This window comes from Peromyscus eremicus, chromosome 9, assembly GCF_949786415.1.
Source record: "Peromyscus eremicus chromosome 9, PerEre_H2_v1, whole genome shotgun sequence".
Classification (NCBI taxonomy): Eukaryota; Metazoa; Chordata; class Mammalia; order Rodentia; family Cricetidae; genus Peromyscus; species Peromyscus eremicus.
In genome coordinates, this window is record NC_081425.1 from 69,635,081 (window position 1) to 69,705,152 (window position 70,072).

At 42.6% G+C, this 70,072-nt stretch overlaps 5 protein-coding genes and 1 non-coding gene across 12 annotated transcripts in view; 4 read left to right on the forward strand and 2 right to left on the reverse strand.

Moving 5' to 3' along the window:
* Sall2 (spalt like transcription factor 2) overlaps positions 1-925 on the forward strand; it is an 18,706-nt gene extending 17,781 nt beyond the window's left edge. For both annotated transcript variants that reach the window (XM_059274455.1, XM_059274454.1), the window contains exon 2: positions 1-925. This exon is cut by the window's left edge and continues 2,703 nt beyond it. In XM_059274455.1, coding sequence (XP_059130438.1) covers positions 1-233 — 233 coding nt within the window. In that variant the 3' untranslated portion in view covers positions 234-925.
* Positions 926-8,359: 7,434 nt separating this feature from the next.
* On the forward strand, positions 8,360-17,396 carry Mettl3 (methyltransferase 3, N6-adenosine-methyltransferase complex catalytic subunit). Its single transcript, XM_059273662.1, has 11 exons — positions 8,360-8,622; positions 11,654-11,871; positions 11,953-12,357; positions 13,405-13,580; positions 14,124-14,340; positions 14,550-14,737; positions 15,137-15,175; positions 15,528-15,636; positions 15,730-15,795; positions 16,165-16,277; positions 17,134-17,396. The coding sequence occupies exons 1-11, from the start codon at positions 8,523-8,525 to the stop codon at positions 17,243-17,245; spliced, it is 1,743 nt and encodes a 580-aa protein (XP_059129645.1). The 5' UTR covers positions 8,360-8,522; the 3' UTR covers positions 17,246-17,396.
* Positions 17,397-17,752: 356 nt separating this feature from the next.
* Tox4 (TOX high mobility group box family member 4) lies at positions 17,753-32,833 on the reverse strand. The gene is made up of 8 exons (XM_059273661.1): positions 31,923-32,833; positions 25,077-25,319; positions 23,959-24,219; positions 23,427-23,657; positions 21,223-21,303; positions 19,990-20,733; positions 19,453-19,616; positions 17,753-18,886 (listed from the first exon to the last, which is right to left on the reverse strand). The coding sequence occupies exons 1-8, from the start codon at positions 32,166-32,168 to the stop codon at positions 18,826-18,828; spliced, it is 2,031 nt and encodes a 676-aa protein (XP_059129644.1). The 5' UTR covers positions 32,169-32,833; the 3' UTR covers positions 17,753-18,825.
* On the forward strand, positions 31,888-49,763 carry Rab2b (RAB2B, member RAS oncogene family). 6 transcript variants are annotated; one of them, XM_059273664.1, is made up of 8 exons: positions 31,888-32,612; positions 32,815-32,906; positions 37,057-37,124; positions 43,505-43,666; positions 43,868-43,960; positions 46,423-46,534; positions 47,909-47,977; positions 49,373-49,763. In XM_059273664.1, the coding sequence occupies exons 3-8, from the start codon at positions 37,090-37,092 to the stop codon at positions 49,478-49,480; spliced, it is 579 nt and encodes a 192-aa protein (XP_059129647.1). In that variant the 5' UTR covers positions 31,888-32,612; positions 32,815-32,906; positions 37,057-37,089; the 3' UTR covers positions 49,481-49,763. The 6 variants fall into 6 exon arrangements, with proteins under 6 accessions (XP_059129647.1, XP_059129646.1, XP_059129649.1 ...); XM_059273663.1 differs by having other exon boundaries at positions 31,903-32,612; positions 32,835-32,906; positions 43,584-43,666; XM_059273666.1 differs by lacking the exons at positions 31,888-32,612; positions 32,815-32,906 and adding an exon at positions 32,944-33,071.
* On the reverse strand, positions 35,474-35,562 carry LOC131920197 (small nucleolar RNA SNORA72). Its single transcript, XR_009381544.1, has one exon. It is a non-coding gene; the product is annotated as a small nucleolar RNA SNORA72 (small nucleolar RNA).
* A 19,824-nt stretch (positions 49,764-69,587) lies between the features above and the next one.
* The window catches only part of Chd8 (chromodomain helicase DNA binding protein 8), a 56,131-nt gene continuing 55,646 nt past the window's right edge, over positions 69,588-70,072 (forward strand). The window contains 1 exon segment of the mRNA XM_059273673.1: positions 69,588-69,698. The gene's annotated coding sequence lies outside the window, so the exon portion shown is untranslated.

The window sequence follows — 70,072 nt, forward strand, 5'->3', positions numbered from 1 at the left end:
AGAAGACCCATCCTAAGGAAGGGCCGCTCTTCACTTGTGTTTTCTGCAGGCAGGGCTTCCTTGACCGTCCTACCCTCAAGAAGCACATGCTGTTGGCTCACCACCAGGTACCACCCTTTGCACCCCATGGCCCTCAGAATATTGCTACTCTTTCCTTGGTCCCTGGCTGTCCTTCCATCACCTCTCCAGGGCTCTCCCCGTTCCCACGGAAAGATGATCCCGCCATCCCATGAGCCTGTTTTCTGTACCCAGTCCCCTATGACCATATGCTCCATAGGAGGACCTTCAAGATTTACTCAACCTTCTCAAGTTTTGACATGATGTTTCTAGTGGCTTCTCTCTAGACCCTGAGCTTAAAAGTTGCATTTAAAAGGGAATGCCCTCTAAGAAATTTGTATCACCTTTTTGTTCTTTGTAACTAAGGAAAACAGATTCTCTAGCTTTCACATTCTCAAGGGGAGCCCTCTCCTCTTCTCCCTTTCCCGTTGACAGGTACACCAGAACCCCTATCTTTGGAAATGGCAGCCTTGCTCAAAGGGGCTGGCAGCTGTCTGTGGAGGGAGGGCCCTGTGCTACTCCTTGGTGACCTTGACCAAGTCACCCTGCAAGACTTCTTGTGCCAGGACCTTCTTGAGAAGCTTGTGCTGGGTGGGTTTCTTACCTTTCTGCAAGCAGTACAGTTTTTCCTGTCAGGTGGCCTCGTCCCCAAGCCCTGGAGCTCTAGACCCACCTGCCTTGCCACTTCAACCCTCACACCATCATTGCTATGAAGCCCAGGAACTGTGCTTGAGGTGACTCCAACAACATGATCCAGAGAGGCAGAGGAGGACATAGCCTCTCTCCTATTTCTGCCTCCTGTATCCAAGCTGGCACCTACCAAGCACACCAGAGAAAAGAAGTAACAAACTATAGCTTCTTTCTCCTTCCCCCCCACCCCCTCAACCCCCCACCCCCGCTCCAGAAGGTGCAGGCAATGAAGATACTCTAGTAATTGGTGGCTCAACCCTAGAAGGTAGGGAAGAATGAAGGATTGGGGTGCTTTTTCAGTATGTCCCTTGACTTGTTACATCAAGGCAAAGATATTGACTGGTCAAGGTGCAAGGACTCCTTCAACTTCTCATTTATCATGGCCTCCTAACCAACAAGCAAATTTCTTGCCAAGAGGTCTCCCATGGGATATTTTAGGAAGTATGAAGTCTATAACTTTAAAGAGCCTTATTGGTGAGGGTGGTTAATGAAGTAAGGATGAGTTAAGCGTTACTAAAACAGGGATTTCTGGGAACCTATTTGATGAAGAATGGGGTGTGATGTAAGGGAGAGGAACTTCAGCTCTTGTGAATATGAACATTCTCGTGGATGTTCCTTTGGGCTAATGGTGATGTGGCGTTGCAGCACCAGGGACCAGGGGGACTTCCTGGCACTAGAATGCTTTTAGTTTTAGATGACTCCCTGTTTTATTCCCTTGCCCCTTATACGTCCCTCATCTTCTTCTCAAAGCCCCCTTTCCTCCCCAATTTTGCCTGACCATGGACCAGAGCTTATGTCTTAATTTTTTTGTCTGCTTCTAAGAGTCCCAGACATTGAGAGACAAGCTTCAAGTGGTTCCTCCCTGCCTCTGTCTTGTAGTGAGATGTAGTATTTACTCTTAACATAGGATCCTGGGAACCAGGAGTTCTGAGGAGGAGACTGGATTTTGCTGTTAGTTGATGTCAATGATGAGTCTAAAGTAGTGGCTCCAGAACTCCCTAACACAGTGAAATGTGTAAGAGCAGAGAGGGGAGATATTAGTGTCTTTCCCTTCCTCATTAAAAGTGTTTTGGCCAAGTATTTGTGTGTTTCTCCTTATTTTGTGACTAAATAGCCAGATGGGGTGTGATATTGGCATTCCCTAGCATGGAGACTCCCTCCCACCTTCTTCTCCTGCCAAAGCTGAACATATGGCATAGAAAGCCTTAACTTACTCAGCTTTGTCCTAAAACAACCTCCAGTGAGTGGGATTTCACTGTGGGGGGAAAAAGCTTTTTTAATGGAGATTCTATCTTCTGAATGTCTAGGTTTTTCCTTTTAGGAGTTTCTGCGAAACCACAACTTTGTGTTGTTTTGAGTTAGGAAGCTGTTCACCAGTCTTCCCCAATTCTCAAGCAGCCCACTGGCATCAGTGAATCTACAGAACACGATAACTGACATTTTATGATTTTTGAGATCCAATATTGCAATCAGAAAGGGAGAAATTCTACTAATAAAGGAAGTTCTTATAATTAAGAATGCAGAAAAAGGGGCTGGAGAGATAGGTCAGCAGCTAAGAGCATTGGTTCACTGGCTGCGCTTCCAAAGGACCCAGGTTCAATTCCCAATACCTACATAGTTACTCATAACTACGTTAACTCCAGTTCCAGGAGATCTGACACCCTCTTCTGGCCTCTTCAGGTACCAGGCACACATGTGGTGCAAATACACATATGCAAGCAAAACACTCAAACACATGAAATAAAATAATTTTTTAAAACCATAACTCGGGGCTGGAGAGATGGCTCAGAGGTTAAGAGCACTGGCTGTTCTTCCAGAGGTCCTGAGTTCAATTCCTAGCAACCACATGGTGGCTCACAACCATCTGTAATGAGATCTGGTGCCCTCTTCTGGCCTGCAGGCATACACACAGGCAGAACATTGCATACATAATAAATAAATAAATCTTAAAAAGAAAATAGATTCTTTAAAAAAAAAAAACATAACTCAAGCCAGCTGGTAGTGGTGCGCACCTTTTATCCCAGGCAGAAGCAGGTGGATCTCTGAGTTTGAGGCCAGCCTGGTCTACAAGGGCTAGTTCCAGGATAGCCAGAGCTACATAAAGAAACACCACCCGCCCCCGTCTAGAAATAAATAAATGATGACAAAGTGAAAGAGCTAGGAGTGTAGCTCAGTTGGTAGAGCTTGCTTAGTACCCATGAAACAAGTCAACATCCTCAACTACACAGTGAGACTAACCTTGGATACATGAGAACCTCGTGTTTTTTAATATTTGAGATGGGGTTCTCAGCCGGGCGGTGGTGGCGCATGCCTTTAATCCCAGCACTCAGGAGGCAGAGCCAGGCGGATCTCTGTGAGTTCAAGGCCAGCCTGGGCTACAGAGTGAGTTTCAGGAAAGGCACAAAGCTACACAGAGAAACCCTGTCTCGAAAAACCAGAAAAAAAAAAAAGAGATGGGGTTCTCTACATAGCTTTGGCTGTCTTGGAACTCACTGTGTAGACTAAACTGGCCTCGAACTCACAAAAATCTGCCTGCCTCTGCCTCCCAAATGCTAGGATTAAAGTCCTGCTACATACCCAGCAAGAACATTGTGTGTGTATGTATATATGTATATATATTTATATGTGTGTATGTATGTATATATATATATATATATACATAATATACATACACACATATTATGGCAGATGGCATGAAGTGAGCATGTATTATAATTTCTTTTTTAACTTTGTGTTTCCACAACATAGTAAAGTTCAGAATTTTCTCTAAGACTTGGATTTTCCTAAAGAATTGACTTCCTAGAAATGAAGGTGTAGCTCACCAGTACAGCATATGGGAAGCCCAGAATTCAACTCCAGGAATCCTTCCCACCTGCCCCAACCACCACCACCACACACACACACAAACAAAAAACCCTTAATTCTCCAGATTTTATAAGATGATAATGTCACTAAACCTTCATGCTGAAGGAATGGAATTGGTTTTGATGCAGATTCAGACAGACACACTGGCACACTTGTGATCCTAGCACTTGGGGCACAAGTTGGAGGCTCAAGAATCTAAGGTCATCCTTGGCTGTATAGGGGGTTAATGACCATCCTGGGCTATATGAGACTATCTCAAAACAACAACCCAAAAAGAAATGAAGCAACTTAAAGAACCAGGTCCCGTAGGGTGGGGTGATGGAGAACTGTAATCCTGATACAGGTGTGTGTGTGTAGGAGTATCACAAGTGGAAGGCTAGCCTAGAATACATAATACTCTTAAAAAAAAAAAAAAAAAAGGAAGGAAGGAAGGAAAAGAAAATAAAAACTAGGTGGGAGATTCCCAGTCTAGTGCTACTTTCAGGGACCAGATGCTGGCTTCCTGCTGCATTGACACTACTGTGACAGCAGATTCCCTGCAAGACAGAGGTAAGTAAATCTATTCTTCACTCTGCTTAGAATAAAGAACTATTTGATTCTGGAGGTCCCTACCAGAGCAGTGGAGGAGGCCCTCTTTAACACCTGGGAATTTGGGGGGTTAAGGAGGGAGAAACAGCTCCTTTGTTTTGAATTCCTGGAAGCTTTGTAAATACGTTTTCCCCCTTTCAGCCTGTGGAGGAAGGCAAGTGACTGATTCTCCCATTCCTTTAACCTCCTTCATCCCCACTGGACTGAGATAATGCCGTTTCCCTAATTACACCAGACTGGCCTGCTAGTCCCGTGTCGGTTCTCATTATGGTAACAGCTGTCAGGGAGGTTTCTTTGACACAAAGCCTGCCTCTCTACACTCTTTCCTCCAGGCTCTTTTCTATCTCCTTCTCGTCCTTTTCCTGTTCTACTTCTCTTGATTTCGTGTTTGCTTTCTCTTCGCTGCTAATTCCTTTTTCTGGGTGCCGTTGATTTCCTCCTCCTTTGCAGGACCCCACCCTTGCCCTCCCCATCCACTAGATCTGTCTTTTGGAAGCTGAGTGAATGTTAACCTGCTAGAATGAGTATGTGTAAATGCAGCTTGCAGAACATGGACTTGACACAAACAAGAGACTTGAGTCCAGACTGGAGGAATAAATGTACGGATGAGAAGCGCGAGCGAGCTGCTTTTCTCGCTTCATTTCTGAGGGCTTACTTCATTTCATAGGCCAAGCGCTCCTTCGGTGAGAACGTAAATAAGACACAGCAGCACTTCATCAGCCTATTCTAGGAGGGAGAATTATGGAAACAGATTCTTTTATATGGTGATAGGTAAGAAAAATGTCCCGGGGGATCCTAGAGATAACGAACTCAAATTCAACACTAGAAATGGGGCATGCCTATAAAATAACCATTCTTAAACACAGTAACTGATTTAATCCACTCAGCAATCTAGATGCCATTTTACAAACCTGTATACAATCCGTTGAACTCCCCTTGGCATCCAGAGGTGTTGCTTTTGGGATGCCCCTGTAAGAACGGCAACCTTCAAGGAGTCCGGTGAAGTAACAACCTTTGGCTCTCTGATTCTTCTACCTCTGGCCAAAAACTGAAGAAATACAAGATACAAAGTAGCACCCAGGCCTCTAATGAGTAGTCCGCTCTGGGAGCCTCCATGGCAAAGGGGGAGCCTTAGACCTGCATCTTTCTCCTTCCTTCAGCTCTTAGCATGTGCTTCTCAGAGAATTCTACCAGTCACCCACATTCTTTTTTTCCTTCTTAGTGTCAAACCTCACTGACAAAGACAAGGTTTCTCTGAGTAGCCCTTGTAGACCAGGCTGGCCTCCAACTCAGAGATCCACCTGCCTCTGCCTACCTAGTGCTAGGATTAAAGACCTGCCCCCATCCCTCTGACCTCATCCCTCCCCCCTTCCTCTGGGCTATTGGCATGTTTTTATCGTTCACAAACTCTTGTATCTGGGGCATTAGTTATCATTCCTAGCACTTAACTAATAAACAATACCTTCTGATTCCCAAATCATTGCACGAGTCCCATTCCCGGTAAGGCCCAACTTTGACCTCCCTTTACTTCTGCTTGTCTTTTCACACCTTTCATAACAGTAAACTGATAAATCCTAGTGGACATTAAGGTTTTGGTCAAGTAGTAAGGAGGTGACTAGGCTGGCTAGTGGCAGGGGGCTGTAATCTCAGCTCCTGGAGAGTTGGAAAGGACAGCTGTAAGATCAAGACATGCCCGGGTTACAGAGTAAGCTCAAAGACTGCCCAAGAACAGAAAAAGGCTGAGGATACTGCTCAAAATGTGAGAGATGGGAGCTGGAGAGATGGCTCAGAGGTTAGGAGCACTGACTGCTCTTCCAGAGGTCCTGAGTTCAATTCCCAGCAACCACATGGTGGCTCACAACCATCTGTAATGAGATCTGGTGCCCTCTTCTGGCCTGCAGGGATACATGCTGTATACATAATAAATACATAAATCTTTAAAAAAAAATGTGAGAGATGAGGGTATATGAGGCCCTGGTCAACCCCTAGTGCCACAAAAGGAAAAAATAAAAGTATGAGTAAGACTTAAATACCAAAATTGGTGGGTGTAGCTGAAGTTTTCTCCAGTCCTGCCCAGCACCATGGACCCCGCAACCACTTATAAAATAATCACTCAGAAGCTTATATTAGTTAAACTGCTCGGCCATTAGCTCAGGCCTCCCACTGACTAGCTCTTACACTTAAACTCAGCCCATTTCTGTTAATCTATATGTCGCTACATGTTCCTTGGCTTTACCCGTTGCCTTTACATGCTGCTCCCTGGACGGCAGTCTCCTGACTCAGCCTTTCTGTTCCTAGAATTCTCTTCTCTGCTTGTCCCGCCTATACTTCCTGCCTGGCGACTGGCCAATCAGCATTTTATTTATACAGAGCGATATCCACAGCAGGTGGGTTCTGTGAGTGTTGTAGTAAATTGATAGGAAGAATAGAAAAGTCATATATCCCACATAAAAACATGAACTGGAGATGTGCCAACTGTGGAACCGACTCCCACAGCACAGGAGGCTGAGTGTGAGGAGTGCAATGTCTCTGCTCATAATTGGCCTCACACTCTGATTTTGCTCTGCTGCCCTGGAGTTTCTGGCTTTGGGAATGCTGGGTACCTGCTCCACTACTGAACTGTAGATAAGGCCTTACACGTTTAATGCAGTCTATTACCTCTGCACCAATGAAAAACAGTAGTTTCACATTTTTAGAACAATATGTTTGTAAATTGCTATACAATTGTGTACTACCAAATTAACCCAGTAAACAGTGACAGTTTTACCACAATTGACAGCACAGCTAAAGCTCAACAGTTCAAATTATAGCCAGATGTGGTGACATACACTTTTAATATCAGCACTTGGAGCGCAGAGCAGGCGGCTCTCTGTGAATCTGAGGGTTTCAGGCCAGCCAGAGCTACATATCTCAAAACAACAAATTCAAATTGTGTGTGTGTGTGTGTGTGTGTGTGTGTACATACATAATATGTGTGTGTGTACCAATTATAGCATCTGCCATATGTCAATAGCAACAACAGATTTTCCAGGAAGTGAGGAAGGTTACATCCAGTTATGGATGGTGAGCCACCATTCAGGTGCTAGGAACTGAACCTGGGTCCTCTGGAAGAATAGCAAGCTAGGCTTGCAAGGGCAACAAAGTAGAGCCAGAGAGAGAGAGAGAGAGAGAGAGAGAGAGAGAGAGAGAGAGAGAGAGAGAGAGCTATCTCTACATTTTAAAAAGACTATGCTTCTCCATGCTGCAAAGATGGCTCTCTATTAAGCTGTTTGTCTTAGAACATACATGAAATCCCAGAACTCAGGATATTGAGGCAGGAGGATTGTTAGTTCAAGACTGGGTAGAGTCACATAGTGAAACTCCATGTCTTTCCACATATATAAAAGGAAAGAAGAAACCAATAGTAATCTTTAATTTAGGAAATCTGGGTGACTGGAGAATTGGCTCAGTAGTGAAGAGCACTTGTTCTTATGAAGGACCTGGATTCAATTCCCAAGTTCCCACATGGAGGCTCACCACCTCAGGTACTAGGTATGTATCTGGTGCACAGACAGACATTCAGGCAAAGCACTCATATGAATAAGACAAATCTAAAAAAAAAAAAAAAAAAAAAAAAAAAAAAAAAAAAAAAAAAAAAAAAAAAAAAAAATTAAAAAAAAAAAAAAAGATCAACACCCAATCTCTACCATAAACCAAGGCTGATTTGAGTTTTTGCCAGATCTCTGTGAGTTCGAGGCCAGCCTGGTCTAAAAAGTGAGCTACACGACTGTTATTACAAGGAAACCCTGTCTTGAAAAACCAAGAAGAAGAAAAAAAAAAAAAAAAAGGAAAGGAAAATGAAAAAGAAAATCCGGGGCTTGAAGGGTACAAATCTGTGGTATACTGATTGCTAGCATGTGCAAGCACCTGGGTTTACAATCAACTAGACTAACAATCTGTGCACCCCATCCCGCCCATCTATCTCTCAAGCAATAACATCCATCCGTCATCCACCCACGCGTGTTCTATTCCCGCTAATTTAATGTGTGGTCACTAAGGAAGGACTGAAAGAATCAATATGGCCGCTCTGCCAGCAACCGACATGGCAAACACAGCCTCACTGCTCCCGGAAGCACGAGAGAGAACAGCCGTAAGGATTACATCCGCTGTTTCGCCAACACCTAAAGCTTGCGCTCGCGAAACCGGAAGTGGCTTTTCATCTTGGCTCTTTATCCGCCCGGCCTTCAGGCGTCCGCGTGAGAATTGGATGTATCGGCGTTCTAGGCTTGGGAGGTGCTAGTTCGCCTCGCCTGGTTCGAGCGGGGTCGGTGCTGGGAACTAGGATGTCGGACACGTGGAGCTCTATCCAGGCCCATAAGAAACAGCTGGATTCGCTTCGTGAGCGGCTGCAGCGGAGGCGGAAGCAGGACTCTGGGCACTTGGGTGAGGTGCGGGGTGGCTGGGGCGGGCCGTGGAGGGGCGAGCGACCCCAGGAGAGAAAGAGAGCTCGGGCTCCGCGCCCTTTCCGCAGTGACCATTTATTGGACGCCTCGAACGTTGGTAGCCCGCCTTTCCCCCGAGTAGCCGAAACCTATGCCCACCTGCAGGAAGCCTATGCCGCCTCCCCCGGGGAAGCCGCTCAGTACCCTATTCTGAGGGGCAGCAAGGCCCTTTTTGTTGTTCTTGGTTGTAGCGATTGCCCAGTCATTGTGTCATTTCTTTAACACTGTGGGCAGGGATTACACCTGCATGTCCCCAGTTTATCAGCCACAACAAGGTCCTCACTAGGTGGGGCTAAAGGAGTAGGGAAAAGTGTTTACAAACGTAGGGAGAATCTGAAAACACTTGGGTTTGGTCTTTAAACATTTTTTCCCCCTCTCCCTTGTATGACAAACTCGGAAAACTTGGAGGAACTTTAAAAGATTTTGAGTCCTACCCTAACATTCTTCCCCAGCACAAGGTCAGTTATTTAAGGTAAATCAGTAGTTGCAAAGCTCTGCAAGAATACTGAATCTATACCACATGTGTGGCTAGCTTGTGACAATGCTTGTTAGTATTCTCAACTCCCCCATCAGCAGATCTTGATGAAATTAAGTTCATGTGCTCATTTTCTGGACCTGGATGCTCAGGCAAGATTCTTACCATAACTAGTAAGCATTTATTGCATATCTACACTATTCATGAGTCGTGACAAAAATAAAACATTGTTCTTACCTTAAAGGAGCTTAAAATCTAGGAAGTTAGAAGAAAAGGCCGGGAGAAAGCCTGGCATGGTGGTGCATGCCTTAATCCCAGCATTCTGGAGACAGAGACAGGAGGATATCTATTAGTTTGAGGCCAGCCTCGTCTTCACAGGGAATTGTGAGTTCCAGGACAGCCAGGACTAGTTAGAGAGAGACCCTGGTCTCAAAAAGCAGTAGGAAATAATAAATAAATAAATAAATAGATCCATAGTCAATAGAATGATGAATAAGAATTGGTGTCCTTGGTGGAGTCATCCTACTGGAGTTGCCACTTGAATTGGCCCTGATTTTTAAATCTTTTTTTTTTTTTTTAATTTATTTTGTGTGCATTGGTGTGAAGATGTCAGATCCCCTGGAACAGGAGTTACAGACAGTTGTGAGCTGCCATGTGGGTGCTGGGAATTGAACTCAGGACCTCTGTAAGAGCAGCCAGTGCTCTTAACCGCTGAGCCATCTCTCCAGCCCTGGCCTTGATTTTTAAATTTTATTAGCCAATGTAAAATTTGTCAGATTACACCACTTTTAAAAATAAGGCAGTATGGTAAACAAAGTGCAAAACCTAGGAATCAGGGAATAATTAGAAAACAAGATTTGGAGAATTTTTTCCCCTCACCATTCAAACTAACCTCTCTGCCTGGTAAGTTTGGTTTTCTTATTTTTCCCATTTATGTTTTATATGTATGGTGTATGGGTATTTTGCTTGTATGTATGTATGCCTGTGATGTCTGTACCATGCATGTGTACCATGCATGTGGTGCCCATGGGGACCAGAAAAGGATTCCCTCCACCCTTCCATTCCCCTGCAACTGGGTTGTGAGCCACCCTGTGAGTGGTAGAAATCTAGGCTTGAACCAGGTCCTCTGCAAGTACAGTCAATGTTCTTAACTGCTGAGCCATTTCTCCAGCTGCTGCTTCTTTTGGTATATCAATTTTATGTAGGAAACATAATTACATATCTATCATAGACAGATGACTAAACTGGTTTTTTCTTTCTTTCTTTCTTTTTTTTTCTAGACAGGGTTTCTCTGTGTAGCTTTGCACCTTCCCTGGAACTCACTCCAGCCCAGGCTGGCCTTGAACTCACAGAGATGCGCCTGCCTCTGCCTCCCGAGTGCTGGGATTAAAGGCGTGCACGACCACCGCCCGGCTAAAACTGGTTTTTAATCAACTTACCAAAGACTCCAGTTCCTGGACTTAAGTATCTTATTACCTTTTTGAAAACAGTCATTTAGGGGATGTGCATTTGCTGCACAAGCTTGAGGACCAGAGTTCAAATCCCCAGCATGGTCTTGTAACCCCAAACACTGTCAGCAGCTGAGACGAGGATGAGAATAAGGCAGAGAGGTATAGAGGCTGCCACTTGCAACACACACACAAATGCAAAAACATGTATTTATATGGGTGTTTCTGAAAAATCTCAATTTATGTAAATATTGAAAATTATAGATCTAGTTGAGTGTGGTAGCATACACCTATAATCTTGAACTTGAAAGACAAGAGGATTTTGAGTTCAGGGTCATCCTCAGGGATATAGCTATCTCACGGCCTCCTCATGTGTACAGTTGGTGGGTAAGAACATACAGTGGAAATGTGCTACAACCCTCATTTGCTGACCAGGCCTTCAGCCAAGTATTCCAAAGGCCTAATGTTTTTAAGTGTGAAACACATTCTTGATGGCCATTGGCCTTGATTCACTAAAAATTCAAAATCTGACGGGCGGTGGTGGACCACACCTTTAATCCCAACACTCTTGAGTTTGAAGCCAGACTGGTCTACAAAGTTCCAGAACAGCCAGGGCTTACACAGAGAAACCATGTCTTGAAAAAAAAAAATTCAAAATCCATCCCTGGAAGATATCTGAATCTCAGTTTTGATTATTAAAAATATACATTTTTTAATTTTAAATTAAAATATGGGTTGATTGTATCATGAGAAGAAAAGAGTGGCAGAGCCCTGTAAGTGTACCATGCTGTTTTACTTCTTTTGAGGCAGTGAGGACAGAGAATTAGGAAAAAACTTCCCAACAGAGAAAACATGCATAGTTCTCAGTAAAATCCAGGATTATTTTGGCAAAACAGCAAATGCTTCTGTGTATCTGATCCATTGCTAATGCTGGTCGGAGAACTTGCTTGAAATGAACGATGTGTGTGCTAGGAATGATGGAGAGTTTGGCCTTGAGGAATGTCAAGATTACCAGCATTGACTCTCTCCACTTTATTTTTCTCTTTTAGATTTAAGGAATCCAGAAGCAGCACTGTCCCCAACCTTCCGTAGTGATAGCCCAGTGCCAACTGCGCCTACCTCTAGTGGCCCTAAGCCCAGCACCACTTCTGTGGTTCCTGAGTTAGCTACAGACCCTGAGTTGGAGAAGAAGTTGCTCCACCACCTCTCAGATCTGGCCTTAACCTTGCCCACTGATGCTGTTTCCATCCGTCTTGCCATCTCTACGGTAATAACCTGATAAAATTAGAATTGATCACATATTTGCTGTCGGTCGTGGTAGTGTCTCATGCTCGTCTCCTTTCTCTAGCCAGATGCACCTGCCACTCAAGATGGGGTCGAAAGCCTTCTACAGAAATTTGCAGCTCAGGAGTTGATTGAGGTAAAGCGAGGTCTCCTACAAGATGATGCACATCCCACTCTTGTAACTTACGCTGACCACTCCAAGCTCTCTGCCATGATGGGTGCTGTGGCAGACAAGAAAGGCCTTGGAGAAGCAGCAGGGTCTACCACAGGGCAGAAACGGCGTGCAGAACAGGACTCGACTACCGTGGCCACCTTTGCCAGCTCTTTAGCATCTGGTTTGACCTCTTCAGCATCAGAACCAGCTAAGGAGCCGCCTAAGAAATCAAGGAAACATGCTGCCTCAGATGTTGACCTGGAGATAGAAAGTCTTTTGAACCAACAGTCTACTAAAGAACAACAGAGCAAGAAGGTAGGGGTCATATGGAAATGCTCACATTATGCTTTGAATTACAGTTTTGATGTGTTACCTTCTGACAAGAAGTATTTCTCAGAATTAAGACATGGAGTAGTGGTTTTCAGCTGGAGGTGGTTTTCCTCTACCTTCACCTCCACCGGAAGTTTGTCCGTGTCCAGCTACATTGTTGTCACAGCACCAGAGAGTGCTGTTGGCATTGAGTAGATACAGGATCTAGAAGGTAGGGGCCAAAAACTTGCTAACCATGCTACAGTGCATAGTAGGACACCTCCCCCACAATAAAACTGTCTAGCCCAAAATATCAGTAATCACATTGTTAGGAAGTCCTGATTTATGTAATCTATTTGGAAGAATCCTCAGAAGAGGATTCAGAGAAAAGAGCAATTCAAATAAATATAGGGAGACAGGAATACTAAATGATATTCATTTGGACCAGGTTATGGAAATCAATGAAATTATCAATGGTTCTGATTAGAACTACATTGAATTCTCATCTGTTTATGACTTCTAGTTTAGTTTTAAAAGGTTAGTTTGGGGGCTGGAGAGATAGCTCAGAGGTTAAGAGCACTGGCTGCTCTCTCAGAGGTCCTGAGTTCAATTCCCAGCAACCACATGGTGGCTCACAACCATCTGTGATGAGATCTGGTGCTCTTTTCTGGTCTGCAGGCATACAGGCAGAACACTGCATACATAATAAATAAATCTTTAAAAAAAAAGTTAGTTTGGCTTTCTATGAGGATAACCAATGTTTTCCCTTATAGAGTTATTGAATATACTGAGTTAAGCAACAGAATACTAGCATTGTGCCTTTCTTAGTACCATATCAGTGCAGATTGGCCTGAGGGAAGCTATACTCCTAGGGAGGCAAGATGAGCTTAATGTTCAGTTGTAGAAACCAGGCTTTTTCTATTTTACTTCCTTTCTAAAGCCATTCTCCTATACTGTTAGCTTATCAGACCTTACTGTAAGGTAGACTTGTGGAGGTGGTTTAAGGGCTAATTGATCTACAAACTCTTAAGACCAAGGCTACTTCTGTCACAGGTCAGTCAGGAGATCCTAGAGCTATTAAATACCACAACAGCCAAGGAACAATCCATTGTTGAAAAGTTCCGCTCTCGAGGTCGGGCCCAGGTGCAAGAATTTTGTGACTATGGGACCAAGGAAGAGTGCATGAAAGCCAGTGATGCTGACCGTCCTTGTCGCAAGCTGCACTTCAGGTCTCTTGGGAGGGAATGAGGTGGGGAGGGTCTTCCAGAAACAGTAATTCCTTTTCAGCATATTCCATCTGTCTTTGGGATGGCCATTGTATGAGAAAGAATATAGGTTCACTTGTAAATAAAAGGAAGATTTCTAGTCAGGCATCTGTATCTGTGACCAATAACGAAAGTTAAAGTTCTCTGGAAAGGAGGATAGTCCTAGAGAAACTACCTGGGCTTAGGCCAGTGTTTTATTCTGATGTAATGGCCAGGGTCTTTCCTATAGTAAGAGGAGAAAGTCTGTATTTTGTTGTTTTTGAGACATGGTTTTTGTAGCTCAGGCTGGCCATGATGAAGATGACCTTTCTAACCTTAGGGCTCTACCTACCAGTACTGGTATTATAGGCCTAAGCCACTGCACCCAGATCAAGTCTTTATTCGAGAACAAGTTCTTAAGTTTAACAATAAAGAAAATTGGGGGAGAATAAGAAATCTTGCATTTGAATGTATGATCTACTTCTGAAGTACCATCTTGATTCTGATCCCCCTTTTTTATTTTCCCAGACGAATTATCAATAAGCACACTGATGAGTCTTTAGGTGACTGCTCTTTCCTTAACACATGTTTCCACATGGATACCTGCAAATATGTTCACTATGAAATTGATGCTTGCATGGATTCGGAGAGTCCTAGCAGCAAGGAGCATACGCCAAGCCAGGAGCTTGCTCTTACGCAGAGTGTTGGTGGCGACTCCAGTGCAGATCGACTCTTTCCACCTCAGGTACCTACATGTCTGGAGAGCCTGGGAAAACCCCTTTCAACCTATAGACTTAAACTGAATGGGGTATCCATACATGTAGAAAAATAGGGAATAATTTAGCAATCTGGCTCACTAATGGGGATGGAATGGGATAGAAATACTTGAGTTAGAGGGTTTGGGACCATGAATCTGTGAAGGAAGGAAAGATGACCAAATACTACCTCATGCAGTGGATCTGTTGTGATATCCGCTACCTGGACGTCAGTATCTTGGGCAAATTTGCAGTTGTGATGGCTGACCCACCTTGGGATATTCACATGGAGCTACCATATGGGACCTTAACAGATGATGAGATGCGCAGGCTCAATATACCAGTACTGCAGGATGATGGCTTTCTTTTCCTCTGGGTCACAGGCAGGTAATATAATCCACAGATATGTAGGTATGGGCAAATATAGTACAGAGTGAAAACTGGGTGGGAAATAAAATCCTGGGTTTTCTTAGGCATTCAATTAAATGTGTTACTGATTAAGGATCCCGCCCCTTCCCATGGGGCTGGGTTTTCTCAGGCCTGCGACTAAAAGTGTCACTGATTTAGGATGCCAACCCCCTTCCATGAGACTTACTATTTATAGCGCAAATACTTGGGATTCTTGATTTTAGAAAAATAGTTATTAAGATTAGATGCTGTTTCATCTTTTCATTCTTAGATTTACTCGGTTGCCTCGATGGTGTTTTCCATGTAAATGTTTCTAAGACATGAGATATTTCGAAGGGAAAAATACGGGCAAATTGTTTAACCTTTACTTCTTTCTAGGGCCATGGAATTGGGCAGAGAGTGTCTGAACCTCTGGGGGTAAGTAGAAATTGTGTTGCATTTTTTTTAAAGATTTATTTGTTATGTATACAGTGTTCATTCTGCCTTTATGTATGCCTGCACACCAGAAGAGGGCACCAGATCTCATTGCAGATGGTTGTGAGCCACCATGTGGTTGCTGGGAATTGAACTCAGGACCTCTGGAAGAGCAGCCAGTGCTCTTAACCTCTGAGCCATCTCTCCAGTCCCAAGTGTTGCATTTTTTTGAGGGAGATTTAGTTTTAGTTCACGTTCCCTTCTCTGAGTATCCCCATCAATCTGTGCCTCTGTGTCTAACATTGTGTCTCAACCGTGAAGCTGAGGTTATAGTTCATTCTCTCATGCTCCATAGCTATGAACGGGTGGATGAGATCATCTGGGTGAAGACTAATCAACTACAGCGCATCATCAGGACAGGCCGCACAGGCCACTGGCTGAACCACGGAAAGGAACATTGCTTGGTGAGTAACAGTAGGCCTAACTTAGGGGGAGGAACTGTGTAAAAGTCCAAAAGCTATGGTTTATAAAGTAACAGTGTTCTCTGTGATGAGCAGGTTGGTGTCAAAGGAAATCCCCAAGGCTTCAACCAGGGTCTGGATTGTGATGTGATTGTAGCTGAGGTATGTGCTCCCCCAGGCATCTAAAGCTTTCATATTTTCAATACAATTTCTCTTGTCAGGTATAATTTCCAACTTTTTATTCATTTGGATAACTTAACAGACAGGGCTAGAATTGCAATCTTGAGAAAAACTTTAAAAAAATTATTTTATTTTTACTTCATGTGCATTGGTGTTTTGCCTGCATATAATTCTTTGTGAGGGTGTTAGATCCCTTGGAACTGGAGTCACAGATACTTCTGAGCTGCCGTGTGGGTCCTGGGAATTGAACCAGGGTCCTCTGGAAGAGCAGTCAGTGATCTTAACTGCTGAGCCATCTCTCCAGCCCTGCAATCTTGAATAACTTTAAGTAGCTTGGTTTTTATTTTCTAGGTTCGTTCCACCAGTCATAAACCAGATGAAATATATGGCATGATTGAGAGATTGTCCCCTGGGACCCGCAAGATTGAGTTATTTGGACGACCACACAATGTGCAACCCAACTGGTAACTTTACTAGAGAACAGGGCAAAACTTTATAGCTAAGGACAGAAGTCAATGAGTTGTATATATCCTGGTAGTCTACAGATGGGCTTTAAAGAGCTCAGGTGGCTTAAGCTTATGTTTAAATAATTTTATTGGAATCTACAACATTCACTAGAATCCAAAGGGCTGGTCTCAAAGTTATAATAGCCTAAGGATCCTCACCTATTCTGTGGGATATATTAATGCCCCCTAGTGGCTACTAAGCATTTATTTAATCTGTCAATTTTAATGCTTTAACTCCTATGGCTGGCATTTTAATATCAAAAGATTATTCATTGGCAATGACTATGAATGAAATAGGCCTGGCTAACATCAGTTACTAATCCTTAGCTATATAGATCAAGCTGGATCCTGTGACATGAGTCTGAGGCAGAAGGATTATAAGCTTAAGGCTTCCCTAGGCTACATAACGAAATTAATTTAGTGAGAGCTGTATCAAAAGGGAGGGGGGCTGTTGACTGATGTAGCTCAGTGTTAGAGCATACATGCAAGACCCCTATATGAAATCCCCAGTACCACCACCACCACTACCAAAGAAATAAAAATGCAGACAGTTTTAATATCTGCACCTGTACCAGCTCCTAAGTGATCAACTGCCATATACTTTGTTCTGATCTTTTTAAAATCTGACATGGGCTGGGCATAGTGGAGCACACCTTTAGCCCCAGCAGAAGGCAGCAGGCAGATCTGTATGAGTTCAAGGTTAGCATGGTCTACATAGAGTTTCAGGACAGCCTGAGACCTAAAGAAACAAAACCTTAGCAGTGCTAAGCCCTTACAGGACTTTTTGGTTTGTCTCCTTTTCCCCTTGTTTTAGGATTACTCTCGGAAACCAACTGGATGGGATACACCTACTAGACCCAGATGTGGTTGCCCGGTTTAAGCAAAGGTATCCGGATGGTATCATCTCTAAACCTAAGAATTTATAGAAGCACTTCCTTATGAAGCTAACCATTCATAGCCATGGCTCTATCGACCACACCTTAAGAGGAGTGTTTATATAGTAGTGCTCCCCACCCCGTATTTAAATAAAAGTTTGTAGTTAGAATTTCTGAAGTGAAATTCTGACTTTGCCACTCAGCATGTGTTCTTGTGCAACTCTTTTCTCAGTATGAGTCATCGAATGTTAGCTACCTACTTCATTAGTTATAAATGTTCAAATTAAATGGATACATGGAATAGCATTAATATGTTGATCATTATAAAACAGGACAATACAGGTTCAGTGCTTAGCAATTAGTATACCATAAACAGGGTTAATTTGAATTTCACTTAGTTTTACCAGGCATATGTTTTGCTTATTCTATGTGGTTTTGCTGGTTTATTATTCTGTAGCTTATTTGTAAGAAAAATAGATCATCTTCAGTTAAAGAAGAACCTAGAATGTGAAAGGATTGGTTTATAAATTATGTAAATGAAAGCACATTTAAAAGATATTTCATCAAACACAACTTCTTTACTTTGTAAAACCTCTCATTAAGGGTATAGAGTTCTGCCTCTTACATGCAAAACTGGTAATCAAGTTAGGTAAAGAAAGTTTTGACTGCAGAAATACTTGTAGGGAAAAAATGATAGTCCTGAATGATGTCATTTCCCCTCCAGCCCAATGTGCTGAGAGAGAGGTGTGTGTGTCAGGAATGGGGAGGGGACCTTAAGACAGGATCTCACTATGTAACCCTGGCTAGCTTCAAACTCAGAGATCCAACCTGCCTCTACCTACCAAGAGCTGGGATTAAAGGAGAGTGCCACCATACCCAGCCTTTGTTTTTTGAACAAGGTCTATGTAAGTTCAGATTGGCTTTTAACTCGTAGAAAACTCTATGTCCACCTCCAAAATACTGGGATTAAAGTCATGGGCCACCATGCTCTGCAAAACCTTTGTTCTACCTTTGCCTCATGTAGCCTAGCTTGGCCTCAAACTCACTGGTGGCCAATTATGACCTTGAACTCCTGACCTTTCTGCCTGGGGACTGAACTCAGAGCTTTGTTAGTGCTAGGCCATAACCCTAGCCACACAAACCTTCGTTCTTAAAGCACTGTGTAGATGAATAATAGTAGTTCCCTTCTTAAAGGGTATTTTAAGTCAGTACTTCATTCCTCTTTAATTGGGATTTAAACCCAATGCACTTTACCACTGAGCTGTAGCCCCCGGCCTTCTATCTCAGTGCTGTCTCCTCCTAGGAGCAGAGCTAAGCACTTTCCCAAGAACATTTTAGGCAAGGCCTCTGACAATTTTTGACACATTTCTTCAAATAACCCCTATGATTTGCTTCCATATTCCCTTCACCCTTCCCTGTGCTATTAACCTGGTAATTTTGCTTGTAGTTAGAGTGAAAAGCAATTCCAAATGACAGTAAATTCACTGGCCTGCTAAAGAAAGAAAAGGTGGGGGCATGAAGGGCTGGGTGTAAAGGTCAGGCACTACCAGAAGAAGCCCAGCTTGTCTTTCAAAAACAGGCTCCTGGACTTGTGTCCGGCAGATAAATCTTCAAGGCTTGAAGAAGAAAGGCTACTTCACAAACACCACAGAATTTGGATTTCTAGAGGCCACCCAGGCCAAGAATACATCCCTAAGAGAAGGAAAGATAACACAAACTTATTATAGCCTGGAGATGAATATAAATGAATATATATATATTCTTGAACTATCTTTTATCTTTTCAATAAAAAACATACCCAAATAATTCCCTATATCTCCAAAATATAACATTATCATCTTAGTAAATATAGGAACAAAGGAACCTAAAAGTCAGAAGTAGTGACAGTGCTGATCTATCTCTTAGAGGTCTGGGGCTAGAACACATGTGCTCTGTTTCCATGGATACAGGTAATTCCCTGGAATATTTTGGTAGAAGGGCAAAGCTTTCACTTGCTACTTGCCCCTTACCTATCCCTCACCAATTTCTTTGGCACTGGTAACTGAATCAGGCCCTTACTCATGCCAGGCCAGCTATCTTCAATTGAGCTACAGCCCATCCCTAAGCGACTAAACCAAGGATTTTTTCTAGTAGCATCCCTAATCAGATATATCCATCTACCTATCCACCTAGGTCAAGCTGCTCTATGTAAGGTAATCTGATTACTTCCCAACAGTCCGCCTGACTACCACTTCAGTATGCAGAACTGCTGCGCTCACCTGCAGTGCTTCACCACACACTCATTGCTGCAGTACTCGTTGTCCCAATCCTTACTGATAACAGGAGGGTTCTCACAACCAGACCTCACACATCGAGGCTGCGGTGACAGGGTTACAGGAGATCCGCTCACCAGTTCAACATCCATCTGAGAAGGAGACTCCACCTTAGAACAGGGAGCAAACAAGGATGGATTAGAGTACTACCTACCTAGTCAAAACATCTCACATTCCAGTAGAGAAATAGGTACCATACCCCCGCATAGAAGGAGTTTCAGAAAAAGTTAAGTTCTTGGTCTTCTCCTTTATAACCAAACTTTAGAGTTCTGCTAAGCAGGATGACATGTAGATTCCAACTAAGAATTTTATTTTAAAGTAAGTTGTTATAAATTAAAACTGGCATGCAGAGGCAGGAGAATCAGATTCAAGGCTATCTTTGGCTACAGTGAGTCTATGTATCCTGCCTACATGAGACCCTATCTCAAACAAACAAAAAAACTGGCAGAACTGGGTTTTTTTGAGGAAACAATACAGGCTTACCTCAGGAACTACATCCGTGATCATTTCACAGATTGTCTCAGGAGAGGTTGCCTCTGCTGGGTGGGCCTCAGGGCTGCAGTTCAGAGGCTGCTCAGGGCTGCTTTCCACAGCTGGAGGGATCAGGGCAGTCTGCATTTTCAGAGTGGGTGGAGGCACAACCTTGCTCTGCAGCGGTGGTGGCTGCTGTTGTAAATTGATTCTGACTTTCTGAGGTGGAGGCTGTTGCATGGCCTGAAGAGGAGGAGGCTGCTGCAGAATGGTGACTTGCTGTTGAGTTGGGGGCTGAGGCATCTGTTGCAATGGAGGAGGCTGTAGTCGGGGTGGAGGCAGTTGCATAGAAGCAGCAGCAGCTGCTGCTGCCTGCAATACTGACCGAGTGACAATCTGGGCCTGCTGGCTGGGCTGAATAGTAGCTGTACTTGTTTGGCCTAATTGGAGCCCACGGGAGGTAACCACTGTGGCTGGGATAACAGTAACCATTCCTCCTTGAGACATGGTAATAGAAGAGGGCAACATCTGTTTGGTAATAATCAACTTGGTAATATTGGGCTGACCTCCAGCCCCTGAGGCTGCCTGGTTTGTCACATAAGATGAGAGCGTGGAATTAACTACAATGCAAGGGGACAAAGCAGGCGACTCCGTTGAGGCTGGTGCTGGAGATGCGGGGTCAGCAGTAGTCACAGGAGGTGGTGAAGGAGTCTGCGACTGTGGGACAGGATCTAATTCCACTGTTTCCACAGTAGCCTAAAAGAAGACCAAAATAAAAAAGCAACAAGTAATTTACTCTCCACTGCAGCACACATTCTCATTACATTTCAAGAAAAGATATGTAATAGATAGAAAATAAACTCAAAGACTACTTTGCAAGGCTTATGATATGAAATACTTGGGAAGCCTTAAATCAACTTTAACATTATGTAATAATAGGTTCCACAGGGTTTTTTTTTTCATTTTTATTTTATGTGTATGTGTGTCTATCTGCACATACGTGCACAATATATGCATGCTTTGGGAGGTCAGAAGAGTGCACTGGATCTTCAGAAACTGGAGTTACACATGGTCCTAAGCCACCATGTGAGTGCTGGGAGCTCAGGTCCTTTGCAAGTACAGCCAGTACTCTAACATGTGCCCCTCCATTTTTGAGGGGTGTGTGTGTGTGAATGAGAGAGAGTTACCTATAACAACTTTTAAAAAAATGAATTGGTTTGAGATACCCATTTGTTGTCATCTTACCTGACACTCCTGGTTGTCTTTATAAGCAGCTAGCGCCTTGAGATACTCTTTCTTAGCAGCTTCAGTTTTCCGCTTATACACCTATGAGAAAGACACTGTTTCAAATGAACCATACCCCTAGGAGAAACTGACAATCTATTATAGTCCATCAGGAACTCAGTCCAACCTCAGACCACTCCTTTCAGTGAAACCATTTTTGAGCAAGCAATAATGACAACCTTTATGGCAAATTCACTCTACTGTCTTATTAAGAGTATCTACACTTCCAAAGTGAATAGCAATCCATGTTCATTGCTGTATCAAAAACAAACCACCTCCAAATTGTAAGGTCAATACATAGCTCAGCACTACCCAACTCTGAAACTTTTCCCCTAGAAATGTGCTAAGTTGTCAAAGATGGCCCCAAGAGTCCTTACCTCTTATGTGCCCCTTCTCCCACTAAAAGCTGAAGGCTATTTCCTCTTCTATTGAATCTGGACTGTCTCTGTGACTTGTTTGGTCATTAGAATATACCATAGTGCTTAAAACATGAGAAGCTACATGAAGGAGCAACAACATACCAACTAATAGATAGTAGTAGCTGCCAGCCACAACCACCACAGCCTACCATATTGTTACAACAGTAAGAAATCCAGGCAAGAACAGCAGAAACACCAAACTAACCCATGAGGATGAGAATTAAAGCAGCAATAAGTAACTAAAATAAATTATAATAAATTCAGCCTTTTGTTTTAGATACTGAGGATTTGCTTTGATAGGCATGTGGGGTAATGATAGTTACAGCTATCTTCAGTTTACATATGATGATTATATCCCTCCACCCACACCTCCTGCAGCACACACCTTCTTCAAGCTAGCCTTTGAAATCCATGATCCTCTGCCTCTACCTCCTAAGTGCTGGAAGCACATACCACTATTACCTATTGATTTTTTTTTTAATTCAGTTTAAATTTAGGGAGATTAACTATGGTTTTTCAAGTTTACATTTCATGAGAAGACCGTTAATGAAGCTGTACCTGAAGAGGGATAGTTTTAACATGCAACTTAACAAGAAAGAGCTTAACTTTACAAATAGGAAAATATGAGGCTTTAGGAAGTTGACCTAAAAACTAAACAGTTGAAGACACAGAGGGATTAGTCACTATTAGTGGATGTCATATGGAATGTTGAAATAAGGAAACTAGACTATCCTAACCTTATCATTTAGAAGCTGTATGACCTTAACTGGGCAGTGAACCTCAGAGTCCCATCTTTAGTTTTTTTGGGACAAGGTTTCTCTGTGTAGCCCTGGCTGTCCTGGAACTCACTTTGTAGACCAGGCTGGCCTTGAACTCACAGAGATCCACCTGCCTCTGCCTCCCCAGTGCTGGGATTAAAGGCATGTACCACCACACCCGGTAGAGTCCATCTTTAGTAAAGAGAGGATGGTTATTTAACAGTTTAGGAAGGATGCAGTGTTTTTATAATGAATTTTTATCAATTACATGTGTGTACATGTGTATGTTTCTGGAAATGTGTGTAGAGATTAGAGGTCAGCTTGTTCTTCCCTTCCACCATGAGGGATGTGGGGCTCAAACCCAATGAGCCATCTTGCAGTCCTACTTATACTTTGGCAATGAATTTTCTGGGCTAGAGATTTAGCTCAGTAAGAAAGCATACACGTATAAAACAGGACAGCTGAGGCCTTGGGTTTGCTATCCAGTCACAAAAATAAATTAAAATGATTTTTTCTGTAACTTCTAAGGTAAAGGATGTGTGACTGCCATCAACAAAGAGCTGACAAGTAAAGACCTGTGGTGGTGTGAGTAAGAATGGTCCCCATAGGTTCACATATTTGAGTCCTTAGTCATTAGGAGTGTCACTGTTTGAGAAGGATTAGGGGTGTGGCCTTGTTGGAGGGAGTGTCACTAGAGGTGGGCTTTGAGGTTTCAAAAGCCCAAGCCAGGCCCAGTGTTGCCCTCTTCCTGCTGCCTGCAGATCTTGATGTAGAACTCTCAGCTACTTCTCCAGCACCATGTCTGCCCATGTGCTACCATGCTCCCCACCATGATGAGAATGGACTAAACCTCTGAAACTGTAAGCAAGCCCCAATTAAATGCTTTCCTTGTAAGAGTTTCTGCGGTCATGGTGTCTCTTCACAGCAATAGAACACTAAGATTCTGTCCAAATAAAACCTTAGAAAATGTTTACTACCCACTATTCACCTGTTTTTGCTCTTCTCCAAGACTGTCCCACATGGAAGCCACTATCTTCGAAACCTCACCAAAGGTAGCATTGGGGTTCTGTCCCTTGATGGCAGCCTGAGTATCACGAAAGAATAATGCATATGCAGAGACTGGCTTCTGAGGTTCATTAGGGTCTTTCTTTTTTCTCTTCTTGGGAGCCTTTTGCTTTTTCCCTGTTTCTACCACCACTGTCTTCTGGCTGGGAAGTTGCTGTCAGGGAGAAAAACAGAATTAAGAGAGGGTTTTGATAGGAACAAAACTAGACAAGAGAGATGGCTCAGCAGGTCAGGAGGGAAAGCAGCCACAGCCATGGCATTTAAGCTAAAAACAGAAGCAATGGTTTGGAAACCACATGTGAGGATCACTAAGAACAGAGATTGAGGAGAGCATTGTAACAAAATGAAGAGGTAGGAACCCACACCCAGAACCAAGTAAAGATGATTAAGCTTTACATGACAAGCATTTTACCCTAGAATAGCAGTAGAATTAATTTTGGCAGGGAATGCCTCACCCTCCGGAAATCATCAACACCATCCTCATGAAGTGAATTGGTAGGTGAAGGAGTAGTTGAAAGACGATCCTCAGGTGACTGGGCAGGTGGCAAGATGGTGCTACCTCCTAAGCTCAAACCAAGTTGAGAACTCAGTTCTGACTGATCAATAGTGGTCAACTGGCTATGTCCCATTAAGCCAGATGTCATGTCTGTCATTGGTACATCAATTGTAACAGGTGGATTGGCACTATACTGAGTTCCTATAGAATGGTCCAGGTCCTGAGAGAAGCAGAAGGACTAATTAAAACACTAAACATTAAAATACCATGTCCCCCTCCTTATAAATCCCTGGCTTATGTAGACTATCATCATTTAAATCCTACAGAACATCAGATAATTTGTCTTCATAAAAAACATGTTGGGAGGCCAGACATGGTGACACCTGCCCTTAATTCTAACACGCAGGAGATAAAAGGAAGGGGGTGAAATCTCTGTCAGTTTAAGGCCAGCCTGATCTCCTTATCTGAGTTCTAAGTCAGTCAGGGCTTTATAGTGAGACCCTATCTCAAAAACAAACAGAAAAGGACAAATAATTCATTTAGTATAATCTGTGGGTAATGACAACATACAAGCTAAACCCACTAGTATCTTCCAGAATAATAGTATTTAAAGTTGTAATACATAGGCAATGAGAGCAGAGAAGCTGAAGTGGAGACAGATACCTGTCATCAAACACATGAGATGGAGATGCGATACTAATGATATGCTTGGAAATGCTAAACACTTATAACGTCTGAGCCTTTAATTAGCACTTTATTTGGTTCAGCCCATTTTTTAAATAAATCACTCAAATATACATTTGAATTCCAGAATAGGAAAGCTATTACAAAAAACCCTTTTAAAAAATATGAATCATTTTCATTTCAAAATGTCCAAGTTAACATTGGCTATTTTACAACTTAAAATTATTTTTCAAGACAATCTCATTTATTCAGGTAAAATTAAGTCTTTGTTGTTGAGTCTTAAGCTTATATAAGAATAAGAAACCAGTACTAGCCATGTTTAACATGGACTCTTTTGTCCTTCTAAACCCATTCCTATGAGCTTGGGTGAACCCACCGTGTGTCACTCCTTACCATAGTCAAGCCCCCACTCAGGAGCCCCCCGCCCTGCTCCATCAAGCCGTGGGTCATGCCCACAGGCATGTCCAATGTCTGAACTCCATATTGAGCTGCAAAGCTGCCATCCTGTGAAGAAGAGGGGTCTGCCAGGTCATCAAAGTGGCCGACCACATCTGAGACAGCCAAGGAGGGATCGGAATCCAAGGAGATAGGTGGGATTTCAAATTCCTCATCACCCAAGCTTGGTGTATGGAATGTCTGTATGGGAAAGGAGGAAAAATTAGTAAGAAGAGGAAAAACGGCATATCTCCTGTTCTAGTAAGTCTTTAAACACAAGTAAGTAAGGAAACAGCCTATGATGCTAAACATCCCACTACAGATACTAATATACACCAGTTATCTCACAATATTATACTTAAATTTTCAGACCACAAAAATGAACTGTTCACCAGCCAATCACACTTTGTTGTTTCAGGTTCCTCTGGATCAAATCCTAAAAAATATTGCCATAGAAAACTTACCTACCTCCTTTGCACTTAAAGAGTTTCTTAAGGCATCTTAAGTATACATAGTGGCACACACCTTTAATCCCGGCACTCGGGAGGCAGAGGCAGTGGGATCTCTGTGAGTTCAAGGCCAGCTGGTCTACATAGCAAGTTCCAGGACAGCCAGAGCTACACAGAGAAACCCTGTCTCGAAAAACAAAAACAAAAACCCTCATCGTTTTCTGTTTTAGAAATTCCGTTTTCCATTTTAGAAATTTCAGTGTTAGCAAATAAGATTCTCACTTGTATAGGATTTGGGGGCCCAAGAAAACCAAGAAAAAGGATAATAGCTACAAAGTAAATTTGAGGCCGGCCTCCTTACATAGCAAAGCTTGTCTAAAAAATAAAAAGTAAACAAAAGGAGAAAAGATTAGAGCACCTGGCTCAGTCATCCCCTCTTAAGTCTGACTAATAATAATCAGTCTTCTGGTCTGTTTTGGGTTTTTCCCCACATTTTCTTTCCTTCCTTCAAGACCTAGTCTCAAATGGCAAGCCTCCTGGCCACTGTAATTAAAAGTGTGTACCAGCACACTCAACTTCACTCCTGTTTGGAATGGGACCACTCTCACAGAACTAACAGCAATGTCTAACTAAGATGTGTTGGACAGTTTCCTTGTGGCACTAAAAACTAAAACAGAAGGATTTGTAGCAATAAAGTAATACAAGTAATAAGCGAGTGGCTTTGTAGTAGGCTCATCTATGGCTCATCTCAGCTCATGACCTTGGGCAGGTTTTCCTTACCTATAAAAACAGAGATTATACCCTGGCACAGTGGTACACACTTGTAATCCCAGCATGCAAGAGACTGAGCCAGGAAGTATCAGACCAAGCTGGGCTATATAGTTAGTACCAGGCCATCTAGTGAAAGACCCTATCTCAAGAAAACAAAAATAAGCTGCGTGTGGCAACATATACCTTTAATCCTAGCATTCCAGAGGCAGAGAAAATTCACTCAGTCTAAACTGTTCCCAAGCTCTGGGCTTTTTTAAAAATTTTTTTGAGGGAAAGATCAGTTTGAGGATTATGTTTGTAAGAAGGATGCTCAGGAGCTAGTGAGATGGCTCAGCGGGTAAATAAAGGTGCATGCTACCAAGCCTGACTAACAACTTGAGTTCAATCCCTGGGCTCCATATGGTAGAGAGAAAACCTATTCCCCACCACCAACCCCCTTTAGGGGGTACAAGCATGTGTGTGTGTGTGTGTGTGTGTGTGTGTGTGTGTGTGAGAGAGAGAGAGAGAGAGAGAGAGAGAGAGAGAGAGAGAGAATGAATACACATAGTAAATAGATGTAATGCAATTAAAATATGGGGGGGGGGGCTGGAGAGATGGCTCTGAGGTTAAGAGCACTGGCTGCTGTTCCAAAGGACTCAGGTTCAATTCTCAGCACCCACATGGCAGCTCACAACTGTCTATAATTCCAGTTCCAGGGGATCTGACACCCTCACACAGACATAAGTGCAGGTAAAACACTAACGTTCACAAAATAAAAATTAAAAAAAAAAATAAGATAAAGGATGCTTAGATACTGAATGAAAGAGGGGCAAGAGAGATGATTGGCAATTAAGAATAGCTGCTGCTCTTGCAGAGGACTGGGGCTTAGTGCTCAGCACCCAGTCTGGTGGCTCACAACCACTTTTAATTCCAACTCCAGGGGCTCAAACGCCTTCGGTCCTCTGTGTGCGCACACAGACTCAAACGATTTTGAGAAACAGACATGAAAACTACCACTGCCCTCCTCTTCTTCTCTCTCTCTGTTCTTTATCCTCAGTCATTTGCCCCAGGCTTGAACTCAGAGCCTACCATATACTAAGCAAAAACTCTAAAACTGACTCGTATGCCAACCATCCATTTTTTTATTTAAAAAAAAAGTTTATTAAAGCTGGAATGATGGCTCAGCATTTGCTGCTCTTTCGGAGGACCTAGGTTCTATTCCTAGGGGGCTTACAACTTGGTTTAACTGCAGTCCCCGGGGATCTCATGCCCTCTTCTAACCTCCATGGCCACTAGGCATGTTGTACACAGACATACATGCAGGCACAATACCCATACATATACAATTTTTAATTTAAAAAAGTTTCTTGTATATTCATTTTGAAGAAACCAACTTTAACATCTAATTTATCCTGTAGTAAAGTTATTATGGATCCTTAAAATTATTTTTAAAAACAATAGAATACGGGGAGGAGAGATGGCTCAGCAGTTGAGAGCACTGACTGTTCTTCGACAGGACCCGGGTTCAATTCCCAGTACACACATGGCCGCTCACAGCTGTCTGTAACTCCAGTTCCAGGGGACCCTCACACAGACATACAAGCAGGCAAAACACCAATGCACATACAATAAAAACACAATAGAATACACTGGGTGTGATGGTGCACACATAATCCCAGCACTTAGAATAGTGGCTCTCAATCTTCCTAATGCTGCAACCCTTTAATACAGTTCCTCATGGTGTGGTGACCCCAACCATAAAATTATTTTCATTGCTTCTTTGTAACTGTAATTTTGCTACTATTATGAATTGCATTGTAAATCTGATATGTGACCCCTGTAAAAGGGTTGTTCAACCCCCAAAGGGGTCGCAACCCACAGGTTAAGAACCACTGACTTAGAGGGCTAGAGAGATGGCTCTGTTAAAAGCACTGGCTGCTGTTCTAGAGGACCCGGGTTCAATTCCTAGCACCCACATGGCAGCTCACAACTGTCTGTAACTCCAGTTCCAGGGGATCTGACACCCTCACACAGACATACACGCAGGCTAAACACTAGTGCACATAAAATAAATAAGAACCACTGACTTAAAAGCCAAACAATTCAACTGAAAAGAAAAATCTGATTTAATGGAATAAATTTTAGACAGGACCTCATTTATGTAGTCCCAGCTGGTCTGGAACTTGGAGAACCGCCGCCTCTGCCTCCTGAGTGCTGGGATTGAAGGTGTGGTCAAACACAAAACACCATGTACCAGCCAACTCACTGAGAGAAACAGAAGACTGAATCTTCACATCACACAGCTTCCACCCTGAAGCAGTGCAATAATACTACACCTTCCTCTCTGACACTCAGTCTTTTAAATGGCAAACTGTTCATATACCTCATGGCAATTTGGATGGATTCTTTGTTAACTGACGGTTTAAAACTTCTGTTCATTTTTTTTTTTTTTTTGGTTTTTCGAGACAGAGTTTCTCTGTGTAGCTTTGTGCCTCTCCTGGAACTCACTTGGTAGCCCAGGCTGGCCTCGAACTCACAGAGATGCACCTGGCTCTGCCTCCCAAGTGCTGGGATTAAAGGCGTGCGCCACCACCGCCCAGCCTGTTCATTTTCAAACTGTATTAGTACTTGGTATATTCTAAATATGAGTTACGTGTGTGTATTATAAATACCTTCTCTTCTTGAGTTCCTATTTGTTAATGCTATCATTTTAAATATTTTCAGAATTTCATAAATGAAATTCTGTACATGTATGTACAATGTATTTGTAAATACAAATTTCATACATGTATTTAAAATTATGTCTTTTTGTGTGTGTCCCCCCACCCAAGACAGAGTTTCTCTGTGTAACAGTCCTAGAACTCATTTTGTAGACCAGGCTGGCCTTGAACTCACAGAGATCTGCCTGGGTCTGCCTTCTAAGTGCTGGGATTAAAGTCGTGTGCCATCACACCTTTTAAGATTTATATGTATGAGTATTTTGCCTGCATGTATGTATCAGTACCACATGCGTGCCTAGTGCTCACAGAGGCTAGAAAAGGAATCAGACCCCCTGGAACTGAAGTTATGGATGGTTGTGAGCCACGACATGTATGCTGGAAATTAAACCTGGGTCCTCTGCAAGAACAACAAATGCTTTAAATCTCTCAACTTATTTTTACTTATATGTATGAATGTTTTGCTGGCATGTATGCCTGTGTTATTGTGTGTGCAGTGTGCCTACAGAGGCCAGAAAAGGGTGTGGAAACTAGAGTTACAGGCCCTTTTGACCTGTCCTGTGGGTGCTGGGAACTGAATCCAGGTCCTCTGCAACTGCAGCCAGTGAGTGCTCTTAACCACTGATTCATCTCTGCAGCCCTTATAATGATGTCTTTTGATATAAAGAAGTTCCTAACTTGAACACAGTCTAATTTTCCAGTTATTTTATGGTTAGTATTCTACATAGGCAGCTATTGTGGACTTTCTCAAGACCCTTCAGATTATAACATCACATAGCAATTTGGGAACTGAAACAAAAATAAACAAACAAAAACTTGAAAAAAGGGTTGCTTAAAAAAAAGCCACCCACTTTTAAGTTATCTGTGAGGTTCAAAATATGAAGAAAACAAAACTCATACACAAGTTAACATAAAGATTAAAGCCAGGCATGGCAGTACACACACACTTCTAATCTCAGCACTCAGGAAGCAGAGGCAGATGAAAGCCAGCCTGGTCACATAGCAAGTTTGCCTCCAGCCAAGACTGCACAGTGAAACTATCCCCCAAAAACAAAAACCATAAAGGTTAAAAATTCACCACCAAGAGGGGAAGAAATAAGGAGGTGTGAAAGTTGTAAATAACAGGCCAGGCAGTGTTTGCACACATCTTTAATCCCAGCACTCTGGAGGCAGAGGCAGGCGGATCTCCGTGAGTTCGAGGCCAGCCTGGACTACAGAGTGAGTTTCAGGAAAGGAGCAAAGCTACACAGAGAAACCCTGTCTCGAAAAACAAAAAAAAAAATTTAGCTGTATGTCCCCTCTTCTCACTAAAAATATCATAAGCCATAAAAAGGAAAAAGAAGGGCAGATGCAAGCCTGGAAACTTCCCTTTTTCTGTCAGTGCTGGAAATCAAGGGTCTGGAATCAGCAGGCAAGAGCTCCACTACCATAGTCCCTGGATGTAAAAGGTGCCATCTCTCATGGAACCACCTTTTCATTGTTCAACTTCATAAAAGGGGCTGGTGGGATAAATTTGAAAACTATTTGTATTTACTTTTTTTTTTAGACCTCAAAACTAAAGGCAGCCTGGTCTACATGGTGAGTCCCAGGACAGCCAGGGCTACTCAGAGAAACCCCGTCTCAGAACAACAATTGACAACATTTGGTGCAAAAAAAAAAAAAAAGAAAGAAAGAAAAAGAAATGCAAATGATTCACATCGCTGGGGGTGGGAGGGAGTATATAATCCTCAAAAGGAGGTCCAAGGTTCAAGTTCTCAAGAAGGAAATTATCATACACTGCATCTTTTACTTTGGTTTTGCCTAAAGAAGTGTTATACTTATAGTAGTAAAATCTGTCAACCACGTTTTCCGGAATATCTTAGAGCAGTGGTTCTCAACCTTCCTAATGCTGCCACTCTTTAGTACAGTTCCTCATGCTGTGGTGACCCCCACCACCACAAAATTATTTTATTGCTACTTTATAACTATAATTCTGCTACTGTTATGAATCATAATGTAAATATCTGACATGTGACTCCCAAGGGGTCGCGCGACCTGCGGGTTGAAAATCGCTGTCTTAGCCGGGCAGTGGTGGCGCACACTTTTAATCCCAGCACTTGGGAGGCAGAGCCAGGTGGATCTCTGTGAGTTCCAGGACAGCCTGGGCTACCAAGTGAGTTCCAGGACAGGCTCCAAAGCTACACAGAGAAACCCTGTCTCGAAACAACAACAAAAAAAAAAAAAAAAAGAAAAAAAAAGAAAAAAAAGAAAGAAAAGAAAAAGGAAAAAGAAAGAAAAGAAAATCGCTGTCTTACAGGCTCCAACAACCATTGTTTCTACTTCACACCATATTTAAAAAGCAAAACAAAACTAACAAACCCTATTGTTATAGTTTTTTGACAACTGTGATCCAAAAGTTTATAATCACTGGCAAACAGGTATACTCCACTCCTTTTACGTTCTCTAGCAGCCATTTCCTTCCTTCTGTCCTTCCTTAGCGAAGCAAGCAGAAACCACGTTGGTAAAATTAACCACTTTTATCAGAAATTTCAAAGAATTAACACCTGTCCGAGGTTAACCCTTGCTAGATAAACGACTTTCTTATCTCGATTTCTTTACTGAAAAAAAACTTCTTCCTTGCTATCTTGTTGCAACTATTTCACCCTAACCAATGCAGACAACCCCTTCGTTCTCGGCACTCAGAACCGGACTCCTTCCTTAAACAGGCAGTCTCCTCAACATCCTGGTTTTCGGATGACAGCCGCTTCCCGACCGTCGTCCTCAGAGGCTCTCGAAGCCTCGGCCACTGTCCTCCCCAGCTCCCGTCCGCCCCCGCGCTCTCCCCCACCGTCCTGCCCCAACCGCTGCCTAGGCCCTCCCGCGCCCCAGCGTCGGCAGCTTTTGCTCACCTCGGCCCCGGACAGGAAGGGATGCGAGGGCCCAGTGATGGTCAGGTAATTGTCGTTTCCTCCAGGAAACTGTAAACCAAAAAAAGCCACGGGGATAAGTGAGGGGAGCAGGGGTGCGCTGAAACCCCGGCGACCCCCAGCACTCCCGAGCCCCCCTCGCTCCTCCCTGGCCCGGCTTCCAGCTTCGGCTTCCACCGAGTCGGCCGCGCTGCTCGCCAACCCTCCAGACCCAGCGCCTACCTCCATCTTCACGGCACCCCTACCAGCCCCACAGCATCCGCATCGCTCCCACCGGCCCCACTGGGTTCCGAACGCGTCACTTCCTCAAGGAGGAGCGTCGCTCTCCGCTGATTGGACGGAGTCCTGGCCGAACGAGTCGCGATCCGAGCTGCCCGAAGGCTCGCTGTCGCCCCCTGGAGCTTGGTGGGATGATGGCATGTAGAAGAGCGCGGGGCGGCCCTAGAGGCAGCGTCGGGTACTCAGGATCCAGCGAGAATTTCTGGGGAGAGCAATAGAGACGCGGCCTGAGCTAGAAGGGCTGGAGCGGAGGCAAATAAGGAGATCGGTAGTTTGGGTGGCTAGAGAGGTCGGAGGTACGTGGCTGTAGAAATCAAGCGGACCCGGAACACAGACGCCTCGGGACCATGACTTATGCTTATCTCTTCAAGTACATCATCATCGGAGACACAGGTAACCCGCCGGTGGACCGCCCGCGGGGCCGGGGCGGGGATCCCACCTCCCAAATCGGGCCTGGGGGCGGGGCGGGGCGAGTGGGCCGGGCGAGCGGAGTTGAGCGGAGGGGGCGGGGCGAGCTCCGGGGGCGGGGCTCTGTTCTTCCCGTGGACCCTGTGCCCCGCCTGGGAGCCCGCGGCTTCCCGGGTGGCGTGTCTAGTGCACACCGTCCTTTTTCAGGTGTGGGGAAGTCATGTCTCCTCCTGCAGTTCACCGACAAGCGGTTCCAGCCTGTGCACGACCTCACAATAGGTAAGCACATCCCCTCGTTCTAGAACAGATAAAAAGCTGGCAGGCTGAACTGCTGAAGGAGAAAGTTAACAGTCTCAGTATTCTAAGTAATTCTAGTTACGCCTCCCCACCTTAGTCCGAAGCCATGGTATATGAGAAAAATGATAAAAGCTGGTTAAATAGAGGGTAAATATTTGAAAGGTAACTTTAGAGATGGATGTGAGATAAACGCTAGTTGCCATAGGAATTTTTTTCTTCAAATGCAACTTGTATGTTTATGGAAAATCCCACAGAAACACAACCGCTTATTCAAAAACTCATCTGTAGTTTGTGGTTCACTACCAACCTCACATGTTTTTCGAAGTAAACACCGACATACGATTCTTTTTGTGTTGGAGAGGAAAAAGCCAATTTCAGAGCCACCCCGGTCCTTCCTCCTCCTCTTCCTCCTCTTCACTTCTCATTCTCTTCCTTTTTGAGACGAGTTCTGGCTATGTAGTCCAGGCTAGCCTCAGATTCACTCTGTAATCCACACTGGCCATGAATTCGCAGAGATCCTCCTTCCTCAGCCTCCAAGTGCTGTGATTACGGCCATACACCAGACTGGCTTTGAACTCCATGTGTAACCTGAAGACGACCTTGAACAGGTCTTGATCTTACTGCCTCCACCACAGAGGAAAACTCCAGCTACAACCACCTCCTAAATGCTGAGATTAGATGTGCTCAGCCTGGTTGTTTTTTTTATTTTGTTGTTCTTGTTTTAGTTTCTTGCTCATTGAATTTACATTCTTAACTGTTCTGAAAGAAAGAAAAAAATTAACAGTGAGGGGTTTTTTTTCTCCCAAAAAGTACCATTTGACTTTTGTTGAGGTAACAAGTAGAAGCAATTTTATATCTTTCTTATAGACTGTAGCACCTTAAAGCAGAAATAATCTATATAGAGAGAGGATATCTACATAGAATTGGTATTATAGCATTCCTGAAGGTAAACTAGATTTAGTAATCTTGAAAATCTGAGTTCCTTGTTCTATGTCCAAACTACTGCATGAAAATAGAAAGGGAATTGTCTGACTTACAATGCAATGTTTGTAACATGACTGTTTTTGAAATATTGCTCTTGAGATGAATTTTACCTTGAAATAGAAGAATGCCAAAAGCCTTATCAGTTTGCCAGTTTCCATACTGCTTTGAGAGAGGCTATTTCTGGTGAACTCTGGGAATTACTGGTGGTTGAAGATGTTTTGTCCTTGAAGACCTGTTTCTTAGGCAGTTTTCTTTCTTCTTTCCCCCCTTCCTTCCTTTCTTTTTTCTTTCTTTCTTTTCTTTTCTTTTTTTTTTTTTTTTGTGTGTGTGTGTGTGTTTTTTTTTAAGACTGGATTTCTCTTTGAGGTCCCAGAACTTGCCCTGTAGACCAGACTGCCCTTGAACTCACAGAGATCCTGCCTCTAGGCAACTTTCTTAATTGCAAATGAAAATAATTTCAGAATTGCAGTAAAGAAGTGCTGCTTCGTACACAGAACTGTGACGACACTGTCGAATTCTTTCCAGGGGGCTGGAGAGATGACTCAGCACTTAAGAACACTGGCTGCTCTTCCAGAGGACCAGAGTTCAGTTCCCATCACCTGCATGGCAGCTCATAACCATCTGTCACTCTAGTCCCAGGGGACCCACTGCCCTCTTGTGGCCTCCACAAGTACTAAGCACACATACAGCATATATACTTACATGCAGGTAAAACACTTATACACATAAAAAATTTAAAAGCCTGAAAAAGAAAAAAAAAGAAAGAAATGCTTTCAGTTTAGAAAATTTAGAATGAGAATTTAGTTTAGAAATTACAGAATTAAATATTATCTAGTCAGATTTTAATATAAGCTACCATTCCTAAGAATTTATCCACTTCTTGGGGGCACAACCGTTTATAATGAGATGTACCTGCATGCATGTCTCTGTGAGGGTGTCCAGTCCTCTGGAACTGGAGTTGCAGACAGTTGTGAACTGCACGTGGGTCCCCTGAAAGAGCAGCCAGTGCTCTTCACCGCTGAGCCGTCTCTCCAGCCTCAAATCAACCTTTAAAAAAAAAAAAAGAAAGAAAAAAATTTATCTACTCTTAGTTTTATTTTTCCTAGAGTTGTAAATTTTTTAGATTTTTTTCTATGAATTGTAGCTTTACAGCTTTACAATTCATTTAATGGGAACTGGTTATCACAAAACTTCGTACAGTGGCTACACATTCTCTCTTGTTTTTCAACGAGATGGGGTTTTTCTGTGTAGCCCTAGCCGTCCTGGAACTTGCTTTGTAGTGGGTACAGGTTCCTCAGACATTAGTTGTAAATTGTTACAGTAACTGCTCTGGGTTTTTTGTTTGTTTGTTTGTTTGTTTGTTACTTTTTTTGGTTTTTTGAAACAGGGTTTCTCTGTGTAGCCCTGGCTTTCCTGCTCTGGAGACCAGGCTGGCCTCAGTGCTGGGATTATAGGCATGTGCCACCATCTGTCACTTTTCTTAAGACTAATAAAAGATAATCTAGAATCTTAGTCATTATAAGGTCTTATAATAAGTCAACTGATTGTCTAATAAACCAAGCCTGGTTTATTACCAGAATTTGTAAAACCAGACCTAGGGAAAGAACTAGCCCTGGGGACACATACGTGGTCTTTTTTTTTTCCTCTTTCAGATTTTTTTTTTTTAGTTTTTATTTGTATGTATGTGCCTGTCTATTTGAACATGTGTGTACAAGTGTCTGCAGGGTCCAGAAATTGTTGAGTGCCCTGGAGCTAGAGTTACAGGTGGTTGTGAGCTACCAGACATGGGTGTTGGGAACCAAACTGGTCGTCTCTAAGAGCAACAAGTGCTCTTAACCACTGAGTCATCTCTCCAACCCCCAGGGTCTTTTTTTTTTTTTTTTAAAGATTTACTTATTTATTTTATATGCATTGGTGTTTTGCCTGCATGTGTGTCTGTGTGAGGGTGTCGGATCCCCTGGAAGTGGAGTTACAGACAGTTGTGAGCTGGAAGTTGAACCCGCGTCGTCTGAAACAGCAGCCAGTGCTCTTAACCATTGAACTATCTCTCCAGACCTACCCACGCCCCCAGGGTTTTATTTTTATTTTTTTTAATTAATTAATTAATTTATTTATTTATTTATTTATTATGTATACAGTGTTCTGTCTGAATATATGTCTGCAGGCCAGAAGAGGGCGCCAGATCCCATTACAGATGGTTGTGAGCCACCATGTGGTTGCTGGGAATTGAACTCAGGACCTCTGGAAGAGCCTCTAATACTCTTAGCCAGTGAGCCATCTCTCCAGCCACCCCCGTCCCCCAGGGTTTTAATAGAGTAAATTTTGTCCTGATTTTAAAATCAGAACAGTGAGAATATTTTTATTTATTTGATTTTAATTAGCTTTATTCCCTTATCTACATTTGGATATATTATCACTTAGAATCCACTTACTTATTTTTGGTGCAAGGGATTAAACCAAGAGACTTGTGTCTTTTGCAGTTAGTTGCACTACCACTGAGTTATACATACAGCTGTAGGATGTGATTTTTATTTTAACCTGGGTAGCCTCAGGTCAACCTTGCATTTGCTATATAAAAAAGTGATAATGACCTTTCACTTCTGATCCTAATGCTCCTACCTCCACCTCTTGAGAGCTGGGATCACAGGCGTGTACTGTCATGCCCAGTGAAGGGGTTTTGGGGTGTGTGTGTGTGTGTGTGTGTGTGTGTGTGTATACATGCGTGCGCAAGCTCAAGTGAGCATGCAGATGTCCATGAGTTACAGGCAGTTATAAGCTATCTGATGAGGGTGTTGGAAACCAAATTCTGGTCCTCTACAAGAGCAGCACATGCTTTGCCTTTACTGCTGAGCCATCTCTCCAACCCCATGCTCAATTTTATTTGGCTCTAGGAATTGAATCCAGGGCCTCATGTATGCTAGGCAAGTACTTTATCGAGCTACATCCCCTAGTCCATGGGTTTTAAATTCTAGGAAAGAAACCAAAAGGAGCACAAACTTAATTGAGCAATAAGCAGCAGTAATGAACTGAATGTCAGTGAGTGATGACAAAGGATTCATTATAACACTTTGGGGAAAAGTATGAGCCTCCAGATCAACATGTATGTGTTCATGACGGTCCTATCCATTCTCTTGGCCTTCACTGACAGGTGTGGAGTTTGGAGCCCGAATGGTCAACATTGATGGAAAACAAATCAAACTGCAAATCTGGGATACGGTAAGAGAGGGCAAAATAATTTAATACCAGACCAAGACCCAGTTATAACAGTAAAAGCTAATGTAGCCATGTGTAGTGCTATGTACCTGTAGTTTTAGAACTGTAAGATGAGGCAAGAAGCGGAAGAAAGGTCAAGCCAGGAGGGATTACATACTGAGATACTCAGGTCAAAAAAAGTCATACCTTTTTATTTTAAATGACCCAGTTTTGTGGCGCAGTGGTGGTGCATGCATTTAATCCCAAATGGCAGAGGCAGGTGGATCTCTGTGAATTCGAGGCCAGCCTCGTCTACAGAGCAAGTTCCAGGACAGCCAGGGCTACACAGAAAAATCCTGTCTTGAAAAACCAATTCACCCCCAGCCAAAAAAAAAAAAAAAAAAAAAAAAAGAGAGACTCAACTAATATAGCAAAAATGAAAATAAATATAGCAAAAAGTGAATGTCCCTTTATATCAGACCCTTTTCTATCTCACATTGTTGTCATTCTGCCAGAGGAGTCCAGTGTTAATGATCCAATGTATATGATTTCAGACCATTTATACTATAAATAATAGACATTTTGTGTTGGAGGCCAGACCGACCTACATAATGAGTTCTCGGCCAGCCAGGTACAGAGTGGGACCTGTCTAAATAAAACAAATAAATACATATAAATAAGTAAGTATAAGGATATGGTAGAGTTTTTTCGAAGACTTTTAAAAACTTCTTTAGTGTGTGTGTGTGTGTGTGTGTGTGTGTGTATGTGTATGGCAGTGTGTGCATGCAACCTGGTGCGTGTGGGAGTGACACGACTGTTTGGTGCAGAGCTTCTCTTCCACCTTCTCAGGGGCTCCAGGGACCAAACTCGAGTTGTCAGGCTTGCATGCCAAGAGCTTCACCCGCCGAGCCATCTTACCAGCCCGAGATGTTTGTTTGCGTTGGTATTTACATGTAGAGGAGTGTGACAAGAGCAGGCAGAGCTGTGCTTTTTGTACGGTAGTTTCCATAGTTCCCCAGACTCTTCCGTATCAGTAAACACAGATCTGCCTCACTTCTTTGAACAGTCGCATAGTCACAGAAGTGTGTGTGCACTGATGGATGTTTAGGTTGTTTCTAGTTTTCAACCATTGCATAGCTTCATTAAACGTTCTTATTTATTACAATTTTATGCAAAGATTTGAGAATTTCTGTGGGCTGTCTTCCCAGAAATGAAAATTCTAAAGCAAAAGTTGCTTATATTTTAAAATGTAGTCAATGAAGTGTTATCAAAGTTTGACTTGATTTAACATAATTTGCCTTAATTTAGAGAAATTACTTTTGTGTTCAATATTTCATTTATGCTATTTTTTCCCCAAAGGAAAATATTGTAGTCTCTATTCTAGTTAAAGAGAACTAGAAAATAGTTCATAATATTTAGCTAAAATCTCTTCTTGTTTGTGTTTAGTTCTTATTATTTGATCATTTTCTTCTCAGCACTAAGAGCCAAAACCATCATATCTACAAGGCATGTACAAGTCATTTTTCATTTTCTCTTTTTCTCCTATTTTATTGTTTTCTTTCTTCTCTGTTACAACTCCTGCCAACCTGATCACACGCAGCTGTCCCTGGGCCACTTTGGGCAGAGTCCTTTTCTGGTGGTCTTCAAATTTATTGCTACTTTGGATGCATTATTAATCAGGTGCTTTAAACTTCGTATTCTGTATGTCTGTTGGCTGTTTGCTTTGATTGGAGGTTGTATTTCCTCCTGATCAGATTTTTTATCTCACCCTTTTGGGTTGCCCTAATTGTAAGACTATGAATCACTTCATCTCTTTTAACAGTGCCTGACTCCAGACAGGTAGCTATGACTTTAAGACTTGCCTGGTTTGGCCAGTGTTTGTTTTTAACACCCTACCCCCATAAAGCCTAAGAAATGTTACTTTATTGTCCAGGTTCACTCCCTGTGTTTCAGGCAGTTGCCACATACTCCCTTCTTTCACTGTTTTGAGTTCATTGTCATTATTTACCCCAACTAGATATTGCAATTCAGGTTTTATTATCTTTTAATTTTTATATTTCCGATAACAGGACCCTCCCCATACACAAGAGGTCAAGATGTAAATTCTTACAAACTAGCAAAGGGTGAAGCCAGTGGGTATAAAGACCAGTATAAGTTAACTTCTACCTCTTTGACTTAAATCAGTGTCATTTAATTTTTTCTTTTTAAAGACAGGACTTCAGATAGCCCAGGTAGCTATGTAGCTAAGGATGACCTTGAACTCCTTATCCTCCTGCCTCCAATCTCAAATGTTGGGATTACAGATGTGTGCTACCATATCTGTATTTAAAAAACAAATAGATGTTTTAGTGCCAAGAATAAAATCTAGCAGATGCCAGTTAGACATATGGTCAGGGCCATGTGCTTGCCTTGGCCTTGAACTCTCATAGATCCACCTGCCTCGGCCTCCCTAATGGGCTTTTTTTTTTTTTTTTTTTTTCTTAAATGCTGACATGAGAAATGGTTGGGTCATGAAGAAAGTTTAGAGCCACAATTGTATGTTATGTGGACAGGATCTTTAAGAGCTACATGGCAGGGCTGGAGAGATGGCTCAGTGGTTAAGGACAAGGGTTTAGTTCCCAGCACCCACATGGCAGCTCACAACTGTCTGTAACTGTAGTTCCAGGGGATCTGGCACACTCAAATAGACATCTATGCAAGCAAAACACTAATACACATAAAATAAAAAGAAATAAATCATTAAAAATTTAAAAAAAAAGAATTGCATGGCAAGCTTGGCATGGTGATGCATGCCATTCCACACTCAGGACAGAGGTAGGTGGGTTCCTGAAAATTCAAGGCCAGCCTGGTCTACATAGAGTTCCAACTAACCAACACAGTGAGATAAAAAAAACAAAAATAAGAACAAAAAACCCCAACAACAAAACAAAACAAAAGCCAGCATTGGACTTATGGCTGATATTTCAAATTCTATATCTTGCCCTCACTTGGGAGAAATTAAAAAGCTATAGATTCTCTTCATCAAAGATCCACTTTCCACTTGATGTGATAACTTACCTACACCTATGTCTTTTTTTGTTGTTGTTTGTTTGTTTGTTTTTTTGTTTTTCGAGACAGGGTTTCTCTGTGTAGCTTTGCGCCTTTCCTGGATCTCTCTCTGTAGACCAGGCTGGCCTCGAACTCACAAAGATCCACCTGCCTCTGCCTCCCGAGTGCTGGGATTAAAGGCGTGTGCCACCACCGCCCGGCTATACACCTATGTCTTAAGTTACTGTTCTATTGCTGTGAGAAGACATCATGACCAAGACAATTCTTATAAAGAAAGTATTTAATTGGGGGCTTGCTCACAGTTGTGGAGGGTTATTCAATGATCATCATAGTGGAGAGCCAAGAGGCCAGGCACTGGAGCAGTAGCTGAGAGCTTTACATCCTTATCTGCAGGCATCAGTCAGAGGGAGAAACACTGGGCTTGGCCTGGGCTTTTGAAACCTCAAAGCCCACCCCCAGTGACACACCACCTTCAAGAAGGCCACGCCTCCTAATCCTTCCCAAACAGTTCTACTAACTGGGGACCAAACATTCAAGCATACGAGCCTATGGGGGCCATTCTCATTCAAACAAGCACCTTGAATTCAAGGCTTGCTGAGCTACATCATGAGTTGTAGGCTAGTCAAGGCTACAGAGTGAGACTCAATTTCACAAAATAAAACCCAGAACAAGAAAACGCCATGTTAGTTGTTTGTTGCTTCAGCCGTTTTTAGCTGAGCATGGACAAGGATATTTGAAACTGATACAGACCTACCTAAGTTGAACTACATAGTCTTTCCAGCATCCTGGCTCCAAAGTTGCTGGACTTGACTGAGATGAAAAGTAGAAATTTGATGTTAAGAAGTTTCCTGGTTGTCCACTGGAAGTCAGACTATAACTGTCTTCTTTCTCTGTGTCATTCACTCCTCCACCCACCTTGCTGTTTTGAAACAGGCTCTCACTGTGTAGCTTAGGCTGGGTAAGCATTCTCATTTTTCCTCTCTCAGCCTCCTATGTGTGTGCCAGCTCACCCTATAAGGAATAAGGAGGAAGATTTTCAAGTAGAGTAGAAGAAAACAAAGGGTAAGAGAAGAGCCGAGCGTGGTGGCGCACGCCTTTAATTCCAGCACTTGGGAGGCAGAGACAGGCAGATCTTTGTGAGTTTGAGGCCAGCCTGAGCTACAAAGTGAGTTACAGGATAGTCAAGGCTATATTTATACAGAGAAATCCTGTCTTGAAAAACAAAAAAACAAAAACAAACAAACAACAAAAAAAGAGCAAAACAGGACCCCAAAAGAGCTAGGACATACTGTGACAGAATAAATAAATAAATATAAAATTCTGCGGAATTACTAGTAAAAAGCTAAGGAATTGTATGATACTTACAGAGGTTGTGATCTGGGGAGACAATCACTATAAGTTAGCAGACTCTCTCTTCTCACATTTATACCCAATTTAGATTGTAATGCTTCTGTGCTCTGGAGTGCTACTGCTCTGTGTTTATATTACAGCACTGCTGTGTGGTTTTTGGCCCGTGCTTTAACTTGCCCCTCTGAGCTTTATTTTCCCTATTTTCAAAGGAGAATAATGGCAGTCTGCTTTAGGGGTACTAGGAGAATTATATGAGATGATGTATGTGGTTGTCTCTTATGGTTTCTGATACACTGCTAGGCAAAAAAAAAAAAAAAAAAGTTTAAAATGTTATTGTAGGGGCTGGAGAGATGATTCAGTAGTAAGAGCACTTGTTGCTCTTGCAAAGGACTTGGGTTCAATTCCCAGAACCCATATGGTAGCTCATAACCATCCATTGCTTCAGGTCCAGGGGATCCAGTGCCGCCTTCTGACCACCATAGGTACCAGACAGGCACATGGTGTACATACATACATGCAGGCAAAACACTCATGCACATAAAATTAAATAAATTTCAAAGAAAAAATTTAATGTTATTGTAGTATCACTACTATTACCAGTTGGTGTTATACCATAAAAACCCATTTATGTTCCCATGTTTCCATCATAGTTTTCTAGTGATAGAATATGGATAATAACTCTTATTTCCTGGGTTTTATAAGGAGAAATTATTCCAAAAATGTGAAAACTTTCCTAACAGTATTGATTCAACACAACAAATATTTTGTGTGGTTGGTTTGTTTTGTTTTTTGAGACAGGGTCTTACTGTGTAGTCCAGTCTGGCCTCATACTCAGGGTTCTTTTGCTTCAGTCTCCTGAGTCCTAAGATACAGGATGAGTACTAATGTTAGAAGCAGATACCAGCACACCAGGCTGCTTCTATTTATGTGTGTATATGTGCATGTGTGTTATGTGCTCACACAGGCCAGAAAGGGGCACTGGATCCTTTGGAACTGGAGTTACAGGTGTTTGTGAGCTGCTCAGTGTGGGTTCTGGGGTCTGAACTTCCATCCTCTTACAGAGCAGTAAGCACTCTTAATCACTGAGCCATCTCACCAGCCCAGTGTTTTTATTAAAATCAAATAAAGGAACTATTAGGTTAAGAAAGCAAAAGTATCTAGAGTGTGGGAGGAATTAATTGCTCAGTTATGAATAAGGCAATATTTTGGTCCCATCAGAAATGAGATAAGATTGTGAACAGGATTCTTTTTGTTTGTTTGTGTTTTTCAAGACAGGGTTTTTCTCTATGTAGCCCTGGCTGTCCTGGAACCTGCTCTGTAGACCAGGCTGGCCTTGAACTCACAAAGATCCACCTGCTTCTGCCTCCAAGTGCTGGAATTAAAGGCATGTGCCACCACCACCCAGCAGGCTGAACAAGATTCTTTGAAGGAAAACTGTCCTTGGTCCTGGACATCATTCTCTATTCCTTATTCCTATTTTCTACCACAGAATCTTAGCAAAGAACTTCCCGGTAGTCTTGCTGTTATGAGGGAAACCTAAGGGCTACTTAGCATAAACTCAGTTGCTCATATCTGATTTTCTGCATTGTTACATTGGTATATGCCTTCCATTGGGCAGGGTGTTGACATTCTAAGGTAATTTTCCTTTTTTACAGATAAATTAATAAGAACAGAAAAAGTAAAGTAGCATATTCAACATCACATTTGGGATTGAGTCTCCAGCCCTATTTCCAGTTTTACTGTAGGGGATATTGGGAAACATATATGAAGGTTGTTGGTGTCATGCTATTGGCATTGAGTTCTGAGGCCTAAGGATTAGAATACCTTGTAGTTTGATGGACAGTCTCACAAGGAGTAGTAACTGACTTACCTGAAATCTCAATCACACTTTTATTGAAAAGTAGCCCACCTGTGCTCCTGCCTGGACAGGCACATTTCTTTTCCCTAATTCATTATTATTTTTAATCTAGCACAGATTCTTTCTTTAGTTAAATTCTTTGTTTTAGGGTGGCATGTGAGCAAGTCACTTTCTCTGGAAATAACCTAGTTTTACTGGGATTTTTTGTTGCCATGTTGATGGTAAAGGCTGGGCAAGAGTCCTTCCGTTCTATCACCCGTTCCTACTACAGGGGAGCAGCTGGAGCACTGCTGGTGTATGACATCACAAGGTGAGTGAGCCGGCTGGAGTAGGATTGGGGGGGCTTGCCTGAATTCCCTAAAGTCGTCCTCTGTCCCTGGCTTCTACCAAAGACTCGGGGTCGGGATGGCTGCTTTTTTACACACATGTAACTTCCCTTCTCATGTATTTGGAGCAACTTTGGCTTTTTGAAACAGGCTCCTGACCAACATTCTAAATTGTTCTGCTGTAGACGTGAAACCTTCAACCACCTGACCTCATGGTTAGAGGATGCCCGCCAGCACTCGAGCTCGAACATGGTGATAATGCTGATTGGAAATAAGAGGTAAAAATTTTATCTTATAAATACTAGTTACCAGGAGGATCAAACTTCCTCTATGGATATTGAATTTCTTTTTTTTTTTTTTAAAGATTTATTTATTTATTATGTATATGGAAGAGGGCACCAGATCTCATTACAGATGGTTGTGAGCCACCATGTGGGTGCTGGGAATTGAACTCAGGACCTCTGGAAGAGCAGTCAGTGGTCTTAACCTCTTAGCCATCTCTCCAGCCCGGATATTGAATTTCTTTGTGTTCTATTTTGATTTAGAGACAGGGTCTCTCTGAAGTAGCACTGGATGGCCTAGAACTCACTTGGTAGCCCAGACTAGCCTAAAACCTGCTGCTACCCTCCTGCCTTTACCTCTCAAAGGCTGGGACTGTAGGCATGTACCATCTGACATTGAATTTCTTGATACCCAGACTTTCTTAATATATCATCTTAGTAAGACAATGTTACTGTGGTAAGACATGCATAAAATTTACCATTTTAACTACTTCTAGGAGTATTCTGTAGCCCTAAACATATTAGAATTGTTCTGCAAACCTCACCATTATCCAGCTTCAAGACTTTGTCATTTTCTCAGATTTTGGAACCACTGAATTCTGCCATCTGCCTTGCCCTGAGTGTTTTCCTCACCGTCTGGCAACCACCATTCTACATTTTGCTGTTGTTGTTGTTGTTGTTGTTGTTGTTGTTGTTGAAACAGGGCCTGTGTTGCTTAGGCTGGCCTCAGTCTCACTAGATAGCCTAGACCTGACTGCTGGGGTTACAGGAGTGTGCCATCACACCCACCCTCTGTATTCTTTCTTTATAAATACAAGTACTTGGGATGGAGATGCATGATGTGGAAGACAGAAACAATAAATAAATACATACATACAAGTACTCTGGGCAACTCATAAGTAGAATTGCATAATTATTGTGCTTTTTTAAAATTTTTTAAACTATTTATTTATTTATTTATTTATTTATTTATTTATTTTTGTTTTTGTTTTTTCGAGACTGGGTTTCTCTGTGTAGCTTTGCGCCTTTCCTGGAACTCACTTGGTAGCCCAGGCTGGCCTCGAACTCAAAGAGATCTGCCTGGCTCTGCCTCCCAAGTGCTGGGATTAAAGGTGTGCACTACCACCACCACCACCACCACCACCACCACCGCCACCACCGCCACCGCCGCCTGGACAATACTTTTTCTTTTATAAGTGGCTTATTTTATCTAACATAATGTCCTCAAGTGCTGTCCATATTTTAGCATGTATCAGAACTTCCTTTTTCGGGAGTGTAGTATTTATTATTGCCACATTTCATTTACTATCTTTCTGCGGACACTTGGGCTGCTGCCACTTTTGGGCTATGGTGACTGATGTTGTCATGAACATGGAAAAAAGATGTATCTTTTCAAATTCCTACTTTGAGTTCTTTTGGCTACATAACCAGTAAGATTGCTGAATCATATGGTATTTCTGTGTTAATATTTGAGGAACCACCACTATAACAGCACCATTTTGCATTCCTACCAGCAATTCACAAGGGTTCTAATTTACATGTTTTGGCAAGACTTTGTATTCCCAGTTTAAATTTTTAAAAAATTTAAAAATTTTTTAGTTTTAAAATACAATTTAAAAAAATTGTATCCATAGGCCAAAAAAAAAAATACCTGGCTGAGTTAAATCTAAGCCAGGTGTGATGGTCCATACCTATTTGCATTGTGAGACAGAGGCAGGAAATTCACAAGTTTGGGACCAGTCTGGGCTATAGCAAGTTCTAAGCCAGCCTGGTCTTTATATCAGAATCCTGTCTCAAAAATTAGATCAGGGTCAGTGAGATGGTTTGGTGGGTGGCGGTGCCTGCCACCAACCATGACAACCTGAGTTTAGTTCCTGGGCCCCATATGGTAAAATTAGATAACTGACTGCTGAGGGTTGTTCTATTGCCTCCATGTGTACACATAGTTTGAGTGTACACACACACAGACATACAAACACATAAATAAATTGATAAATTAATAAATGTAGTAAAAAAAAATCAAAGCCAATCAACAATAGAGTACACCTTTAATTCCAGGAGGCACAGGCAGGCACGGATCTCTGAGTTCGAGGCCAGCCTGGTCTACAGAGTTAAGTTCCAGGACAGCCAGGGGTATATAGAGAAACCCCTGTCTCAAACAAAACCAAAAAAAAAAAAACAAAACAAAAGGCATAGAGTACCTGTGACTGAGCTTTGCTCACTTCTTTGTAACAGAGAACAGTGTTATCTTCAGCCATGCTGAAGCCGTTATGAATGTGAATAATACCTTCCAAGAGATACAAAAGTCAATATGCCTGTACAGGATTATTTTGTAGGGTTTACACCTTTCAAGCATTGTAAAAATTGGCAGTTTTAAACTATGGTGGGATCCTTTTAGCACTGTGGATACCCACTTCTCTTCACTCTTTAAAGTTTTCTCCCTAATTAATGTCTTGCAGTGATCTAGAATCCCGAAGGGATGTGAAAAGAGAGGAAGGAGAGGCCTTTGCTCGGGAGCATGGCCTTATATTCATGGAAACGTCAGCCAAGACAGCCTGCAATGTTGAAGAGGTATCACTACAGAGAAGTGGGGACAGAGGCTCAGAGGTTGTACTGTTGTTGGATTCGTCAGCATCCTCTTCTCCAGGGGACATGAGTAAACAAAGAATGTATTGTGTCAGAGTGACCGGATGTCTCCTTCCAGGGGAATTGTCCTGTTTTCTTTCACCCTGATTCCTAAGGTTTTACTTTTGCCTTGGATAACATTGTTGGTACATAAAGATTAGATACCACTGTTATTTATAAATCACTTCAGTTGGGAATCTGACAGAAACTGTCCTCATTATGATGCCAGGTGGTGACTGTATTGCCTTGCTGAGCGTATTTGTTTTATTTGCACTGGCTGCTAACCTCTAACCTAGGAACATCAGTACCTGTATACAGTAGGATCAACTGTGCTTAAATGTGTTTTGTTGTGGCCATGCTTTTGTTTCTTTTTGGTTTTGTTTTTTGTTTTTCCAGACAGGGTTTCTCTGGGTAACAGTCCTCACTATCCTGGAACTCACTCTGTAGATCAGGCTGGCCTCGAACTCACAGAGATCCACCTGCCTCAGCCTCCTGGGTGCTGGGATTAAAGGTGTGCGCCACCACCACCCGGCAGTACTTTTATTTCTTTAGATATGGTCATGCTATATAGCCCAAACTACCCCCAAAACTTGCTGTGTAGCTCAGGCTGGCCTCAAATTTGCAATCTTCCTGCTTTAGTCCCTGTAGTATTGGGATGACAGGTGTGCATTACCATATCTAGTCAATGGCTTTTACAAGGACATTTTTGGAAAATATTTTTTGTTTGTTTGTTTTTGAGACAGGGTTTCTCTGTGTGGCCCTGGTTATCCTGGAACTCACTCAGTAGGCCAGGCTAGCCTTGAACTCAGAGATATGCCTGCCTCTGCCTCTGCCTCCTGAGTGCTGGGAGCAAAGGCATGTGCCACCATTGCCTGGCTAAGATTGTTTGTTTTGTGTTTTGAGACAGGATCTATGTAACCTTGGCTGGCCTAGAACTTTGCTATGTAGACCAGGCTGGCCTCAAAATCATAGAGATCCACCTACCTTCTGCCTCCATAGTGCTGGGATTAAAGGTGTATACCACCACCATGCTTAGCTGAAATTTTCTGTATTACTCCTTTCTACTGTTTCTCAATTATTCTCAGGTTTTTGTTAGTTAGTTTGAGATAGAGTGTCTCTGGGTAGCTCTGGCTGATCTGGAACTTACTGTGTAGACCATGCTAGCCTCAGACTTGTGTGATCTTCTTACCTCGCTCTCCTCAGTGATGAGGTTACAGCTCAGATTCTTAATTCACCTAAAGAATTCAGATAAGGATATTTGTATTTCTCTCATCTCTCTACTTAAATTTAAGACTGATAAATGATTTATGTCTCCCTCAGGCCTTCATTAACACAGCCAAAGAAATATATAGGAAGATCCAGCAGGGTTTATTTGATGTCCACAATGAGGTGAGAAAGGTTGGGGTTGGAATGGGCGGTCACCTTGATAGAATGTCCGCTCCTGGAATGTCCGCATCCCTGCCTGGTGATGGCACCCTAATCACAGCTGTCCACCCAAGCTTTTTTTTTTTTTTTTTTTTTTTTTTTTTCTCGAGACAGGGCTTCTCTGTGTAGCTTTGGAGTCTGTCCTGGATCTTGCTCTGTAGCCCAGGCCGGCCTCGAACTCACAGAGATCCGCCTGCCTCTGCCTCCCGAGTGCTGGGATTAAAGATGTACGCCACCACCGCCCAGCCAATCCAAGCTTTTTTTGTTTTTAAGTGCAGATGTCTTAGAATCCATCTTCAGTTTCTGTTTTATCTTAAATCTGAGCCCCATAATGCTGAAAGAGATCCATTGGTGGTCTACAGACTTACATAATACGAATTTTTTTCTTCTTAACTTCAGTTTCTACCTATCCCAAAATATGAGAGATAATTCTTTTTTTTTTTTTTAAAGATTTATTTATTATGTATACAGTGCTCTATCTGCACGTATGCCTGCAGACCAGAAGAGGGCACCAGATCTCATCTCAGATGGTTGTGAGCCACCATGTGGTTGCTGGGAATTGAACTCAGGACCTCTGGAAGAACAAGCAGTGCCCTTAACTGCTGAGCCATCCCTCGAGCCTGAGAAAGATACTTCTTAATTGCTTAGGAGGGAAAGCTCTGGGAGAATAAAAGGGAATCGTATGCGGACTCAGCCCTTCTACTCCTTCGCTTCACTTACTCTTTAAAAAAAAGTGGTTTTGGCATACGTGTGTGTGTATACGTGTGTGTGTGTGTGTGTGTGTGTGTGTGTGTGTGTATATGCATGTTCACATGTGTGTAGGCAAAAGTGTGGGTGTTCATGTGGAGGCCTAAGGTTGACAACAGGTACCCTCACCATCGCTGTTCACCTTACGTATTGAGGCAGGGTCTCTCACGGAACCCAGAGCTCAATATTTACACTAGGCTGGCTAGCCAGTTGGCTCTGGGGATTCCATAGCTCTGCCTCCTGAGGACTGGGATTGAAGGTGTGCTGGCATGCCCATCTGGCCCCGATGGTTTCTAAGGATCTAAGTATGGCCCTCACGTTTACACGGCAGTACCTTCCCCGCTCAGCTGTCTCTTTGGCCCCCTTAGTTCTCCTATTCTTACCCAATCACATCTTAATTCTCCACATAGCTATGAAATTTGTGCAGCAGTGCACCTTGAAAACAGGCACAAAGCCACCTCTAGTCACCTCCCATCCCAGTCATTCTTCCACAACCATTTGGCTAGAGAACATGGTTCTTAGAATTTAACTGAAGACTTCTCCCTTCTTCCTGTACTTTCTCTCATTCACCTCAGCACTGATGTAGGAAATGTTGCCTTTTTTCTTTTGCAGGCAAATGGCATCAAGATTGGGCCCCAACAGACAATTCCAGTATCAGCGGGACCAAATTCTTCTCCACGGAACTCTTGTGACGTAGGGTCTGATTCTGGCTGCTGCTGAACATCTGGCCCGAACTCTTTTTTTTTTCTCCCCCTCCTGGAACAGCTTCAGATCATTCAGCTTAAAGAAAGATCTTTCTTGCTTTGGCTGAGAACAGCCTCTTTTCAATGTGATGTTTCACCCTTCACTTAAAACACCAGGAGACAGTCGGGCCCTTCCTAACCTGTCCTCCATTAGGGACATGAATATTCCATATAGATCACGGCTCCTTTCATCCTCTGGTGTTAGGATCAAAGTTGATTGTCACAGTAGTTAAAGAAATAAACAACTTACTAAATACCTACATCTGTTTGCTAGGTGTGGTGGCACATACCTATAATTCCAGCACTCAGGATTTTTAGCAGGAGGATTGCCAGGAGCTTTGAAGTCAGTCTGGGCTACATAAGTATTACCAGGCTGTCCATGGCTACATAGTACAATCCTGTCTCAGAAAGCCAAAAAGAAAAAAGAGAGAAAGGAAAAAAATACATATGCTGTTCCTCACCTAACTTGTAGTAGCTTGGGTGAAGGATATTCTGATTGAACATTTAGGACTTAGGATCTGGATAACTTGGATGACACCTCTGTACATAATAATTTCACTGAGTTTCTTACCTTGCCTTGGAAACCTGCTTGTTTTTCATAGGAGTTTCTATAGAAGCTGGGTGCCTCTGTACGATTTCATTCCGAGTTTTATTTATTGTATGCCTACACAACCTTAAATATCATTCCTCAGGAGCCCACCACATTGGTTTTTAAGACAGCATCTCTCACAGGAACATGGCACTCCATGATTAGGTGAGGCTAGCTGGCCTTTCTCATAGCTAGTTCCTGTTTCTTAACTACAGAACTTCGAGAGTAGCAGAGTTGGTACTGGACCTGTAGCCACATCGTTTACCTAAGAAAATGTTAATTTTTCATTTTGTTTAGGGGACCAGTTCTAGCATTACAGTTTCTTTCACCAAATTGATCTCTACTGTTTCATCATTTTTTCTTTCGCCTCATTTTTTTGTTTTGGTGTTTGTGTGTGTGTGTGTGTGTGTGTGTGTGTGTGTGTGTTTGGGGGTGTGTGCTAGAGATCAAATGTAGGTTCTTAAACATGCTAGATAAGTGCTGTATCACTGAGCTATGCCCTCAGGAGCCTTCTCTTTTACTTTTAGTTTTGAAGCAAGTTGCCTAGGCTAGTCTTGAATTTGCAGGCCTTAAACTTGGGATCCCGATGCCTCAGATTTCCAGGTAGCTGGGCATACTCCTAACCAGATCTATTAGACTTTTACTCTAATCAAGATAATTGGCTTACTGAATATGACATATTTATTCCAACTTCTATACCTTTGCACATCCTCTACTAACATCATACTGACTTTTTTCCTTTAGGAAACCCTCAGTGACTGACCTAGGGAGTTCTAAGAAATTATTAACACAGTATCTCTCAGCATTCTTATCTTGGTTATTGATATGTGTATTTGTATGTATTTTACTTTGTAAAAACGTCTTGTAGTTATTTTTTGGGGGGGGAGGAGGTTCTGTCTCATATAGGATGTAAGCTCTATGAGAGCAGGGTCCATGTCATTCCCAATCCATCACACCATTCTTTACTGTACCCTGCAAGTCATGATCTTGAATTTGAGTGACATACTTTAAAACTTAAGGCTTTAGACTTTAGAAGAAACAAAAGGCCTTAGAATTGTATCTTTATAATTGTGTCTCAGCTTTCCCCATCTGCTTATCCTGGGTTCTCTATTGCTCTTCTCTCCTGCCCCACTGTAACTTACTGCCCTCATTCTGTGCAGCATACAGTAAGAATGCCTGCTACCAAGACTCAGATAAGTAGATACTTCTTTGTCTGCTCCTTAGAGTGGATAGTACCAGTTTGCCTCTGCTTCCCATGTCATGCCACCTCCTGGGATAGTTGCTCTTTTTTACTTGTCTCATTTTCTTTCACAGCACTGAGGTCTCATCAGATTTTCTAATTTTTATTGTTAATGACTGTTTTACTATTAAATATATGCATGATCCAAGCTGCTTCTATTTCATGTGTCATTTCTGATTATACCCTAAGTGTAAGTAGATAATATCCTCCTAGAGTATTGCATCAAAGATACCTTCTTCTTAGAATTGGTTTATACTGAATTCTACCCCTGGTAGTAGCAGTAAAGTCAACATTACATCACAGGAACTTAGAAGACATGTGGGCATTGAAGTAATTATGCTTTTGGTGTTTTGTTTTTTAACCTTACTCATTTGAAAAAGGTTTGTCTGTTGTTAAATTTGCATTTAGCCTGTTTCCTTACCAGGCACAAAACTAAAGTATATAATGTAATACTTTTCTTTTTTCCTTCTTCTCTCCCTCTCTTCTTTTCTTTCTTCCTTTCTTTTTAAATCAGACTATGTAGCCCAGGCTGTCCTAGAACTCCTGATCCTCCGGTATTAGCCTCCTGAGTGCTGAATGTGCCAGCACATCCATCAATTTGTAGTTTCTATTGAAAAGTTTTTCTTTACTGTTCAAAAATTTTTTTTAGCAATTCACAAGGATTAGAGAATTGGCTGAAGACAATGTTTTGCCTACAGCTGTTATTCTCAGTGTGATGAAAGGGAACCTTTCTGATATTATTGATGCATTAGAAAGGGGGGAAAACCTAATTCCAACATCCAATTCTATTTTATTTTATAACCTTCTATGCTAGGTATTTTTGCCATTTTGAAAGGAAACAGAAAAAGTGTGGCTATAAATTCATGGCCTGAGTCAAGTGGTCATGAATGAATACAGAAACATCTCCCACCCCCATGTTCTGAATGGTAATTATGAGACATTCTGGGTGTTAATTGGCTTTTGAAACCATGAACACTAGAAATCATGTAATTTATAGCAACAAATCAGTCTAATTAGTAGAAATCATTGAATCAGACACTTTCTCCCTTTCTATGATGCTTATAATGACTTCCTTTGTTGGTGGGTCTTGTATTCTGTACCAGAAAATAACTAGATGGGTAATAGGCTCTTATTATAGAAACCATATAATTAAGATTATACCTCTTGCCGGGCGGTGGTGGCGCATGCCTTTAATCCCAGAACTTGGGAGGCAGAGGCAGGCAGATCTCTGTGAGTTCTAGGCCAGCCTGGTCTACAAAGTGAGTTCTGGGAAAGGTACAAAGCTACACAGAGAAACCCTGTCTTGGGAAAAAAAAAAAAAAAAAACAAAAAAACCCAAACAAACAAAAAAGATTATACCTCTTTGCATTTGCACAAACACTATTATACAAACATTATTCTCATAAATCCTAATACCTCAAATTTATACAGTGTTATTTAGATCTAGGAAAGAATTTGACAAACATATTCAGTATACAAGGAAAATTAGTGATCAAGTCTTATTTTCTTATAAAATATTACATGATTTTTTTTTTCAAGACAGGTTTCTTTGTATAGTCTTGGCTGCCCTAGAACTTGATCTGTAGCCCAGGCTGGCCTTGAACTCAGAGAGATCTGCCTGCCTCTGCCTCCCAAGTGATGGGATTAAAGGCGTTGCTCTATCATTGCCCAGCTTGATATGATTTCTTAACTGTATGACCCTGCAACTATGTTAATGTTTGGAAAATTCCTTTAATAATTTAAAAGACTCCACCATGACTCCTGAAAAAAAAATATATTTTAAAGATTTTTGAGGGACTAGAGAGATGGCTCAGCTGTTGAGCATGTACTCCTTCAAAGGACCAGAGTTCAGGTCTTTGTCATGTGAGCTTTCCAATACTGGTATTCACACAAGCCCATAGAAATGTAGTGGGCAGAACTTTAGAAAACACAGGAACGCCTTTCTCAGTTCAGTTTCACCTATGATGGAATTTTGCTGCTTTGCAGTAAAATGACTGTCAATGGTCCCTCTACTAAGACTTAGTTGGCCTGTGTGTATTCTTGAATAGTTTGGAACTATTAGTGAACTTAATTAAGGTCTTTGGGGTTTTGGTGTGTGTTTGTTTCGTTTTTCGAGACAGTGTTTCTCTTTGTAGCCTGGAACTCACTTTGTTAACCAGGCTGGCCTCAAACTCACAGAGATCTATCTGCTTCTGCCTCCCAAGTGTTGGGATTAAAGGCATGCACCACCACTGCCTTGTTTAGGTCTTTTGTTTTCTAAGTGAAATTTCACACTCCTATTATTACTAAATGACTCAGTATTTTGAGTTGCTAAAATCAGAACAGGGGGCTGGGTGGTGGTGGCACATGTCTTAAATTACAGTACTCAGCAGGAAGAGGCGGGCAGATCTCTGCTTTTGAGGCCAGCCTAGTCTACATAGCGAGTTCCAGACCAGCCAGGGCCATACACTGAGACCCTGTCTCAAAAAAAAAAAAAACAACACTGGAAAATCTGTAACAGATGCAATAGATAAGCTTGTAGAATGGCTATATAACCTGTGTCTATTGTGTGTTGATAATCCTGCTTATAAAGGATTATCCCAGGAACTGGTCACAGATGGGTTATTCGAAAAACTTGATTGTTGACTTCTCTAATATAACATCATCATTCCTACATTTAAGTGAGGATAGTGGGGCTTGCTTCCAATCACGTTCAACATTATTCCCAGACTTCCTCACCCTGACCAATAGGTGTCCTGAGTATGTGAAGGGACAGTTATGTTGGGGCTGGACCGAAACGGACCAACAGACTCCAAAAAGGGCTTCGAATTCCTGTAAGTAATAGTAGATGTTCACCGAGCCAGCCGACCCAACATGTCCTTCTGTGACAGGTAGCAGGTGTTGTACTGGTTTGGAGCGCCCCCAGTGGTTGGGGTCAGAGGCCGGTCCTGCCAGCCCGCGGCCAGTTTCTATTTCCAATCAGGCATATCTGCGGTTGCCTACGTACCCTTCTCAGCCTCAGGACCTCCCACCCTTCAGAGACTTCCTGGATGGCTCCCCGTTCCGGCCTTCCCATTGGTGGGTGGAGGACAGTGGGCGGGCCCAGGAGCATGGACGACTAGCAAGCTTGCTTGCAGCGAGGGCTGGCCGAGCTCCGCCGGAAGGCGCCTTGTTCTCCCGGACGGTGGGTTGCAACTCCGCCGGGGAAAGGAAGCTGCAGGACTAACTCAGGTAAGCCTGCGGCATGCGCGCCTCCACCAAGCCTCGGCGCAGCCTGGGCCGGGAGTGGGTGGGGTAACACGTCCACGCACGCACCCAGGCGGGTGCACTGGTGAGCGATCAGGTGCGGGGATCCTGGGGACTGAACCACTCTCCTTTGTGAGAGGCCGGCGATGGGGACAGTGCGGGCCGCGGGGACGTGCTGGGACGGGCCGCGAGGGAGCTGCTGGGGCCATCGTGGAGTGTTGGAGCTTGTCATTGCCCTGCTGGGCGAGGCGCACATTCGAGGCAGCTGCCTTGTTCTCCTTCCTCCTTCACAGGAAGAAAAACTCCCCTGCTCGGTTTGGTTACTCCATACTTTGGACTCAGAAGTGTGAGACCAGGGTTTTATTTGGTTTGGCTGTTTCCCCCCCCCCCCCCTTTTCCCATCTTTTCTGTATTTTAGTAAATGTGGGTAGAAAAGCATGGGGTGAGCGTGTGCAGATCTGTTATGTACCCAGTTACTGTGGGGGCTGTCGCAAAGTAGAGATGATGGGGAAACAGCCCGAGTCTTGGGTCTTCCGTGACAGGTCTGCAGGTTTTCTGACACATTATGTAAACTCTTCACTGAGAAGACCTTCTCCCCCTGTCTCTTAGCGTATACAGTTTTTTGTTTGTTTAGTTTTTGTTTTTGTTTTTTTTTTTAATTTACCTGTCTCTGATGTCTCAAAAAATGTGCCTGCCATTTGCTGCAGCTGTGCATACGCAGCAGCGCCTCTTTAAGGGGCAGTCGTTAAAGGCTTCCCAGAAGAGGTACATAGTGGACCAGTCTTTGCAGTGAGTGAGCAAAGTGATCCAGAAGTCGGCTGTTAAACACTACGTGATTTTCTTTTAAAGGACAGACGTAATGGGACAGCTCAGGTACAAGCGAGGAGGCTGCTATATCAGTGTCCGCTGTCATGACATCGCTGTCCGCCTGATCTCTGCTCTGAGTTTGTAAACTCAGAGAGTCTCTAACTGGCTTATCCTCGTGGCAGCTGAGGTCCTTTTGGGGGCACAGCAGATACAAAGAAAGTGAACTTGTGATTTGGATGTTTCCTCCGCCCCCTTTTAAGACAGGATTTCCGGCTGTCCTGGAACTGGCTTTTGTAGACCAGGCTGGCCGCGAACTCACAAAGATCCTGCTGCCTCTGCCTTCCCAGTGCAGGATCAAAGGTGTGCGCCACCGGACATAGCTGGGATACTGTCTTTTTTTTTTTTTTTTTTTTTTTTTTTTTTAACAATTTTTATGTTGGCTATGTAATTGGCAACTTTTTTTTCTTTTTTTTTTTTTTCTTTTTTTTTTTTTTTGAGACAGGGTTTCTCTATGTAGTTTTGGTGTCTGCCCTGGATCTCGCTCTGTAGACCAGGCTGGCCTTGAACTCACAGAGATCCGCCTGGCTCTGCCTCCTGAATGCTAGGATAAAAGGTGTGGGCCACAACGGCCCGGCTATAATTGGCAACTTTTTATAATTTATTTTTATTTTATTGCATTGGATTTTTTTTGTTGTTGTTGTTGTTGTTGTTTTGTTTTGTTTTTTGGGTGGTTTTTTTTTTTTTTTTTTTTTTAATGGCCTCGAACTCACAGAGATCCGCCTGGCTCTGCCTCCCGAGTGCTGGGATTAAAGGCGTGTGCCACCACCAACCGGCTTTATTTTTGTTTTGTATTTCAAGACAGGGTTTTTCTGTGTGTAACTCTGGCTGACCTGGAACTCACTCTGTAGACCAGGCTGGCCTCGAACTCAGAGATCCACCTGCTTCTGCCTCCCGAGTGGTGGGATTAAAGGTGTGCGCCACCACCGCCCCTCATTTTATTTATTTTGATTTTTGAGACAGTCTCATGTATCCCAGGTTGGCATCCAACTCACTGTTTGTGGAGAATGACCTTGAAGTCTTGGTCCTTCTGCCTCTACTTCCCAAGCTCTTGGATTATACAAAGTTCACTACTACCAAAATCTTGAAAGTAGGAAACATTCTTTAAACTATTTTTTAAAGTTATTCCAACTGTTAATAAAAATTATGATGCAGTATAATTCTACTTACTGTTACAAGTGAGAGAGTGGGATATGGCAAAGACTATGTGTGTGTGTGTGTGTGTGTGTGTGTGTGTGTGTGTGTGTGTGTGTACAGGAGTCTTGGAGTAGGGGCAAGCTGGGATGTAGCTTTATAGTAGAGCCAGTACCTAGCATGCAGTATTTAGCATGTGCAGGGCCCTGGCTTCAGTCCTCAGCACATCCCCACACCAAATAAAAGAGAGAAAGAGAGAGAGAGAGAGAAAAAAAAAAGATAGGCTTGGGAAGATTTAAAACTGAAATAACAAAAGAGTAGGAATAAAGGATTTGGTGGAGGAATGTATAGGTTCTCGAATAGTTCAAATCTTCTCTGTGTTTGATCTGTCATATGTGTCTGGCTTTTTGATTTTTTTTCAATTCTCAAACTGGCCACGTCCTTTTAGGTGTGGATGGAGAATATATCTGCTAAGCTGATTTTGTATTACCAGGAAACATGAATCTAGTATTTCCTTTTTTCTAGGACTCCTGGATTCCACCAGGGCAGAATTTTTGTGGTAAAAATGACATTTTATGTGAGACAGCAGCTTCTGTTAGTAAGAGGGTACTGAGGGTGTTCTTTGAAGGAAATCTTTACATATGTCACCTCTGAATTTCTAGCTGGGTGGTGGTGGCGCATGCCTTTAATCCCAGCACTTTGGGAGGCAAAGATAGTTGGATCTCTGTGAGTTCGAGGCCAGCCTGGTCTGCAGAGTGAGTTCCAGGACAGCTAAGGCTACACAGAGAAACCTTGTCTTACCCTCCTCCCACCAAAAAAATAAAAGAGAATCCTTGAAGCAGTACTGTGACTGAAGATTACCCATGAAGAACTACAACATCCATTTGAATGTTAAATGGTTTTGTGAAATTATTTATCCACAGCCCTGAAATCTTCTATTTTCTGAGCTTAAATTCAGCCTAATACTTGGGAGAAAAACTTAAACTTTCCCTGTAGCCGCTAGCCCACCAGTAGAAGTCACTACTTCTCTGCTTGCCTTTTAGATCTTGACTCTGACCTCAGGGCCTCGAATGACCTCCCCCAGCACTTCTGTGCCTGTTCTGGCATTTACTGCCTATTTCTTTGGCATTTGATTCATTGCTAGGTGCTCGTGTTTCCTGTGTCACACAGTTATGTTTTACCTCTCCTCCAGAATGAATTTTGTAGCATTGATGGTCTTCTTATTAGGATTTTATTCACTTTACCCTTTGTCTTAATACATTGATCCTGTGATTTGATGGATGGCCAGTACCTAAGTGACAGCTGTATTTTTTTTTTTAAAGATTGGTTTATTATGTGTACAGTGTTCTGCCTGCATGTATCCCTGCTGGCCAGAAGAGGGCACCAGATCTCATTACAGATGGCTGTGAGCCACCATGTGGTTGCTGGGAATTGAACTCAGAACCACCAGAAGAACAGTCAATGCTCTTAACCACTGAGCCACCTCTCCAGCCTCCAGACAGCTGAATTTTTATGTTACAAACTGCAGCTATTTTTCTGGTGCCTAAAATGTTTATTTCACTATTTACTACATTCTAGATGTTGTCCTAGATAACACCTATAACACACACTCACACACACACACCCGCCTTTAACCTCACAATTTTGTTTTGTGTGTGTTTATGAAGTCTCTTTTCTTGCTGCACTTTATATTTTAAATTTTTCATTGTAAGAAGTGAAGGATATAGCTTGGTAGAGGGCTTGCCGAGCATATGCACAGCTATGACTTAAATTTCCAGTATGCCTACCTCCTTGCAATTATGAATGTTTACATTTAGGCCACAGACCATATTAGTACCTAATGTTTCTCTTTAAGCTATTCTGTAGGTAATTTTTTTCTCTTTCTCTCTTTTAATTTTGTTTTTAATAATTTCATACATGAACACTGTTTATACACTTTCCATCCTTCTTGCCCAGTTCTTTCCATGACCCCCTTGCTCCCTCACATTATTGACCTCCTTTTTAATTATTATTGTTGTGTGTGCATGTGTGTGCTCACGCATTTAAAACCTACTGAGTCCATCCAGCGTTGCCTGTATGTATATGGACTTAGGACCGACCTTTTGGGATTGGCTGACCTATGGAGGGCTCATCTTTAGACAGGACTGATTCTTACTCATTTAGCAACCATTAATTGCCTATAATTCTTCATCAAGGAGTAGTGGGGTCTTGACTTTGGTAGGGGTTGTTTTGGTTTTTGTTGTTTGTTTTTTTGTTTTGAGACAAGTCTCATGTAGGTTAGGCTGGCCTTGAACTCTGCTATGTGCCTGAGACTGGCTTTGAACTCCTAATCTATCTTCCTGAATGTCCTCAAATGTTGGCAGAACAGGTCTATACAACCATACCCAGCCCGCCTTTTCTTTTTCTTACTTTTTTGTATTTTCCATTACTTTCTATCTTTCAGTGGGATCCCTGGGTTGTTGAATGTCACACTTAAATTACCTTATATTTTGCCTTCAGATTGTAGCAAGAGTCTTTAAAAAAAAACCAAAAACTTGAAACACTTAAATTCTGTTGACTTGTGGTATGTTACACAGTTACGAAAGGTCCAGTAAGAGGGGCTTGGATGTAACACTTCCTAGTATATACAAGGTCCCCAGTCCTGTCTACAGCACCACCCAAAATTTTTTTCTTTGAAAATCAGAAAACTCAGTAGGCATGGGTAACCCCTTCACATTCATCTCAGGCAGGAATAGATCTGAGCAGTGGAACAGTTTAGGGGACTTAGAATTCTGCCCTCTCCAAATTCCAGTTATCATTGTATAGTTTATTTGAAAATATTTCCAAACATAATTATTTATTAGTTCTCTTTATTGTTGAAAGAATAAAGTATTCCTGATTTTATTTCTTCTGCGTATCTCCAGAGAAATTTGTATATAAGCTCATTTTATTTCAAAATGATAGTTCAGTGGCCCTCTCCTGAAATTACTTGACAGTAATTTCCAGAATTGTATCCTCCCCATATGTCAGCACCTAACATGTGGTAGTGATGAACTTTTGTTAATTCCCTAACAATCTAGTGAAATAATTCCATAGTGACCTTTTGTTCTGAGAATCTATAACTTTTTTTTTTTTTTTTTTTTTTTTTTTAGTTTTTCGAGACAGGGTTTCTCTGTGTAGCTTTGCGCCTTTCCTGGAACTCACTTGGTAGCCCAGGCTGGCCTCGAACTCACAGAGATCCGCCTGGCTCTGCCTCCCGAGTGCTGGGATTAAAGGCGTGCGCCACCACCGCCCGGCAACTTATTTTTTTTAAACTTTCATTTTTGTAACGATTTTATTTTATTATCATTTGTTTTGTTTTGTTTTGAGACAGAGTCTCTCTAACATAGCTGTTTTTTAACTCACTATGTAAACCAGGCTGTCCTTGAACCCACAAAGATCACTTGCCTCTGCCTCCTGCGTGCTGGGATTTAAGGCCTGCGCCACCGTGTGTGGCATGACTAGGGTTTTTTGCTTTTGTTTTTATTTTCTGCTGCAAGCCACAAAAATATAAAAAGTAGGATTTCAGCTGATTATGACAAACTAATACCTGGAAGCAGCCAAGGGCCTTCCAGAAGTCAAGCTAAGGTTCAAGAAGCCTTGGTGATATTTGGCTTTTGATTATTAGCTGTTTCCTGCTATGAGTTTCTTGTGTGCTATCGTAGCTTTTCCATCATTTATTGGGCACCTTATCCCCTCTACTAAAGGAAGATTTAGATAACCTTCTGCGCTGACAGCTATGCACAGCCAGAACCCCAGTTCAAGCCTCCCTGTAATTATTGTCGTTGGCAGCATCCGGCCAGGTCCATCCCCAGATGGAGGAAAGTACCTTATCAGAGATACCTCTGTACTCTCTAAGAACAGACTTAAGCATCCAGGCTACCTGTTTGAGAAGGCCTGGCGGATGTGCCAATTAAGCTTTACTTCCTCCTTTCCCAAACCTTACCTCTAGTTCCAGATCTCCCTTTAACTATCACCAGAGGCATCTAGCTGTACACAGGTTGCCTAGCGACCGAGCACACCTACCCCGACCCTGCAGAAAAACGGCAGATAGCTGGGACAGATAGGAGCCACAGGAAAAAAGAAGACAGTTTTATTTTCTCCCATTGACCTAGCAACTTATAGATTCTTAACATTTTCTACCAATCATGTTTAAGACTATAGTTGAGCACATAAGATCCCTCTGCTTAGATATTACCCGAATTTAGCCTTTAGTTAATTCATTTCCCCATTGGTCACTTCCCTTTGGGGTTGCAAATGGTAATTAACAGTTATTGCCCCTCTGTGTGATTCTTATCACCCCTCCATTTGACCTTGGAAGCCTGGCTTTGCACTGCCAAGGGATTACTGCTTGTAAGTATATATATACCAGGACTTCCAGGGCATGAGAGGACGGAGAAGAGAAGATGGAAGAACTAGATGGGTAAGAACTTGAGAGGAACAAACTGAGATGAGGGGAGAGAAGGAGATGGGAGAGGAGATGATATGGGAAAGAACTAGATGGATGAGAACCCAGAAGGGGCAGAACTAGATGAAGGAATTAAGATAGAACCTAGAGGGGACCGCAGATAAATGTAGAGAGAAATCAGGCAAGAAAGGAGCTAAAAATGAGAGCAGAATATAAGCTTGTAACTGACACAGAATAATAAAGTATGTGGACTAAGGAGTTTCGTGTACATAGATTCATTTCTTTTTATCATCAGATTAATTATCAGCTGGTTGTAGATTCTTCCCGGGCCCTGGGAGGGGACTATTGAGGGGCTGGACCCCCATAGTCCCTGATAGTTTTCAGTAGGGCCTAACAAACTACATGAAAACAGAATTTCAGTGTTTTATTCTTGTTTCTCTCTTATACTAATCCTTTTTTTTTCTTAAAAGATTTATTTTAACTTATGTGTGTGTGAGTGTGTACACAGAGTGCGGGTGTCTGAAGAAGCCAGTCGTTACATCCTTTGAAGATGGAGTTATAGATGGTTCTGAGCCATCCCCTATGCATGCTGGGAACCAATCTTCCTAGCTTGATTTTTTTTTTTGGAGACAGGGTTTCTCTTTGTAGCCTTTGCTGTCCTGGAACTCACCCTGTAGAGCAGGCTGGCCTCAAACTCAGAGATCCTCCTGCCTCTACCTCCCAAGTGCTGGGATTAAAGGCATGCACCACCACTGCCCAGCGCAGTTTATGTTCTTAAACTGCTGAACCATCTCTTCAGCCCCCTAATCCTTTTTTTTAAAAAAATAATTTATTCTTATTTTTTTGTGCATTGGTGTTTTACCAGCATGTATGTCTGTGTGAGGGTTTCAGATCTTAGAGTTACAAACAGCTGTGAGCTGCCATGTGGGTGCTGAGAATTGAACCCAGATCCTCTGAAAGAGCAGTCAGTGCTCTTAACTGCTGAGCCATCTCTCCAGCCCCCCAGCCCCCTAATCCTTAAGAAGAAAAAATTTAAGACCTCTTCTTTCTAGTGGGACATATCAGGTCAGCTCTTTATTTACACATGGGTTCTGTAATATTCAGAATTTTTACCTCTTTTGTATCCTGTTAGGGAACTTTTTTGTTTTGTTTTTCAAGACAGGGTTTCACTGTTTTATTTCACTCTGGCTGTCTTGGATCTCTCTCTGTAGCAGGCTAGCCTTGAACTCACAGAGATCTCCTGAGTGCTGGGATTAAAGGTGTTTGCCACCACCGCCCCACTAGGGAACTTTTTTAAACCAGGCATTTAAATATCTGTACAGGGTTTGGTCATTTCCTTTCACTTCTCTCATGAAAGTTGGCAGAGGCTAAGTCTGCTGGAGATGGGCCTGAGAATGACCAAGGAAAAGCCTAATCAATTGAGGAATTATAGGTTCCCACAGAAGGTTTTGTGAAGTAAATGGAAGAGTTACAGAACAGATGCTGGGATATTCCTGTAGACGTAGAAATGATGAGTTGAACTCCTCATCGTTGCCCTAGATGCTAGTGCTAGCTGAGATCTGTTGAGGGCTGCACTGCTCCTTCTGCATATTAATGCCAGAGTCCCTCGGCCCCGCTGCTCCAGCTGTGAAACCCATTTGTGTATTTCCGTTTCCCATCTTTCTGCTTAGCAGATCAGCTTTGTTAAGTCTCTAATGAGTAATTTTGTCTGAGATAAACTTTTAGTGGTGCTGTTTTAAAACATTGGCTAAGGAATAAATTCCTCTTTATTTGCCTACTATGTGTCAATCATTACATACTATCTTTTACTCTTTAGGATTACTTTGAAATGCATGGGCTATTAGCTTTATAGCATGTAGTTGAATTAAGTAAACATTTACATTTTCTCTCAGAGCAAATGTATGAAAATGGCTTACTTAAAATAGGGAAAGCTAGGTTGCATGGAGGTGGAGACCAGGACTGTTGCCTAAATAGTGTACGTTGTTGTTTACATTGTATGCCCAAAGGTAGTAAATACTATCAGTAGCTATATTGGTCAAGCTAGATTTCTCCTCTGGAACTCACGTGATAGTTGTTTGGGTTTGTTTGTTTGTTTTATTCATCATCATTATTATTGTGTGAGTGTTTATAGCATGTGTATGTGTGGCTATGCACGTGTCTGACGTGTGTAGCAGTCAGCAGACAACCTTGTGGAGTCAGTTCTGTCCTTCCTTCTGTACATGTGTTCCAGGACTTGAAATCAAATTTTTATCCTGGAGTGGTAATCTCCCTTTCGTACTGAGCATCAAACCTGCCCTCGGCATGTTATTTTTCCCTTCTATAACCATGAACTAGTGATGAGGTACTTCTTCAGAGTCAGCCTGAGTAGCTTTAAGGGCAAGGATCTTTAAAAACTTAAAGATTGCACTTTTATTTTCTGTCTTCAGGCTTAGGCCAAAATACTATAGAGTTTTAACTGTAGTTAAAAAAAAAAAAAAAAAAAAAAAAAAAAAAAAAACAACCCTCTGCAATGAGGTTGACTTAAAAAGGAATCCACACCCTGTGTTCTGAGTCCTATGTGTGTATAGACTGCCATCCATTTGCTTTTTGCCACCACCTTAAATTATCACCACTGAGGAGTCATTATTCTAAACCTAAAAGGGGTCACTGAAATTTCATTTCTGCCAATAGTGATTATACCATGTAGAAAAATCTTTTGTATGTATATATGCCCCCCTTTGTTTAATTGTATGTGTATGGGTTTTGCCTGCATGTATGTCTGCACCATTTGCCTGTTTAGTGCTTATGAAGGCCAGAAAAGGGTGTTGGATCCCCTGGAACTAGAGTTACAGATGGTTGTGAGCTGCCATGTGTATGTTGAGAATTGAACATGGTTTCTCTGGAAAGCAGCCATGCTCTTAACTCCTGAGCTATCTCTCTCTAGTCCTATATGGCTCCTTTTGCTCTATGTAAAATTATGTCTGCAATTGGTTCTGAAAAGTGAAGATGATTTTGATTTTATGATGCCTTTTCTGAATGTTCCTGGAGGGAAGCATGTCCCTGCTCATTTGTTGTTAGTGTTGAGTAAGGAAAGACATTGCCCTCTGCTTAGAAACCTCCCCATTACTCTTTGTTTCTTTTTTTTTTTTTTTTTTGGTTTTTCGAGACAGGGTTTCTCTGTGTAGCTTTGCGCCTTTCCTGGAACTCACTTGGTAGCCCAGGCTGGCCTCGAACTCACAGAGATCCGACTGGCTCTGCCTCCTGAGTGCTGGGATTAAAGGCGTGCGCCACCACCGCCCCCCATTACTCTTTGAAGCTTCACTCATACACACCTTTGGCTGGAGGTTTAATACATTCAACAAAAGTACATTGAATGCCCATTACTACCAAGACAGGCTATAAATAGTCTTTGCCCTTAAGGAACTTACATTCTAACAGGGGAGGGAAAGACATCAAAAACTATGTAATTGCTTATCCAGTCTCCATTTAAAAGGAGGAAGTATTGGCTGTTAAAGAGACTTTATTGATTATTAGTTTGTTTTTGATTTTTTGAGATAGGGTCTTCCTCCATAACCCTGATTTGTCTGGAACTCCACTTGTGGCCCAGGCTAGCCTTAGACTCATAAATGATCATCCCATCCACCAGAGTGCTAGGATTATATCCATGAACTATCATGCCTGGCTGAGAGAATCTATAGTAGGGTTATATACCTTAAGACATAGTATAGTAGGGTAGTTGAAGTTATATTGCCTAAATTTGAATCTGACACTGCTTTTTACTAGCTGTAGGATATTGGACAAGTTAATGATGTCTCTATGCCTCATTTTCCTCAAGATAAGTATTTCAGGCTTGTTAAGAAAATTAGGGTTGGGTAGAGTTCAGTAGTAGAGCAGTCCCTAGGTTCAATTCCTTAATACCATATGAAGTTGGAGGGGAGCAAAGGAAAAGAAAAGGATTAAATAGATAAGAAAAGAATCAGTTGTAAGACAATCACAGTAGCCTAGTTGTAGCCTGAGCCAATGGAGCAAAAGTAGGTGATACATTTGAGGACATTTAGAAGATGGGATTTTTTTTTTTTTGTTTTGTTTTTTTGAGACAGGGTTTCTCTGTGCAGTTTTGGTGCCTGTCCTGGATCTCGCTCTGTAGACCAGGCTGGCCTCGAACTCACAGAGATCTGCCTGGCTCTGCCTTCCGAGTGCTGGGATTAAAGGCGTGTGCCACCTCCGCCTGGCTAGAAGATACGATTTTTAAATGTTGGATGTGGGAGGTAAAGAAGAGGATGTCTGTTTCTGGCTGTGATTGGACAGGAGGTTACTGGAAGGTGGTCATGTGTGGTGGAAGACTGGAGAGGCCACCAAGAAGGAATGTTGAGGAAGTCGGTAGCTAGAGCAGCAGGTTCAGAGGTGAGACCTTGCTCAGAGGTAGAAATGAAAGACATGAGGGCATGTAGATCATTCATTGGAGAAAAGAATGAGTAGTAATTTAGGCTGTATATTTGAGTTAGACATCCTTGAGAAGAAAGTATAGCAGGAAAAGAAAAGAGCTGGGAGCCTAAGGGAAACTCAGTATCCCAGGATCAGCAGAGCAGAGAAAATAGCAGAGAAGTGGTTACAGAGACTGTGAAAACCCAGCTATGGAGCCTTGAAGATGGGGAAGATGTGTAAGGACAGGGTGATTTTCTGCAGTCACATGTGTGCCTAGTACCTTCAGGGGCCAAAAGAAGGCGTCGAATCCCCTGGAACTAGAATTGGATAGTTGTGAGCTGCCACGTGGGTGCTGGGAACTGAGTGTACTTGACTACTGCGCTCTCTCTCCATCCCCTCCAGTAGATATTTTTCCTTTGATATAATTGACTGTCCTTCATCCTACATATCTCTGCTGTCCTTGCTTCTGTGACATTATGCTGGCTTCCTTATCTCTAGCTCTGTTTTTTAAGTTGACATAGCTCATTCTGTTCCTTGAATTCTAATGTCCCTCCCCCTTTTCTTTTTTGTTTGTTTGTGTTTTTCAAGACAAGGTTTCACTGTGTAGCCCAGGCTGGCCTGGAACTCACTTTGAAGACCAGGCTGGCCTGGAACTCAGAGCTCCGCCTGCCTCTGCTGGAATTAAAGGCGTGCACCACCACTGCCCAGCCTCACATCTTCTTTTTATTAGCTCTTGCCTTCTATTCCAAGCTGCTTTTGGCCTCCAGCTAACTGTTTTGTTTAGTCTGCTTAGTATTAAATTAGTTGTCTACAGTTAAAGGTAGAGATTTTACATACAACTCTACATTTCTAACTTTGGAGAAATCAAAATTTCTCTCTTCATCTTGGATATATATTTCTTATAGTAGCTACTTTGTTTAAAATGGACCTAGGGGGCTGGAGAGATGGCTCAGAGGTTAAGAGCACCAACTGCTCTTCCAGAGGTCCTGAGTTCAATTCCCAGCACCCACATGGTGGCTCACAACCATCTGTAATGAGATCTGGTGCCCTCTTCTGTATACATAATAAATAAATAAATCTTTTAAAAAAAATGGACCTAGGGAGGCCAGGTGTGGTGGACTTTTTTAATCCCTGATCCACAGTTTTAACTCCTGAGGCAGAGGCAGGTGAATCTCTGTGAGTTCCAGGCTAGCCAGGGCTATGTAGTGAAATCCTGGTTTCTCTAATTCCTCACAGACACCAACATCTTCTAGTCTCTCAAGGATATTAGAGCAGATTTTCTTATACTTGGCCTATTGCTCACATTTCATAGTCTCCACTTTTAAACCAACCACCTAGTTATGAAAATTCTCTCAATCTGTCACCAAAGTACACTTTTGTACAGCCAGTCGATTGAATGTCACAAATTAACATGCTGTAAACAACTCATTCAGTATAGCTAAATTCCATATTCTACTGATTTTTATCTCGTATATTTGTGGGTCCTGTTCCTTCCTCCCATCATATTTTGAATCATATTGCTATAGTTCAGACTTTAATTATCTTGTTAGGTAGGATTCAGAAAGGGAATTTATTGGAAGGTTACCAGATGGCTCACAAAATTAAGGTTTAAAAGATGGTCTGAAAGCAAGAGAGGCATGCCCCCAGAGACCAGAGTCATAATGCTGATCAGTGGGGCTCTGTGGCTAGAGTTTACCATTCAAGGTCTCCTGCATAATTATCTCATAGTATATATGCCTTTGATTGCTGAACAGAAAAACACATTAGTCAGTCTCCAGTATCTACCTCTTTTCCGGACCCAGGCACCCTCCTGACTGACCCCATCTTCTGTTCTTCCATCCCTCGAAGCCAGTTAGTTCTAAAGTTAGTTCTGATCATGTCATTCATGTGTTTCTGTAGATTGCTATCTACCTGTAAGAAAATGGCTCTCGAATATCTGACCCTTGCCTGCCCTTCAGATTTACCTGTCCAGTTTCCTGTGACTTATATGTTGGTAGGATTGCACCACAGAATTATGTGTCACATACTGCTTTTCTTTTTCATGCTTCTGTTTTTGCCTTCCCTCTTGCTGTCTCTGCAGCTTGAATATTCCTTTCTTAACCTATCTCCTATCATTTAAGAAACTACTTCCTGGTATCTTTTCCTCCTAAATTAATTACCTTCTCCTTATGTCCCTGTAATGACCCCTGCTGGTTGTATTACTACCACCTTGTGTTACCATCTTGCATTATAACTGTTTATACTTGCCCACTTGTTAGTTTTCTCATGGTGCCTACTGTTTACCTTTTCCCCACATATACACACATCTAATAGGAGTAGGGATTATATCTTTCTCTCTCTCCTGCCCTCTGTCTTGTTTTTTGTTGTTTGTTTTTGTTTTTGTTTAAACAGGGTCCCATTTAACTCAAGCTGGCCTTGAATATGTGATCTTCCTGTCTCCACCTTTCAAGTGCTAGAATCACAGGCATAGACTATCGTGCCTGGTGGGTAGGGTTTTTTTTTTTGGGGGGGGGGACCTCCTAATATTATCAAATTACTTAGTAGTATACTGTCTGCTCCGTAAATGTTCAGATAACTGGGCATGGTAATCCTGAAATATGGCTGTCCAGCACTGAGGAAACTGAGGCAGGAGAATCACCATGAATTTGTGGCAAGCTTGGGCTACATAGTGAGTTCCAAGGCAATCTAGACTATGTATTGTGAGACCTTGTCTCAGACAACAAGAATTGAAGTAATGAATGAAGAAATGTAGATCTTAGAACATAAGATTTTGAATCAAGGGTCGTATACAATTTGAATGCAGCAGTATTGACTAGACCAAATCTGAGAAAAAATATAGCAATAGTAACTTGACTTTTAGCGTGTAAATGTTTATGCCAAATAATAGTGGAAACTAATATAAATAGGGCAAGGCATGCTAATAAATTTTGTTTTCGCCTGCCTTAGCCTCCTGAGTGCTGAGGTTGCAGACATGCCCTACACAGTTACAAGAGTAACAGGATGTCTTTGAAAGTTCTTAGGCATGAAGTTCATTTGGTCACATTGTATATTAGAATATTAATGTGTAGCAGGATGAATTAGGAGGGACAAAAAGATCACTTATGAGACTTTTACTAACAACTGCATAAGTAAGCGAGAAGGCAACAGAGTTACAAGTCCTGACTTTGCTACTTAGTTTCTTAGTTGAATTCTTCAGCCGCGCCATTTTTTCATCTATACAAAGTGGTGGACTTAGCGCAATGCGGGCTCTGAAGTCTGTTCTGATACATTGCAGTAGTGTCAGTAGGACTTGGCAGTTAATTGGATGCTAAGTACGGAGGAGGTTTCAGAGCCAGCGTGAATAGGAAGCCTTAATAATACTACAATCTAACTGGGTGTTCCTGGCCTGTCTAGTGGTAGGTAACACTGAAGTCTTCAAAAGTAGGAAGTCTAAGTTCAAGTTGATTTTTTTTTCCTGTTCTGAGCCCAGAGTACAGAAAAATAAGATTTCCATGTTAAGGATATTTTTCAGAGTAAACAGTGGTCCTGAGTAAAACAGCTGTTTGCAGTTTTACTTTGGGGGACTCAAGCTTGCATACCCTCACTATGGCGCTAGACTGCTCAGGGACACTGGGAATGGACAGTGACGTGACAGCTAAGTCAAATGGACTGTTTGGAGAGAAAGAGGATGGGGGCCGAGCCTGGGGGTAGGGTTGGGTGTGTATTTTGGAGGGCACCGGGTCACAGAATTGTTAGAGGCGCCTAAGTTAACTTTGTGGAAGCCTAAGTGTCAAGCATGCAAGCCAGTTAGCTTCCTGGGTTGTAGCATGGAGTGTTTTATCTTGGAAGAGCGAAAGACTGTGTGCCCAGCAAGTGTACTGCCTCCTGGTATCTCCTGGGCACCTTGTGGTGGGGAGTGGGAGGGAGTGACAGAGCTGCCGGAAGGCAGGGGTTCCAGAGGGAGGCGGAGCTGGCCTAGTGCAGAACACCTTCCCAGAGCTCCACTCGGCTGTGTGAGCGGTGTGGGTGCTAAGAATCAACCTTCAGGATTGCTCTCCCGCACCTTCGTTTTCAAGCAAGCTGCAGGCTTGGTCTTGGCCCTAGAAACCGGATAGGCCTCGCTGTGTACTCTCAACCTAACCTGCGGGGGAAGGGAGCTGTCTCTAGTCCCGCCCTTGCGCTGTTTTGCGTCTCTGCGCCTTTGTTTGAGTGGCAGTGGGATTCAGCCAATGAGCGTGTGGGGCGGGCAAGCACATCAAGTTAGGTTGCGCAGAAGGAGGGGAACTGGTGCTGGAGAGACAGCGAGAAGCGAACCGGCCCCACGGCCACCGCAGGTAAAGCCACCTTTGCCTCCCATCGGGGTGAGGTGCAGGGCCTTTTCTCCCTCGGGGCTTGCTAGGCCTCTCAGCCTGCAGCTTGCGTCCTAACGTTGCTTCTTCCCCAGGCATCACACCCCCACCCCCACCCCCCCGCATCTTCCTATCTTGACCATCCCCACCTCGGAGGGTGCCCCGGATAGCTCCTTTGCTCAAGTGCATGTACTTCAACTCCATTTGGGGGATCTAGTTGCCTGAAGTCTCCCGCCCGTGCCTGTGCCTGCCTCTGCCGTATGGGCCTTACTGGCACCAACCCCGGCAGTAAGAGCAGGTAATGTACCCGACCCCCCTTCCTACCCCCACTTCCAGTAGCGTTTTCCTCTCCATCAATT

Coding starts and splice junctions, on each gene's coding strand:
- Rab2b (XM_059273663.1), top strand. CDS start 32,567: ATGACTTATGCTTATCTCTTCAAGTACATCATCATCGGAGACACAG. Junction 37,125..43,583: donor AACTGCAAATCTGGGATACG/GTAAGAGAGGGC, acceptor TTGATGGTAAAG/GCTGGGCAAGAGTCCTTCCG. Junction 46,535..47,908: donor CAGCCTGCAATGTTGAAGAG/GTATCACTACAG, acceptor TGTCTCCCTCAG/GCCTTCATTAACACAGCCAA.
- Tox4 (XM_059273661.1), bottom strand. CDS start 32,168: ATGGAGGTAGGCGCTGGGTCTGGAGGGTTGGCGAGCAGCGCGGCCGAC. Junction 25,320..31,922: donor CCTTCCTGTCCGGGGCCGAG/GTGAGCAAAAGC, acceptor TTTCCCATACAG/ACATTCCATACACCAAGCTT. Junction 23,658..23,958: donor GTGTTGATGATTTCCGGAGG/GTGAGGCATTCC, acceptor TCTCCCTGACAG/CAACTTCCCAGCCAGAAGAC.
- Mettl3 (XM_059273662.1), top strand. CDS start 8,523: ATGTCGGACACGTGGAGCTCTATCCAGGCCCATAAGAAACAGCTGGAT. Junction 14,738..15,136: donor TTCCTCTGGGTCACAGGCAG/GTAATATAATCC, acceptor ACTTCTTTCTAG/GGCCATGGAATTGGGCAGAG. Junction 15,637..15,729: donor ACGGAAAGGAACATTGCTTG/GTGAGTAACAGT, acceptor TGTGATGAGCAG/GTTGGTGTCAAAGGAAATCC.